The sequence below is a fragment of the Sorex araneus genome, chromosome 2, assembly GCF_027595985.1.
Source record: "Sorex araneus isolate mSorAra2 chromosome 2, mSorAra2.pri, whole genome shotgun sequence".
Lineage (NCBI taxonomy): Eukaryota > Metazoa > Chordata > Mammalia > Eulipotyphla > Soricidae > Sorex > Sorex araneus.
Window position 1 is genome coordinate 7,802,373 of NC_073303.1, and position 62,419 is coordinate 7,864,791.

Genomic DNA, 62,419 nt, shown 5'->3' on the forward strand with positions numbered 1-62,419 from the left:
ACCCCTGTGCATCGCTGGGTGTGACCCAAAAACCAAAAAAAAAAAAAAAATCAAAGGAAAAATTAATTTAATTGGAGTAAAGAAGCATGAACTTGAATGTTTATTATTTGATTAATTCATAAGGAAAGTCTGTCAAGAAACTTTTTATAAATATAGATAATTATCACCAAGTTTCTATGCCTTTTTCTGTGCTTCTGTAAAATTTATGGTGTGAAGAGCATATCCTGAGTCTGGAAAGTCAGTAGCAGGTGACATTAAATATCCAAAGAAGTTGGGGGTTGCCCAAGGATGTAGGAAAATTTACTTTGATCAATTCACATTTTTGTTTTAATTAAAACTGCCAAACTTTGTAAATTTTGCCTATTAATTTCTGTGGAGTAGAACAGATGGAATTGTGATGTCGGTGGGCCCCATGGGTGGGTGACTTATGTGAAGTGGGGAGGAGAAAGACGGTCACTTTCCCCCCAGCCGCCTCTACCACCCGGGACCCAGAGTTACTGGGTTCTTGTCTCGCTCTCGGAAAAGAATTTCAGGAGTAGACAAGCAGTGAAGTAAACAGATTTTATTTAGAGGTTTTTGAGGGAAGGAGGAAGGGATAAGCGGAAAAGAAAAATAGTAGGAATAACGTGTTCAAGAGAGAACTCGGGCTTCTCCGAGAATGGAGAGAGTTCTAGGCACATCCTAACACTAGACACGAAAGCATAAAAGTAGCCATCTCGAGAGGGGAGATGTAGACAACACCTGTGCTCGGGCACCGCATGTGTGGGCGCAAGCAGCACATGGGCTTAGGCAGCATGTGCCTGTCCTTGGTTTGTTCAAGGTGGTCTTTTATAGGGTTTCTTCAACCTGCCCCCACTTGTGGTTTCTTCCCAGGTAAAAGTCCGTTGCTAAGGAGGTTACCAGGGAGGTTGGGAGTGGTGATGGTCTTCTTTAGGCTGAATCACATTTTAATCAGATTAAGGGAGAGATGGAGGGTGTCGGAGTCCAGCTCCGGCATGAAGACCACCGACTTAGAGATGATGCATTGACCAGCAGCTATCGAGGCTGAAGGCCCCGTTTATTCTCAAGCAAGCAGTTTTATATTATTTACATACCTTGGCCCAGGCACGTAGCCAAGTCCAAAGATGCTCTCATGAGTTAGACATATTTTGTGTTTGTCTCAAGATGTTCTCATTAAAAATACCAAGTCAGATCATTCCCAAGGTTACTTAGAGCACGAGGAGTATGTACGTGCAGGATGTGCCCTGCTTATCTTGCTGGTAGGTTTTACCTTCAAGGCCCCTCTTTCAAGAGGCCCTCTGCACAGGACTCTCCCAAGCCCCCAGTGCAGGTCATACAAAGTTCATTGTCCCACGCTGGTCTCTAGTCTCCAGTCTATGTGCTCCAAGCAATCCCACTACAGGAGGGAATTCGAGGAACTTCATGGGGAGGGGTCTAACCTCCTCAGGGTCAGTTGAAGGTCTTATCAGGTCTGTTTTCTGTATCCACAGGGTGGATCAGTCTCAGGATTCTGCTAAATTTCATTGCCAAGGGCCTTTCCCTATCTACCTGCCTACATCAATCGCATACATTTAGTGTATCTATACATTCATTTTTAATTTTTCAACTTGTTAGGACCTACTTAGCGGGAGAACTGCCATGACAGGCTTTGTGGCCTTCTGAGTGACCAAGGCTTCTTCCAGAAACAAGAAAAGCAGAAAAAGCAGCTTCTGTCAGAGATTACACCCCCCGGAATGAGATTAAGTCTCTCGAATGTAACTGTCAGGGAGGTGGGCTGGATTTTGCCGGCCTAAACAACAACAAAAATGTATGTGTACACCGTAGGTAATAGAAATGTGCAGAGTAATGCTGAGCTGCCAAAATGAAAGTATAAGAACTTGCTGAACCTAGTGCTCAGGGTCCTTGTTGAAGCCCACTGTGTTGGGCCTATACTTGAACCCCAGCTAGCTGGAACAATAAACCTCCCTATGTAATTTGCATTATTGGCTCTGTCCTCTGTCCTTGAGGGGTGGTCGACTCTGCACTCTAACAAACTTAATTTTGCATTCCTATAATTTCTTTGTAAATTATTTATAAATAATTTTATCTCTTTTAAAAATTTTATCTCTTAACATTAATCTTTTAAAATTAAAATTTATAAAAAAGAAATTAACTAATTCTATTAATTTCTAATTAATAGAACTTTCTATTGCATCATCCATTGTTGGACTAGATACACTTATTTTATAGTTTCAGAATCTCAGTTTATGATAAAGGGAAAATAATCCAGAGACATCAAGTGCGTTTGGCTTGACCAGTCAAGTGCCATCTCTCCTTGACCCAGAAGAGATGCTTCTCTCATCATCTAGAAAGGAAGATTTTTTTCTCTGAGAAATTTTCTGCCAAGAAAGACCAAAACATTGAGATAGGAGAGGACAAGGGTTCCCTAGATTTTTATAAAAGTATTCTAATGGAATATACTTTTATTTGGCTACTTTTAATATCAAAGGCATGTTGATTTAGATATTACCTTGTACCATACTGATTTCAATGATTTTTCTTCAGTAGAGGTGAAAATGATCTCTATCCAACACAAATAGAGCCTAAAGACTACCATTATGCTAAAATCTTTTGGATGTCAATTTGTTCTTTGGCATATTTCAGTCATTATTTTCAAAGATGGGCAAAATTTTCCTTGTTCCATCTTGGTTCACAACTGGTCCCTGTTAAAAAAAAATCTTATATTATCAAGAGAAAAATAGACATTTAATATATTATGTATATTTTCACATATATGGGTGAGACCAAGGAAAATGTGATTCAAAGGAGTGATTAAAACAGCTGTTGTGATTTAAACAGCTAATCCAGCAGTTTAAACAATAACAATAGGTTGACAGGTAGATGAAAGGACAAAGGAAAGCCATTTTGGTATAGGGTGGCAGAGAAAGGAAAAATGAGTAACAAGTAAATAAGGTTTGCATATCTATGCCTCTGGCTCCATCTATAGGCCAAGTCTAGAGTTTTCCAGTCCAGCATTTATTTCTGGCCATCAGGGAAGGAAATGACATTTTCTTGACATAACTGTCTCTTATTTGCCCTCAGCTTCTAATAACTTTCATGTCAAAGGGCTATTTTGTAGTGGCTATTCTGCTTTCTCCTGTCTGGTGAGTTGTACTCTCTTCTTAGAAACATTAGGTCTTTCAAAAATAATACTCTTTAATAACTCGTAAAAGCACAAATATCAGCTACACGTGAAGTTTATTAGTTCTATACTTAATAGCTTGCAGGACCCTCCTCAGTGACTTGGACGTCGGACTTCATTTTCATACTCTTGAACGCTATCAATTATAAACGATTATACCTGACACTCCAGAAGGATACAAAACTGCACATCATGGGACCCAGATCACTTAGTCATTCTTTGACTGTCTCTAAAAGGCATATACACACCCCTACCCTCCATTAAAGTACAGATTACGATACCCTGTACAGTGGTTTCTAAAACTAAAGCTATAGACTATTGTAAAATTAGACCAAACTGCTTAAACCGAGCATATACTTCAAATACAAGGACTGTTTTTGTTTTCTTTTAAAACGAGCCATTGGGTAGCCTGAGTATTGAAAAGATCTTAATTTGATTAGCGGTAGTTTGGGAATGAATAAAGTGATTTAACAATGTCCCTTTGGGAATTCATTGGGATTGAATAAAGTGATTTAACAATGTCCCTTTGCGCAGTTACTCTGTTGTAAGACAATTCACCCATTCATCAGGGCTAATCAAAAAGCAAAGTGCAACAGCTTCCTTCTTGAAAGAGTGGGTGGCTCTGAAAAGAGCCTTTTTCTAGTAACAAGGTACGTTTGTTTAGGCCCGCTCCCCGCGGATGCGGCGCGCCAGCTGGATGTCCTTGGGCATGATGGTGACGCGCTTGGCGTGGATGGCGCAGAGGTTGGTGTCCTCGAAGAGCCCCACCAGGTAGGCCTCGCACGCCTCCTGCAGCGCCATGACGGCCGAGCTCTGGAAGCGCAGGTCGGTCTTGAAGTCCTGCGCGATCTCGCGCACCAGCCGCTGGAACGGCAGCTTGCGGATCAGCAGCTCGGTGGACTTCTGGTAGCGGCGGATCTCGCGCAGCGCCACGGTGCCGGGCCGGTAGCGGTGCGGCTTCTTCACGCCGCCCGTGGCCGGCGCGCTCTTGCGGGCCGCCTTGGTGGCCAGCTGCTTGCGGGGCGCCTTCCCGCCCGTCGACTTGCGCGCCGTCTGCTTGGTGCGGGCCATGACTGTAGTTCAGCTGAGACAGGATCCAGACTGGAACCGGCAACTTCCGATCGAATTTATAGAAGCGGGTCAGGTCCCGCGCTGTGAGCTGATTGGGTCTCTAGCTGCCGGCCGGAAATAGGTGATTGGGTCCCATTTGGATGGACCGTTATTAGGAACATTTTGAGTTTAGGTTGAGTACACAGTCAATGTCTTTTTCCCCCTCTTCCTCTTTTGTGGAGAAAAGCTAATCTATTTGTATACTTGAATCATGACTTTGAAAATTTAAAAAGCCCGCCCTGGACTGTGATTGGTCAGTTCTGCTTCCTTTGTTCCTTTCATAAATTGAAATGCCAAACGATCTGAAAACCAGACCGTGTGCATATGTAAATGTCTACACTAAAAACATCTGGACAGAATTAAAATATCAGAGCTTTTGAAGATAGAAGAGTCTGTTTTTGCACTACTCTATACTCAGCAGGCTTTTCCCCCACTTTGCTTATGGTTGTCGCAGTTAGGGGATAAAATGAGGTCTTAATTGTGGACAGACAATTCACTAAAAATATTAATGAGAAAAATAAATATGCAAGTAGCTGTTCATTTCACGGTATCCCCAAACGATATTGTATCTCAGCACTTTCACAGACAATGTGGGTGGCTCTAAAAAGAGCCTTTGATTCTCTGCATCTGCTTCAATACGCGGCTGGAAAATTTATTTGCCCTTGGCCTTGTGGTGGCTCTCAGTCTTCTTGGGCAGCAGCACGGCCTGGATGTTGGGCAGGACGCCGCCCTGCGCGATGGTCACGCGCCCCAGCAGCTTGTTGAGCTCCTCGTCGTTGCGGATGGCCAGCTGCAGGTGGCGCGGGATGATGCGCGTCTTCTTGTTGTCGCGAGCCGCGTTGCCCGCCAGCTCCAGGATCTCGGCCGTCAGGTACTCGAGCACGGCCGCCAGGTACACCGGGGCGCCGGCGCCCACCCGCTCCGAGTAGTTGCCCTTGCGGAGCAGCCGGTGCACGCGGCCCACGGGGAACTGCAGGCCGGCCCGAGACGAGCGGGTCTTGGCTTTGGCGCGCGCCTTGCCGCCCTGTTTGCCGCGTCCAGACATAATGGATACTGCAGTAGACTACAGTTCGCTGAGAAGCTCAAAAGCTAAATGCCTAAGAAAAGGCAGTAGGTTGCTAGTTATAGAGCTAGAAGGAAGTGAAAACCTCGCTGTTTGATTGGTCAAAATGCCTTTCGCTTAGGAAACCAATAAGAAATCAGTGGTGACGCAGGTCACTTAGCATAATTTCGTCACTACAAAATGGTCAAATCAGGTCTGATCACTCTTCAATACCTCATTTGCATACAGTGTCTATAAAAGGCGAGAGGTAACAGTTGGAAAGACACTTGCTAATTGCTCGTCTGTAGACTGAGTCTCATCTTTCGGCGACATGCCTGAGCCCGCCAAGTCCGCTCCCGCCCCGAAGAAGGGCTCCAAGAAGGCCGTGACCAAGGCGCAGAAGAAGGACGGCAAGAAGCGCAAGCGCAGCCGCAAGGAGAGCTACTCGGTGTACGTGTACAAGGTGCTCAAGCAGGTGCACCCCGACACGGGCATCTCGTCCAAGGCCATGGGCATCATGAACTCGTTCGTCAACGACATCTTCGAGCGCATCGCCGGCGAGGCGTCCCGCCTGGCGCACTACAACAAGCGCTCGACCATCACGTCGCGGGAGATCCAGACGGCCGTGCGCCTGCTGCTGCCCGGGGAGCTGGCCAAGCACGCCGTGTCCGAGGGCACCAAGGCCGTCACCAAGTATACCAGCTCCAAGTGAGCGGGCTCCTATTTGGCTGCGATAACCCAAAGGCTCTTTTCAGAGCCACCACTTTTTCCACTAAAGAGCTGTGTATGCGTTTGCTCTCCAACATTATAATGTTTAGTCCGGTACCAAGTTACCCTCTTCCTTGCTGTCTACTCTTCACTGAAACACATTCTGACACTCAGATGGGTTTTGCAGATGGAACAGTTGGGTGTTTTCTGAAGTCTCTGGTTTTATGAGGATGTGGACTGCTTTTGCAATTGTATTATACTTTACAGAAATAGTCATTCTCAATTTTATTGAAGGAATGAGCTTAATCCTGTTCTATTCTCCTATATTCTCTAGCATCTGATGCTTTGTTAATTGGTATTTGGTAAATGATAATTTCCTTGCTCTCAAGTATTCCAACCAGAAATAAAACCAGCATCGGTTTTCCCAGGATAATTTTGAATCCAGTAAAACCGTTTTCCCTGAGGGCAGCTGACAGGCCTCTAGGATATTGGCCTTTTTCTTTTCTGATAGTGCTTTGTCCTCATGCTTTACTTTGTGGATAATTCTAGAAATGTTTGGAAAGGTGAATAATTAAAGGAAATTAACCTGGGTAGCTCCTACCTAAACTTTGTTATTCTTTTTTTTTTTTTTGAGGGGGTGGTCACTTGGGTTATTTCTGATTCTACACTGAGAAATCACTCCTGAGGTTGTTCAGGGCATGATATGGGATGCCAGAGATCAAAATTGTGTAAGATCTCTGTAAAGCAAGTGCCTCAACTGCTGTACTATCTCTCTGAGCCCACAACCTAAATTTTGAAAAAAGTATTTTAAAATTATTTTCATTATTTTAGCTTAGTTAATAGGGTTTACTTTAGTTCTTCCCTAATTTGACCCACTTCCTGTCACACACACATACATATATACATATATATACACAGACACACACTATTTGTTGGCTGTTAGTTATGGATTTGGAGCATAATTGTAGAGATATTGTGTCTCCCACAGTAGGTCATAGTATTCTGAGAATTGGAGTGGGAAGTTGGTATACTTTGTGGTCTATGAACACGAAAAATATATAGTATAACTTGTAATTCAGGGAGTTTACATACATGTTGAAAGATGGACCTATCTAGATATTTACTTCTGCAACTACAACAAATATGAAATACTCATAAATGTTATAAACCTTCACTCACATACACTACTTGGTACTTCTAGGTTTCCTTTCCCTTTTTTAAAAAATATTTTTTCACACACTGCTTTTGTTCTTTATGCATTTTGTTTGAATGTTTGCTGGCACTTAGGGAGTAGAATTTTTTTTTTCTTTTTGGGTCACAAACAGCATTGCTCCAGAGTTACTCCTGGCTCTGTGCTCAGGAATTACTCCTGGTGATGCTTTGGGGACCATAAGGGATGCAGGGGATCTAACCCAGGTCAGATGGAACCCAGGTCAGCCACATACAAGACAAATGCCCTACCCGCTGTACTACCACTTTGTCCCTGGGAGTACGAATTTCTTTAGGAAAGGTTCCATCAGAATATGAACTAAGTAATCAGGGACGTGGTTCATGGGCAGCGCACCCTCTTCCTTGCATGTTTGAGGCCCTAGCTTTGATCCCTCATTCTGAAAAAAGAATTGCTAGCTTTCCTACCAATTTTGGTATTTAAGTTTTTTTGATTAGTAATAGTAATAATAAAACATTTCTGGAGATATGGAGTGTTGGGATTGGAGGTGGAATATTGTCTGAAAATCCATTGTAAATAGCTATGTAAATCAAGGCTTGTAAATAAAATTAAAAATAGCATTATTTCACCTGGTTTTTTTCCATGGCTCTTATAATGTATGTAAGCTTTTAGTGACAAGAAAATAAGTATAATATTTTAAATGTATCTTTATATAAGAATGCACAGACATAGACTGATATAATTGGAATAATATGCAAATTTGTTGTCCTTAAACAAATTGTCAACTGGGACAAAAATGAGATTTTAAAAGATTCCCTCTAGATGTATGTAGAGAGAGTCTAGCAGGCAAGGTGATTTATGTAATTGACCCATGTTCATCCCTGTCACCATATATGGTTATATGGTTCCCTAAACACTGTCAAGATGAATAGAGTTCCATCCAGAGTGTGTCCTGAGCAAGTCAGGTGTGGCCCCAAACCCCAGGTGTTTTTTGTTGTCCCCCAAATTAAGCTCTTCCTGGAGGAAAATAATCTTAGCCAACAGCGCCAACATATTTTAAGGGTAATTTTTCTGAACTGTCAGATTTGTGAGAGATTATGGTATTTTACCAACAGTCCAATCCTTGATTATTTGGAAAAATTTCATTATTAAATGGCTCCATGGTGAACACAGCAATTTACATTTCAATTGTGACTTTGTCTTGCTCCCATTAGTATCCTGATTTAATTTTCAAGCAAACCCAGTAGCTGTTTATAATAGTCATAACTAAGGGTGAACTAAAATATTCTAGTTGTAACTCATTATAGAACACACTTATAGGGGCTATTAATTATATCAGCTGAAAGTTGCATACTACAAGTATGGCCCATTTTGTAGCACAAGTGAATAAGTGGAAATAAGAGATTGGCATTTACCTTACCACTAAAAAACTAAAGTACCTATCACTATCTACAAGTTTACTGCCTTCCATCTAATCAGTTAAAAAAAGTCTATGGGAAGCCACATAATCCATTATAAAGTTACAACTCTTTAATGTGAAAAAGTGGGATGGCCCTTAAAAGGACCGTTGGGTTAGACATTTAGTCTGTTAGTTTGCAAGCATTACTTGGAGCTGGTGTACTTGGTGACGGCCTTGGTGCCCTCGGACACGGCGTGCTTGGCCAGCTCCCCGGGCAGCAGCAGGCGCACGGCCGTCTGGATCTCCCGCGACGTGATGGTCGAGCGCTTGTTGTAGTGCGCCAGGCGGGACGCCTCGCCGGCGATGCGCTCGAAGATGTCGTTCACGAACGAGTTCATGATGCCCATGGCCTTGGACGAGATGCCCGTGTCGGGGTGCACCTGCTTCAGCACCTTGTACACGTACACCGAGTAGCTCTCCTTGCGGCTGCGCTTGCGCTTCTTGCCGTCCTTCTTCTGCGCCTTGGTCACGGCCTTCTTGGAGCCCTTCTTCGGGGCAGGGGCGGACTTGGCGGGCTCAGGCATGGCGATGAAGAGACTCAACACCTTTCAAAGGAAAGACAAGCTTCCTTACGGGCACTATAATATTTGTAGTGCTTCTATGCAAATGTGGCTTTGAAAACTTTCAGTTTTGATTGGGTAACTCTCCGGAATGACGGTGGCGCCGTTCTCCAATTTGATTGGGTGCTAGGAGTTAGATGGATGGAGCCAATCAAAGAGTGGAATTTACAATGCAGCTTGAGAGTATAAGTACTTGCCAATTGCTAAGTGAATTCATTTCTCCATTTTGCTCCTTTCTTGTAGCCTATTTTCTGTCTGATCTGTCACCATGTCTGGACGCGGCAAGCAGGGCGGCAAGGCGCGCGCCAAGGCCAAGACCCGCTCGTCCCGGGCCGGCCTGCAGTTCCCCGTGGGCCGAGTGCACCGGCTGCTCCGCAAGGGCAACTACTCGGAGCGGGTGGGCGCCGGCGCCCCGGTGTACCTGGCGGCCGTGCTCGAGTACCTGACGGCCGAGATCCTGGAGCTGGCGGGCAACGCGGCCCGCGACAACAAGAAGACGCGCATCATCCCGCGCCACCTGCAGCTGGCCATCCGCAACGACGAGGAGCTCAACAAGCTGCTGGGCAAAGTGACCATCGCGCAGGGCGGCGTCCTGCCCAACATCCAGGCCGTGCTGCTGCCCAAGAAGACCGAGAGCCACCACAAGGCCAAGGGCAAATAAAGCAGCACACTGGAGCTTTAACTCTTAGCGGAGTTATTTGAAACCCAAAGGCTCTTTTCAGAGCCACCTATTCATTCTCGGAAAGGGCCGCACTTACATAAGAATGGTGATGTTATTCCCATTCCTAATCCCCTTCAGCAGTTAGAGCTCTGGGAAAGTGAAGCTGAATGTTTATGGAGGTAATTAAAATGCATATGAATGCCTAATACTGGTTAGGGCTCTTGGGAGCAAGTGTTAGTGATTTTAGCTTTATTTTATCTGAACCTCTTGTCATTGCCTGATGAGTACTGAGGCGGGGGGAAGCCAGCTGCGTGTCATTGATCCTATGGCACTGCAGCTGCCATAGGATTATTAACCAGAAAAAGGTGGGAAGAATCAAAAAGGGTAATTCGTTGGCCACTGTTGGCGTTAAGGAATTGAAGCCGTTGTGGATGCAGCTGAGCCTTTGAAGAGAAAATAAGCATTAAATAATCACAAGTTTGAAAGTTCTTTGCTTATTGTACAATCACGACCCATTACATAAAAATTTGGTTTCACCAGAGAAGTCATTTTCTCTGCTGAACTTGGCTTTCATCAGTTTTAAATAGGAACACTTTTGTGACCTTGTTGAATATGTCTTATAAGCAGAACTTGTTAAACTTCAGCCAGACAGTCTTATAGTATAGTAAGTGTAGAGAATAATTTTTGTTTAGTTTTTGATCACACTCTGGTGCTTGGGGTTACTGGAGGCTTGATGGTATGGGAAATATGGGGGTCCACGTGTAAACAGAGCCTGTGACTCCCGCATTTATGGCACACTCTCCAGGCTTTCGAACCATCTGTGTTAAAATTTTTTTTCAAACTTAATTCAAAGTTACACATAGTTAAAAGCTTTTATATGAGAATGTTAGTGTCCACCATGATGTATGTGTGATTTTGTTTTTTCAGTAAGCGTGTTAGAACATTTAGAAAAGCAAGTATTAAAATTTGCGAGCTTAGAGACGCTTGCAATTGAGAGGAACGTTCCTAAAACAAAAGAAAGGAAGACACAATCCCTTAGCCAATCACAGTGAGCGCGCGCATTTTCAAAACGCTGAAGATCAAAAGCGGCTTTAGGCGCCAACATTTAAAAATCTTTAGCAGGTAGCATCATAACAGTTTGTGCATGCTCTGCGGAGCAACATTCGGAAAACTGTAAAGGAACTGCGTTCAAGACGCTGGCAGAAAGTGTCCAAAACAGGCTTTAAAGAGAGCTGGAATTAAGGACATTAATTGCTGAAAAAAAAAAAAAGAAAGAAAGAAAAACAGCAGCATCTCATGTGATCTCGATGACAACGCGGACGCCAACGCCTTCTTTGTGAGCCAACCAACGCCTCGTCCAATCAGGGTAAGACTCGCTTTATATATACGGGCAGCGGCGGGCGGCCGAGCTGTTTGTTTCCACGAGCTACCTCGCTTCGTCTCGAGACCGTTGCCATGGCCCGCACCAAGCAGACGGCGCGCAAGTCCACGGGCGGGAAGGCGCCCCGCAAGCAGCTGGCCACCAAGGCGGCCCGCAAGAGCGCGCCGGCCACGGGCGGCGTGAAGAAGCCGCACCGCTACCGGCCCGGCACCGTGGCGCTGCGCGAGATCCGCCGCTACCAGAAGTCCACCGAGCTGCTGATCCGCAAGCTGCCGTTCCAGCGGCTGGTGCGCGAGATCGCGCAGGACTTCAAGACCGACCTGCGCTTCCAGAGCTCGGCCGTCATGGCGCTGCAGGAGGCGTGCGAGGCCTACCTGGTGGGGCTCTTCGAGGACACCAACCTGTGCGCCATCCACGCCAAGCGCGTCACCATCATGCCCAAGGACATCCAGCTGGCGCGCCGCATCCGCGGGGAGCGGGCGTAAACCCTCCTCCGTCTCTACCTGGTACCCAAAGGCTCTTTTCAGAGCCAACTACCTACCACAGAAGTTGCTGTAACTACTAAGCCATAGTACCCTGGCGTTGTGGGATTTGACGTTTACCTGCCTTAGCTGGGGCCTTTCAACAACGGCTTTTGACCCTTAGTTCTGAGCCTGGGTTTGCTCGGACGTGGATGCTCACGGCGTACCCGGTCCTAGCTTCTCTGCTCCGTGGACTCGCGACCGCCTTCCATGTGCCTGGACACGAAGTTTATCATTTGTGCTTGGAAGCTTCAGGTTTCTTTTCATTGTCGGTGTCCCCACTCCCACAGGAGAAGGGGGGAGGTGTTGCGAGTCTTGTTCCATGTCTTTGCTAATCGCCCCGCGGACAGCTTTGCTGCTCGCTCTTTGCCTCCCACCTACTCTTCCCAGGTGACCAGCTCAGTCCCAGAGTTGTGTTTGTTACAATCCAGGAAAGCCACACACAAATTAAGATCCTGTGAAGGAAGGCACTCTAAAATTTTGTTTTCCGTTGTTTCCTCACGTGGTCTCAGCCTTTAACAATATCCTCCTGACAACCGAGTTTTACAGGTCAGAGATGCACTTTCTTGATTTTTAAAAAACAATTTGTGTGTACTTTTTATGCTCTCAGCATCTGGTTCACTAAATTTGGAATGGAATTCAGGAAACAAGAAAATAATATAAAAACACAAGAACAGCACCACTTAATAAAATTAACTTTTAAAAAAATCATGCTTTATATTCACTACATATTTTCATATTTATATTAGGCACCAAGGTTTACAACATTCTTAAGGACAGTTAACAGGTTTCACTAGTTTTCTTGTTTAAGCAACAATATAGATTTGTCAGAAACACAGTTTATGTTTAATGTTGAGTTGGAAGAGATTGATGGTAGGAAGTGACATTATTTTTTTCATCGTTCCTTTTTCTCTATATATACATTTGCTTGTAGCATGTTAAGCTTATTTTGGAATAAACTAATTTTTTCAGTCTGTTTTACCAGGAGTATGTAAGAAAAATGGGAAAAGACAGCAAAATCCAAAGTGAAAGGAGTTCCTCCATCCCACTAGAATCAACACAGGGCTACTTCAAGCAGCACAAAGAACATCAAAACCATTAATAAAAATTTAATATGTGATCCAAATGGGGGTGAACGAAGAAATTAGCCCAATATGACTTATTTTACTTCTTGTACCCTCTTTGTACAGGCGTCAGTATTTTAAACTTTAAGATGACTTGATTTATGATGGTTGGTTTTCTGTAGCATTTTTAAAGGAAACATTATTTGTTCGTGTAAAAATGTAAATATTCCCTAAGGCTATGTCATGTGTTGAGGAATTGCATTTTTTGGTGGGTAATTATGTACTTTTAATCCTTTACTGTTTTCTTGAGAAAAGGCTGAACTTAAATTTTCCAGATGCTTGCTGGATATCTACTCCTACAATGTCTCATACTAGACTCTCAAAGTGACAGATCCCATTCTAAGTAGTTTCAATCAAAAGATAAACTTTCATTGACATCCATATGTGTTCCAGTAGCAACACCACAGTTTTATTAACTAGCACATATACATTTAGTTCTTTTCCTTCTTTTGTCACTACATTCAGTGTATCACCAATTTTGGGGTGAAAAAAAATCAGGGTCAGTTTTATGCTAGTGGAGTGCCTAACCCCCTTACTTTTTCTCTGGTTCTCATATATAAAAGCAAATATATATATTTGCTTTTGGGTCACACCCAGCAGTGCACAGGGGTTACTCCTGGCTCTGCACTCAAGAATTACTCCTTGCGGTGCTGGGGGACCATATGGGATGCTGGGAATTGAACCCGGGTTGGCCGTGTGCAAGGCAAACATCCTACCTGCTGTGCTATCGCTCCAGCCCCTCTCTTATCTATTTTTATACCTTGGACATCTTTGCAACGTTGTCCAGGTTATCCCTTTTAAATTTAAATGCTCTATATTTTATACTTTTTTGGGGGGGTGTCACAGGAGCTATTCGTGGCCCCTTGCTTTATGTTCATTCCTGGCAGAGTTTAGGGGTCCATATGCAGGGCTGGGTGTCCAACTGTTTTACTATATTTATTCTAGCTTATTGAGCTACATCTCTGGTAACTGTAATGTAAACTTTCTTATACATTAAATAATAAAACAGTTGGGCTGAGAGTACAGGGTTTAAGGTGCTTGGCCTTGCATGTCTGGCTCGTTTTGATCCTGGGTTCCAGCATTATGGGCTCCTGAGCACTTCCAGGAGTAAGCCCTGAGCACCATGGGGTATGGCCTGAGCCACCCAACCTCACAGGAGAAACAGTTGATGATAGAATGCCCAAGAAAACAGAATATGTGATGTAGGTTGCCTCCAGATATAATGGATCCTTTAATGCCAACTTTTAATCTCTTCCTGTTGGAGGAAAGGGTTTGAAGGTACGGTGACAAGATATAGAGCTAAATAGTCTGTCCACATAGCACACATCAATTCATAAATTTGAGACAACACAAGCCATATACCTTTGGGGTATACCTACCAAGAAATCTTCAGTGAAACCAAGTGACTTTTAACTTATTTTACCCCTAAACATGTGATCTCCTATACTTTGAGTTTCCATGGTAAGGTTATTAGCCTGCTTATCAAAAATCCATGATTAAATAACTAATGATATTCATCAGTAAAAGGAAGATAGTTAAGCAATGAAGATACACTTTGTTAATAAATAAAGTGTTTAGTGTCATAATGTGCAGTTGTGCATTATTAGCCTTTTTCATATTTGGAAATCAAACACAAGTTGTCAGGCTTTGTGAAGATTGACCTGATTGTCCCTATTTAGTGGCGGCACGTATTGTGTCCTTATGGAGACGCTTCTCCACATAGAGCAGCATTAACCAGCCGGGAGTCAGCCGGCTTCGAGGCTCTGGCGCCCCCTTCTGTTCTCTGCAGCGCTGAACAAGAGCGAACGAGGAAGGGCGGGAACAGACCGTGGGGCCCGCCCCTGCTGTCCTGCTTTCAAACAGGTCCGACATTCTCCTATAAAAGAGCTGCGAGCGCCTAGCAGCTTGCAGTGTTACAGGCTCATTGTCTCTGGCACAATGTCTGGACGCGGCAAAGGCGGGAAGGGTCTCGGGAAAGGCGGCGCCAAGCGCCACCGCAAGGTGCTCCGCGACAACATCCAGGGCATCACCAAGCCCGCCATCCGCCGCCTGGCCCGGCGCGGCGGCGTCAAGCGCATCTCGGGGCTCATCTACGAGGAGACCCGCGGGGTGCTCAAGGTCTTCCTGGAGAACGTCATCCGCGACGCCGTCACCTACACCGAGCACGCCAAGCGCAAGACCGTCACGGCCATGGACGTGGTCTACGCGCTCAAGCGCCAGGGCCGCACCCTCTACGGCTTCGGCGGCTAAACTTCGGTTTGGCTCCCAGTCCCCAAACCCAAAGGCCCTTTTCAGGGCCACCTATCCGTTCAGTTAAAAGAGCTTGTCACATATCTTGGTGCTTACTCCTGGAACCGGGTAGGGATAATTTCTCAAGATGTGGTAAGCTAAAGGGTGCTGTGTTCAAGTCCACAGGGCATTGGTGGCTGGTTAGCTACGGGCGACAGCGTTGGAGTAATTGTTACGCACAGAAAGTGTAACGCTCCAGACTAGCGCCAGCGGCAGGAGAGCAGGAAGGGCGTTTTCCTCACGTTTGGGGTTCCCTGACTGGGGTGATCCGTGGCCCTGCGGGGTGTACTTCCGCAATTCCCCAAGTGTTTGAGACAAGCACCTACTCGAGGCGTTTCAGATAAGCACACCTTGAGTCTCCGGAATGACTAAGGAAGGCTAAATCCCATCATAAAGGGGGTCGAAGGGAGTACCCACTGACATTACGTTTGTATAAGGCATACTCAATTCCTGAGCAGCCTTCATTTGTCGTTTGTCAGAATACAAAACTAATACAACTGATGCAACTCATGTTTAATAAAATCGGTTTTCAGTACTTTATGAGTTTGACTACAAGCCTTTTTAAGTCATGGATTAAGAACTGTTTGATTAAGAATGTTATCAAGGGGTTGGAGCGATAGCACAGCGGGTAGGGCATTTGCCTTGCACGCGTGGCCGACCCAGGTTCCATCCCCAGCATCCCATATTGTCCCTTGAGCACCTCCAGGAGTAATTCCTGAGTGCAAAGCCAGGAGTAACCGCTATGCAGCGCCAGGTGAGACCCAAAAAGAAAAAAGAAAAAAAAGAATTTATCAAAACATTCTGACCAAAACTGGGCCTTTCAAATCAAGTTCTTAAGGCTCAAATTTTGCCTTTTTTTAACCCGTGGAATAAGGCCAGAGGACCGCAGTTCTCAATGGGTTATTCATTTTTTATTCTTCTAATAAGTAATAAACTTCTACAACCTACAGTGCCATTTTATTTGTCCTCACAATGGATTCCCTTGAATTATTATGGTGAGAATGCTTCCTCTCCAGCATGAGGTTGATTTGATCTTAAGCACGGAGCAGGGCAGATGGTTTCCTAGCAATCAGAGGCTACATTTCCAGGGGATTCTGGAAGCAGAGGTATGTGGCTAAGCGCTCTCCAACCAGGGAGTAGGATGCACTCTCTAGTCTGGGCTCTGCCCCATCAGTTATATTATTAACCTTGTTTGACTCAGCAGGGAAGACTATAAGAGCTAGGGGAAGGCAGAACACGGTCTTCTAAGGAACAAGAGAATGGTCAGGACCAGCAGAAGTCTCCTCAGACTTTTTCATACAACAGCTGCTTATACGCTGATTTGTGGGCCCAGCGTGGGTGGGGACTTTTAGTTATTTAACTTTGCCATATACCAAGGGCTGGATTGTTTTCTCTATTTAGCATGTGACCTTCCTTTTCACTGGCCTGATAATCCTTATGAAAAGCTAGTGCCAAATGAACCTCTTCCCTTCACTAGCTTCTCTACTGTTCTATTCTAGAGAGCTTTACAGGGTAGGTACTTGTTTCGTGTTGGAGTCAGTTGGTACGCCAATTGGTCTGCTGTATGTATGTCAGGCCATCGGTCTGGCTGTTTCTCAGTACTGACTTTCCTTTGGACAGTGTTGTTTTTTGTTTTTTATATTCTTTTTTTTTTTTTTTTGAGGATAGAAGAGTGGGCACACCCAGTGGTGCTCAGAGGCCACAGCTGTCTCAGTGCTCAGGTACAATATGAGGTTTTATTTTATTTTTTTTTGGTTTTTGGGTCACACCCAGCGATGCACAGGGGTTACTCCTGGCTCTTCCTCAGGAATTACCCCTGGTGGTGCTCAGGGGACCATATGGGATGCTGGGATTAGAACTTGGGTCGGCCGCGTGCAAGGCAAACGCCCTACCTGCTGTGCTATCGCTCTAGCCCCCAATATGAGGTTTTAGGATGTGAAACATTGCACATGGTGTCAGAATTCAAACCATTGTCACGTTTGCAGCTCCATGCAAGGCTAGTGCCACAGCCTCTGTACTGTTTCTCTGGCCCTGGGAAAGTGTTTAACTTTTGTACCTCAAATGCTTCAAGAATCTGTTTAAGGATACACATATAGGACAGACATTTCATAGTGCTCATTTTGCCTTTAAGGATTAATCAAGAAATTCCCAAGATTCTATAAACTCCTGCCAACAAACTGGAGACTTTTATGGATTTCAGTTTGAGGTATAAAGGGCCAAAATTCATGGAGAGGAAATTAAAAAGGGATTATTTAAAAATTAGAGTTATACATAAAGAATATAAAATATAAATGGAAGATAGAGCTATTCTTCAGAAGTTTGATTAGATCTTACCATTAAAAAACTCAGAATACAAAACAGCCCATTCTGAGAAGTGTTGATTCTGTGACCCAAAGTCCCAAACACGAGATTTAGGTATAAGTAATAATAAGGAACATTCTTTTTCAGCCTGGTTAACGAAGAAGTTCGTTTTTCTCCGTAAGGCACTTTGAAACTTCTGTTCCTGACCTTAGTAAATATATTTAACAAGGCCTAGATATTTATTAGTCCATGTCATTAAGCAAAGATTTTCTGAAAGCTGGGGCTGGAGCAATAGCACAGCGGGTAGGGCGTTTGCCTTGCACGCGGCCGACCCGGGTTCGGTTCCCAGCATCCCATATGGTCCCCTGAGCACCACCAGGAGTAATTCCTGAGTGCATGAGCCAGGAGTAACCCCTGTGCATCGCCGGGTGTGACCCAAAAAGAAAAAAAAAAAAGATTTTCTGAAAGCTGAAAACCAGTGCAGATATTGCATTTGCGTGTGAAGCCCCCAATTCAACTCTGGACAGTTTGTGGGTGGGTGGTGGAGGAAAACAGAGAAGAAAACTCCAAGATGACAGGGAAGGGTAAGGCAAAACAGACCAAAAACACCAGTCAAAGACACACAAAACAATAAAAAACAAAAACCCCAAAAGAGACTCCTAGATTAGCTGAGGCCTTAGCAGGTTGCTGATAGTGCAATAAGGGATCATTGCAGGCCTCCAGCAGGGATAATACAGGAGCAGGAATTTACAGACAAGGCTTTTTGGATGAAAACTCAATTCACTGTGGCTCAGGCAGTTTCAGTGTTATCTCAAGGTCATTAGAAAAAGTCAAAATGCAGCTTGGTAACCTGAAAAGAACTACTTGTTCTTTGTGCTTATTTTATCTTTTTGAAAGAGAACAAGGAGTGTCGTGGCTGGCTGGGAAGGCTGGCTAGGAGAGAACAGTAAGGCCATTTCTTGCATGAATTTGGGGTGGAGCTGCCAATTCAACCTCACCCAGATTCTGGAGGAAGCTTTCAAAACTAGCTCAGTCCTGCAGTTTCCACAGAAAGTAGGGAGATAGAAATTGCTTTTCCCCTGTGCATTTAGGCCCTTTGGCAGTTCCTCACCAACCGTAGACTTCCAGACCTTTCAGTGTTATCCAAAGAACATTCCAAGAAGTAGCTCCTTCAGGGTTAAAAATAGGTAAGGGATATTCTGGATAACCTTTCAGTATCAATATTGCAAACCATAAAGCAGGGGGGAGAGAGAGGGGGGGGGGAGGGAGGGAGAGAGAGAGGGTGGAGGGAGGGAGGGAGGGAGGGAGGGAGGGAGAGAGAGAGGGAGGGAGAGAGGGAGAGAGAGGGAGAGACAGAGAGGCAGAGAGAGAGAGAGAGAGAGAGAGAGAGGGAGGGAGGGAGGGAGAGAGAGGGAGAGAGAGAGGGAGAGAGGGAGAGAGAGAGACAGAGGGAGAGAGACAGAGGGAGAGAGAGCACAAGCAGGGGTGGGGGGAAGGGAGTGATTGGAGGGAACCCTGGGACATTGATGCTGGGAAATGTATCCTGGAGAATTGATGCGTGTTGGAATACTGCATTACTGAAATTCAATCCTGAGCAGCTTTGTAAATAAACAAAGAAATGTCTCCTTCCAACGTTTTCTCTTGTCTACCCTCTGATCTCCCCCACGATTGCTCCAGTTGTTAAACTGACATTGGGGGAGCTGAGAAGGGACCGACTGGGTTTGGAAGGAAACTTGCGCGCGCGAGAGAAGACAGATTAAAGGTGGCAGATGTGTTCATACCGTGCCCAGACAGTGGGGCACAGGGAGCTCTTCATGCAGGTAGAATGAGTCAGGGAGGGAAGTGTGCACGGTTATATTCTGGAACGGATCTTAAACAAACACCCTTTTTCCAGTTAAGTTTAGGGAAAAAAAAAAAAAAACACCAAACCGAAAGTAAAAGGAGTCTTGGCCGCTAGAAGGAGCGCTGCAGCGGGTAAACAACCTGCAATGGAAAATGCCCGCGGGGACGATGTAGAAAAACAAAGGAATCAATTTATTAAAACCCCTCAATGCATATGCAAAACATAAGGGTTTAAGACCTAGGATTTAGGCCGAAAGGGGACGAGAAATCCGAACAAACCTAAGAATGTGGCGGGGGTGGGGGGGAGGGGAAGCAGACCATCGGTGTCAGTTAAGACCCGTTTACAGAAAGGAGATTTTCAAAACACAGTGGCTCCGACCAATTGCGGGAGACGGGGGTGGTGGGGAAGGGAGAGGGGCCCAAGCAAGAAGAAACATTAACGATTCTTAAACCCGCCAGTACGGCATTTAACACCGGGAGATCACTGCTTAGAAACCCAGGCTTAGCGGGTGCCGAGCTCTTAGTGTGAACGCATGAGTGGCTCTGAAAAGAGCCTTTGGGTTCACTACCAGCCGTGGGAGGCAGGATTTACTTGGAGCTGGTGTACTTGGTGACGGCCTTGGTGCCCTCGGACACGGCGTGCTTGGCCAGCTCCCCGGGCAGCAGCAGGCGCACGGCCGTCTGGATCTCCCGCGACGTGATGGTCGAGCGCTTGTTGTAGTGCGCCAGGCGGGACGCCTCGCCGGCGATGCGCTCGAAGATGTCGTTCACGAACGAGTTCATGATGCCCATGGCCTTGGACGAGATGCCCGTGTCGGGGTGCACCTGCTTCAGCACCTTGTACACGTACACCGAGTAGCTCTCCTTGCGGCTGCGCTTGCGCTTCTTGCCGTCCTTCTTCTGCACCTTCGTCACGGCCTTCTTGGAGCCCTTCTTCGGGGCCGGGGCGGACTTCGCAGGCTCAGGCATCTTGGCTTCCTTCTCTGCAAAGAAGACGAGATGGGCCGCTGGGCTGCGGGGACTGCCTATTTGTAGGCTAGGATAGGCAAATGAGGACTTAGAATGGCGATCTCGGATTGGCTTCCTGTTCTCTTAGCTGATTGGTTAGCGTGCAAAATACAGCATCCGAGATCCTCTCTACCATTGGTCAAATGCCGAAAGCAGTTTGCAACAATCAGGCTGGTTTCTCTCCTGTTAGCCCGTTTTATAACGGGCTTGGTGTGTTTTGTAATAAATCAGGTTCATTTGGTGATTAATAATAATAAAAAAAATGCTTAGAGTGGCTCCTGTGTCTCGAAATGGGGACAACCCATTTCATAGCTAGTTCAGGTGATTTTACAATAAATATGATTAGATTGTTGGTTCCAAATCATTAGAAGCCATGTTCTCTTGTAATTTGAATTGCCAGAGACAAAGCTCTTGGACTGATTTGTCTTCGATTTCCGAGAACTATGTAAAGAGCCTTTCATATTTACATTTGAACATAAAATTAGATTCTGATTAAGTAGATTCTTTATCAGTGTGAGGGAAAAAAAAACAAGAACTGAGAAGAACGAGGTCTTTCAGACAATTTAGAGAATTGGTTCCCACCGAAGAGAATGAAAAATGCAGCATGAAAATAAGGGAGGATTAAAACCTCAAAGAGGAAGCAAAGCAACCCCGCTAAAAGAGAGGTAAGAAAGGAAAAACTTTATTAGGTAATATTGCTACAGTTCTTTATATTGGAAAGGGTGAAACCATCATCCTCAGGGAAGATCAGAAATAATTCTTAAGTAACTGCTGCAGATACAAAGAAATGCATAGAGCATAACAGTGTTTTAAAAAACGTCATCATCATTGTGAAACCTGCCTTCCATCTTTCAATTCTGAAGAGTGTGGTCCTCCTTAAATTTGACTTTTTCTTTTCCCATCACTCCCTGCTCCCACACCCCCTACTCCCACCCCCGTGCTGTATATCTATGGCAGCACTACTGCTGCCATAGATATACAAAATTTATTATGCTTTTGCTTCACCAAATAGTTTACTCTCTTTATCTTCAAGATAGTGTTAGAAATGTGAAGACTTTTAAAAATAATTGTTTCTTACTCCCAATTTAACCAGAAAGGCAATGTTTGGAATCATAGCTGACACGCTCTCTGTCTCTATCTATTAATATATATTTTAAAATTTAACCACATATATACTTATTTAGTTATGTAAATCAGGTAGGGATCTGATTAAGCATTACTATTTTTTTTTTCTTACTTTAAAGAAAAGTATAGAGCTCTAGAGGCGTAGTGTCTTCCCCCAAATCCCACTTCTCAAGGCATGTTGCTTGGGTTTTTTTGCTGGCTTTTGGTGGGAATTTCTGCAACAGACTTACCTAATTGATTGTAATAGAACTTGTGTTGTGTCTTCTTGGTATTTTTAAGATCAGCACTGTGGAGGTAGAGGATGTGGCTTAAGTGGTACAGCACATTCCTTATGTGTGTGAGGCCCTGAGTTCAAGGATCTGATGCCATACTGCTGGCTATGGAACCACAATACAAAATGAAAAGTGCTCTTGTAAATTTTCTTTTTCTTGCACATTCCTGGTATAACTGAGCACATCTTATCTCTAGGACAAAAGTAACAGGCACTTCCTGAAAAATTTCCAGAGCAGTTGATTCCTAGTTCTTGTGAAATAATACAGTTTTCTCTGTTTTATTATTTCATACTTTTTTTTTTTTTTCAGAACAGAACTGGAACCCTCTTAATATGGGCCTGGTCAAATCCCCAACATTTAGTAGCTACTTGAGGATGAATGAATAATTGAACAAAGGTATCTAATTAGTAATATATGAAGAAAAACTGGGGTATACTTGGTCTAACTGAGCTGGTGGTGCTGATGGAAATTCACATAACACATGTAGTTAAATCTGTTATTTTCTCCGTTAATCATCGGAGGTTAAATTACTTTACCAGCTAAGATTAACCCAAAGGAGTAAGAGTAAATTTTCTCTGGTGCCTTATATTATACACATATTAAATTTGATATCAAAATTAATCACCTTTCTTTTACATTAAAAATGTGGCTGTTAACTCAGTACCTCTATTGCAGGCTACAACACCCAAAAGGAGAGAGAACAAAAGGGAATGCTCTGCCACAGAGGCAGGGTGGGGTGGTGGGGGATGGGGAGGGGGTGGTGGAGGGATACTGGAAATACTGGTGGAGGAGAATGGGCACTGGTGGAGGGATGGGTGATCACTGTATGAGTGAAATGCAAACACAAAAGTTCATAAGTTTGTAACTGTACATCACAGTGATTTTCTAATAAAAAATTTAAAGAAATGTGGCTATTAGAAAATTAAGAATTGCATATATGGTTGGTTCATTTTTTTTTAATTAATAGTTTATTTTTAATTAGTGAGTCAACGTGAGGGTACAGTTACAGATTTATACATTTTTGTGCTCATGTTTCTCCCATGCCATCTTTGAAATAGCACTAACCTGGAATGCACTTAAAAATTTACTAGCTGTGGGTGATAGAAGGGCTTTCTTGAGGCAGGTGAGGGCAAGGTGAAACTTCCATAATCCTCTTTTGGTGTCAGGCATTTGGATTCCAGACAGTGTAGGAAGACATACACTTCAAATTGTCCGTGGGAAGACACATCAACAGATCCAGAGCACTCAAGGTTGAGTTCTCCTGTAGAAATATGATGGTCCTTTCCTTCTCTATACTCTCAAGTTTTGAATCATTATCACTATCATAAATGCAACTGGAGAGATGTATGATGGAGAGAATTATTTCCATTCTATTTCTCAATAAGTGAGATTTCTCTAGCTGTTCAGCTAATTCCTCATTAGAGAAATATCCAAGCTTTGCAGTGGGTATACTGGGATAATGAACTACTTCCTCGTTAGTAGATCCCGTGTTTTACACTCGAAGGCACTTGAAGAGTATGTTTATTTTTAATTTGCTTTTTAATAGTCCTTCCCAAGCTGCTTATTTTTCAGAAGGCAAACCAGACTCTAGGAGATTTCAACACCTTGGTGTCCATCTCTTAAAATTTCAAAGTCAAGAGAAAAGGATCCTGGGCTGGAGAGATAATATAGCAGATAGACTTGCCTTGAATGCAGCTGACTGGGGTTAGATCCCCAGCATCCCATAACATTTCTGAGCGCAGATCTGAGAGAGAGAGAGAGAGAGAGAGAGAGAGAGAGAGAGAGAGAGAGAGAGAGAGAGAGAGAGAGAGAGAGAGAGAGAGAGAGAGAGAGAGAGAGGAGAGAGAGAGAGAGAAGAGAGTGAGAGAGAGAGGAGAGAGAGAAAGAGAGAGAAAGAGAGAGAGGACAGAGAGGAGAGAGGAGAGAGGAAAGAGGAGAGAGAGAAAGAGAGAGAGGAGAGAGAGATGAGAGAGAGGAGAGAGGAGAGAGGGGAGAGAAAGACGGGAGAGAGAGAGAGAGAGAGAGAGAGAGAGAGAGAGAGAGAGAGAGAGAGAGAGAGAGAGAGAGAGAAATCCTTGGTGTCTTCCTGTAAATCTTCAATGTTATTATGTTCTGTGTTTTGGTCCCTGACATTGCCTCGAGTGATTCCAAGGTTTGTTTGTTTTTTTGGTTGGTTTGTTTGTTTGCTTGTTGGTTTGTTATTGGGCCACACCCTGTGATTCCCAGGGCTCTATCCTGGCTCTGCATTCAGGCATCACTCTTGTTGGAACCATATGGGGTGCTGGGGAACAGAACCTATAGGCAAAGCAAGCACTCTCCCTATTGTACTATTGTTTTGTCCATCCACATCATTCATGTAAGACAACTCCTATTCTGAGATATCTGGTCATTTTCTTCATTTCAGTCTCATACAGACTCACCTTTGCTGGCCTTCAGCCTGGAGGTCTGGTCTTGTTTCCCATTGATGCTTGATAACCCTTGATGACCAATTTAATCAGCTCCCTTTCTTCTAGGGACTGGGCACTCAAACGGTGGTCCTTGAATCAGCATCAGTGAGTCACGAAGGACATGTGAGAAATGAAGAATCTTGGACGCTACCCTGGATCTACAAATGAGACTCTGCCTCTTAAATAAGATTCTCAGGTGAAACTAATCCGAGAATCACACTGTGCTACAGAAGTTTTGGTTTCTTTGCTGTCCATCAGCAGGGAGAAGTGAATGGCTGGATGTGAAGGTACATACTTCCTTCAAATTCCTCCTCTTCTTTCCCATCTTTTTGTTGTTATTTTGGGGCCAAACCCAGCTATGCTCAGAGCTTACTCCTGGCTCTGTGCACAGTGACCTATGGGATTCCGGGGATCAGCAGAATACAAGGTAAGTGCCCTACCCTCTGTTTTATCACCCAGCCTCATCTTCTTTCCCTTCTTAAGTACACATTTAAATAAGTAGATTTATCTGGAATTTTTCTCATATGCATTCTCTTTGGGTTTAAAAACTGTGATTTGGTGGGGGTTGAAGGAGGTGACTATGTAAAATAAAACTGGGTTCCCTGTTATCAAGATACTGAACTTTGGGGGCCGGAGCGATAGCACAGCGGGTAGGGCGTTTGCCTTGCACGCGGCCGACCCGGGTTCATCCCCGGCATCCCATATGGTCCCCCAAGCACCGCCAGGAGTAATTCCTGAGTGCAAAGCCAGGAGTAACCCCTGAGCATCGCTGGGTGTGACCCAAAAAGAAAAAAAAAAAAGATACTGAACTTTGTCAGTTAATGTTGGCCTTTTGGTAAAGTGAATTCTAGACGCTTAAAGATAATCCAGGGTCAGAGTGATAGTACAGGGGGTAGAGCGTTTGCCTTGCATGCAGCTGACCAGGGTTTAATTCCCAGGATCTCATAGGGTTCCCCCAAGCACCACCAGGAGTAACCCTCAAGCATCGCTGGGTGTGACCTGAAAAGAAAAAACAAAGCAATTGGGGCTAGAGACAGTACACTGAGTAGGGCACTTACCTTGCATATTATATGTAATATTGCACCTTACAATAATCACTGTATCTATCACTGTCATCCCATTGTTCATTTATTTGCTCGAGCAGGCACACAGTAACATATCCATTCGTCCCAGCCCTGAGATTTTAGCAGCCTCTCCTTACTGTCTTTCCCAACAATTGGAAGCTCATTCAGGGTCAAGGGAATGAGACCTGTTATTGTTACTGTATTTGGCATATCAAATATGCCACAGGGAGCGTATATATTGCATATATTAATATATATGAATATAGCATATATATTATAATAATATATAGCACTGTAGCACTGGCCTCCCTTTGTTCATCGATTTGCTCGAGCGGGCACCAGTAACATCTCCACTGTGAGACTTATTATTATTGTTTTAGGCATATTGAATACGCCACAGGTAGCTTGACAGGCTCTACCGTGCGGGCAGGATACTCTCAGTAGATTGCTGGGCTTTCTGAAAGTGATTGGAGGAATCGAACCCGTTTGCAAGGCAAATGCCCTACCCACTGTCCTATTGCTCCAGCCCACACACAATGATATTGTCCCTTTTTAAAAAGGATCACGCTCAACAGTGCTCAGGGCTACTCATTGTCAGAGACTGCTGCTGAAGGTGCTCAGGGGACCTTGTAGTGCTGGGGATCAAGCCCCGGCATCCCACATATAAAGCATGTGCTTCAGCCCTTTGAGTCACTCCCTGATGTTGTCCATCTGAAGAGCTGAAGAAACTGAGGCTCTAGTTAAAAATTTCCAGCCAATTGGGGCCGGAGAGACAGAACAACATATTATATTGTATATGTGATATATTATGTACACATTAAAACATATATTATGTGGTTCCCTGAACACTAAGTGAAAGTAAGCCCTGAGTGTCTCCAAGTATGGCTCCCCACCAAAACCCAACAAAACAAAACAAAAAATCTGGCCAGAGTTCTTTAAATAGTTGTATGATGGTAAAAAAGAGCTAACAAAAGAAAATCTATTTTTCTCACAGCAGTCTGGAAGAGGTAAGGTAATTTGCCACAAGGACTTAACCATTGACTCACTAGAAAGCTTCCTGAAATTACAGTGATACAAGTTCACGATGCCACCTAATATCTTAACAGAAACATAAATCTCTTGAGAAGTGAGACATCTTGAGCCCAAGTTCGCTAGAGAGATACAGAAATTGAAGATGGATTAGATCAGGTGAAATTATGTATTCAAAAAAAGTAGCTAGAATAAGAACAAGAAAATAAATGAATTTGACTCAGAATTATAGTATGTTGTACTGTTGTGAATGGTGTCTGTTTTTCCTATTTCAGTTTCGGATAGGTCAATGTATTAAAGGCTAGAAATTTATATAGTGTATCCAGATAGCCACCAATCCACTTAAGCTCTTATTAGATCTAATTATTTATACATCTCATTGATATTTCTAGTAAAACTTAAATAAAAATCTTTAAAAAAAAGGTATGGTAGAGTGTAAAAAACTAAAGCTCGCCGAGGGGCGAGTGCACTCGCGGGCTCTCCGGGCGGCTCTGTCTCACCACCCGCGTTCGGTGCTCTGGAACCGCAGTGTGTGGACTGGATCGGGACAGCCGGTGGTCAAGGACAGGCGAAGGAAGAACGAGGACCAAGCTAGTTGTTGATTAGTTACCGTTTATTCAATCTTCAAACTTTCTCATCTCCCGCACTCCCAGCTCAGGCCTCTCTCTGGATCTACTGCTCAACTGCTGCCTCTCTCTGGCTTCTCTCTCTCCTCCTCCTTGTCTCTCCCACCTTGCCCTCTAGGCTACAACCAGCCAGGTAGCCAAATCAACATAAGAAAGCCCTTCCTGAGGGCAGGGCACTCCAAAGCCCTTCCTCACTCTTAAGGTTTTTTTCTTTTCTTTAGTCCAGGAACTTATTAACATCTCAATACTAGTTATTTTTATATGGACATAGCAAGGGATACATTGAGGCTTGCAAGGCAGCTCTCCTGGCAACATCTTGCCACAGGCTCAGACCACAGCACTCAGGCCAGATTAATCATTCCTCACCCTAGCAGGGTCCAAATCTAGTATCACTGTTTGGATCATGACAGCATTTGTCCATGATCAAGCTCTTATAGTTAAGCATTAGGCACTTTGGCCAGGCCCATCTCGATGCCAGGGTAGCACACAACTCACCGCTTGCCCTGGGTCCTTCTTGTCCCACGTCGGGACCATGCTTTGGGGGTGCTAGGAAGTAAGGGCAGCTGAGGCTTAGGTCAAGAGAACAGATGCCCTGGAGGAAAATATCATGTAGAGTCAAATGACTCCCAGGTTACAAAAGCATAAATTTGTTAAGTCTTCCTGTGTCCATACAAAAAGGACTTGCTCTGAATAAACTATGCAAAGGACTCAAGGAGAAGAGAAAAACATTATTTACAAGTCAACAGAACACTAAGAAAGAAGCTACAAATAAACAAAGAGGAATAGGAGCACTGTAACGGGAGTAACCCAATAAAACTAAACTACTGAGGCTATGTTATCCTACAGTAGAGCTCAACATAATGTTCATATGAAGATCTATAAAGTTAACAGCAAGTAAAATGCTGTGGTATATATTCTTCCGCCCCTCTCGGAGAGCCTGGCAAGCTACCCATGCGTATTGGATATGCCAAAAACAGTAACAATAAGTCTCTCAATGAGAGACGTTACTGGTGCCCGCTCGAACAAATCGATGAGCAACGGGATGACAGTGAAGTAGTCATACTGAAGTAGTCATATGTTCAGGTATAATTTTTCAGTGTGTTTGAGTCTTGGCTTCTGCATTTGGGGGGATTAGGGTGAGGTTAAATATGTTAAAATGTTTCTGTGATTTTGATTTCAATTCACACTGTGGGCCTCAATTTACAATTTTGTTTGTATGTGTGTTGGGGGAGGGGCGGAGGGTGGACATGCCTGGTGGTGTTCAGGGTTTACTCCTGGTTCTGTGCTCAGGAATCACTCTTGGCAGGGGCTCAGGAAACCATATATGGCTCTGGGGATCCAAGCCAGATTGGCTGTGTGCAAGGCAAGCACCCTACCTGCTTTACTATCGCTCTGGCCCTCGATTCCCATCTTTGACAAAGCGCACAAAGCCTGTGAGTTAGCTTTAGAGTAGAGCAGTCCACACAGTATTCCTCCCCCGCTCCCTGTGGGTGGGAAGATGGGGTGTAAGGGGCAGAAGTGGGGGTACTTGTGTGATACAGAAGAGCTGGTTTGGGGAGAAAAACAGAAATCTTGTGGACCTTTTACGAGCAACAAAAATTCTTTGGACCGAAATCCAGCCAAGATCTTCCCAACCTTCTGTACCACTAGTCCTTAACTTTGGCCTAGAAAGACCAGAACAAACACTAACCTAGTTTAGAACAGTGCAGGGCTGTATCCCTTGGATGACCTTATCCGGTCTTCAAATGCTTGCCTTGCCTGCCTGCTTTGAAGGCTGCCAGAAACTGGAGGCTGCCAAAAGAACTTACTATTTCAGCCAACACTTAACCCATATCCTATAGTCTGGAGGGACGGATGGTGTGGTTGAGACTCTCAATACATTTTGCATCTTTGCCCCATGTCTTTCCCCCTGAAAACTTAGAACTGTGGGGCTAGTAAAAGCTAAAACAGATTACCTGAGGCTTGCAGTTTGGAGAGAGGAAAGACTCTTCTCTGAGAGAAGCCGTTCACTGCCTTTTATTGATTCTGGGCCAAAACAGAACTTCAAGAACACTTTTGCACTAGGCTGGAATGATACTAGGCTAGTACAGCAGTAGGGCAGTTGCCATGCACACAGCCAGGTGGGGTTACATTTCTAGTAGCTCAGATGGTTCCCCAAGCATGGTCAGGATTGATCCTTTAGCACTGCCAGGTGTGGCCCCCAAACAGTCAAACAAAAGAACACTTGTGCACTGATAGGGTCCCCAGGCCCCGGGACGGCCTGTACTAGCCAGTGGAGACTATAGTGGAGCCCTCTTGGCCTCTGGTCCCCTTCCTCTTCATTGCCAATCCCAAAAATACATCCTAATGTTTCTAGCTATGCATAAAACCAGACCCCCTCTGACCTTCTCTTTGAAACTGTCCTCCAGTGCATGCCACCATCCTTCAGCCCTAAGTTTTTCCATGTTAATAAAGTCCCTCTCTTCTATTCAATTGTTCCTATTTTTTTTCCTTCTTGACAATAAACTCACATACGTAACAATTAATAAAACCATGTGAATTCCACAAAGGCCCCTCCTTCCCACTCTAAGTTTTCTCTTTCTAATTCCACAGAGCCTGCACTGTTCATGCCTCCTCCCTCTTCACCTCTCCCACTAGGGCCGAGGTCACCTCTGAACAAATCCAAGGTGGAGTCTGGTTTGTGCTGGACTTTCCCCCTATTATAAAAGTTTATGTGTCTGGCTTTATCTTTTACAAAAGGCAAGGTTTTAAAGGGAAACAACAACAATGACAAAATCAACTCCAGTAATTTGGATTGCACAATGTTATTAAGGCAAAAAGAAAAAAAAAACAAACAAACTGTTTTAGTGTGATGGCTTAGAGCAGAGATCCAGAAGCTAAACTGTAGGAGTCAGAACTTGCTCTGACAGTGTTTACTGTCTGACATAGAGGCCTTAAGGATGTGGTGACTTGATAAGCCCGTGGTCAAATTGAGGTAAAGTATGCACACCTATGTTGCAGAAGTGATGAACTGATCATTGGAAAGCACTTGGATGTGTATCTGCTGTTTGCTAAATTAAAAGAAAGAATTAATTAAAAATGTAAAAAGTACGGACTGGCTAGATAGTCAGTTAAAGGGTATTTCTCTGAATAAGGTACAAAAATAAGCTTTGAAAAGAAATCTTATAATTTCTAGATTCATGGTTGATCTAAATAATCTAAACTATAGGGGCCGGAGCGATAGCACAGCGGGTAGGGTGTTTGCCTTGCATGCGGCCGACCCGGGTTCGATCCCCGGCATCCCATATGGTCCCCCAAGCACCGCCAGGAGTAATTCCCGAGTGCAAAGCCAGGAGTAACCCCTGAGCATCGCTGGGTGTGACCCAAAAAGAAAAAATAATCTAAACTATATGACAGAACCATAAAAAAAAAGAACCCAAAATGTTTGTTGAACTCTAGTTACACTCAATGACGCATATCCAACTTTAGACTTAAAAATCAAGTTGATCTTATAATGTGTAAAGTGTAGAATTAACCTTACCCTAGGAGACCGGTGGCCTTCGCCCTTTCTGGGAGGCACTCTCAAGTATGTCCTTGGGATGCCTTGTATGATTAGATTTTTCCCAGGAGCCCTTGGGCGGCCTCAGATAGTCTAGGTTGTGGACTTCATGCCACAAGTGTCAGTACTAATCTCTGAGAGCTGGAGACTCAGATCTGCTATGCAGGCGTTCATGTCTTTTTGATAAAGTCCAATTCAGGTCTGGACTCCAAAAATTGGGTGAGTTTCCTAGCTGACAATAAGTTGTGTTGCCACACAACTCTGTAGGGAGGTGTTGACACTCCCCTTGGTATTATTGGTAAAGGACTACTAAAAGGTCCACGTTGGAATCACTCAAGACTTAACTCCATGAGTCTTTTCCATTGGTGATTTCTTGACGTTTATTTTCCACTGAGTTTAATCTGTACCCTTTTGCTATTATATATGCACGCGTGATAAGATCACTTCTAGTGAATCTTCTAGTGTTTCTTTTAGGAGGCTCCTGTTGAACTATGTTATTGCTGTCAATAAATATATGATGTCAAAGGTGATTTAGGAATTTTTTCTTAATTATGTAGTATTGATAATAATACATCATTTCGGGCTGGAGCAATAACACAGCAGGTAGGGCATTTGCCTTGCACGAGGTCGATCCGGGTTCGATTCCCAGCATTCCATAGGGTCCCCTGAACACCACCAGGAGTAATTTCTGAGTGCAGAGCCAGGAGTAACCCCTGTGCATCGCCAGGTGTGACCCAAAAGCAAAAAAAAAAAAAAAAACAACCAAAAAAAACACACACACACACACAAAACAACAAAAAACCAATAATTTCTTTCATTACTTAAAGTGAGATGAATATTTTTGCCTCACTTTAAAGCATGCTCCTTTATTTATTTATTTAGTTTTTTGGGTCACACCCGGTTATGCACAGGGGTTATTCCTGGCTCTGCACTCAGGAATTACCCCTGGAGGTGCTTAGGGGACCATATGGGACGCTGGGAATCGAACCCGGATCAGCCGAGTGCAAGGCAAAAGCCCTACCCGCTGTGCTATCGCTCCAGCCCCTTTTGCCTCACTTTAATAAACTTGATTGTCCTCACAGGAATCCAAGTCTATCTGCCTATACATTTCAAAAGGATGGTAATCTTTTTTTTAAGATCTTAGTGAAAATATTCATTTACAGTCTGTCACACTGTAGATTTCAGAAAGACAATCAATCTCTGTAGCTCCAGTGCCCATACTAATACCTAGTCCAAGGGTAGTCAATAGCTAGCTCTTAAATAATTTGATGATTTATAAAACTTTGAACTGCAGGAATGGTACAATTTATTAGATAGAGGCTTTAACCACATTGCAAGAGTCTCTTTAGGAACTGGGGAGAGAGCGCAGAGGGCTAGAGTGTAGGCTCTGTGTATAGAGGCCTGGGTTTAACAGATCCCAGTCAAGAATACTCACCTATCTTACCCCAGGACCACCTGGTATAGCTCAAAAGACAAACAAGAACAAAAGAGTAGCTTTATAAGACTTTAATACTAAATTATTCTGTTTACATTTTTCTTTTAATTCTCTCAATTAACTCTTACTCTGTACATGAGCCTTATGCATTAAATATGTATCATTATTTCTTCATCAAACTTAAATGCTATATTTTAAATTATTAGATTAACTTTAATGCTTGCCTAATTTTGTTTATTTGTTTTGTTTTTGGGGCCACAATCGTCAGTGCTCAAGGGTTACTCCTGGCTCTGAACTCAGAAATTACTCCTGGTGATGCTCAGGGGACCATATGGGATGCCAGGGATTGAACCTGGGCACTATTGTTCTTCTCTGCTTGCCTGATTTTTAATCTCAGTATTAAGTTTTATCCTTGGTTCTTAAAACTTTCATGTGCGGGCTGGAGCGATAGCACAGCGAGTAGAGTGTTTGCCTTGCACGTGGCCGACCCGGGTTCTATTCCCAGCATCCCATATGGTCCTCCGAACACCGCCAGAAGTTATTCCTGAGTGCATGAGCCAGGAGTGTGCATCGCCGGGTGTGACCCCCCCAAAAAAAACCAAAAAACAAAAACTTTCATGTGCCACAGTATTTTCTGGGATTTACAGCTTTTGTTGTATTTAATTTCTCTTTTACTTAATTTTATTTGAAAAAGCAAAACCTAGCAGTTGGACAGGCCAACATGATAGTGATTTGCTTTTCAGATAATAATTCAGGTTTTCTCAACTTAATTAATATTATTGAATAGCTTTCAAAGTATTGCTGGGGAAAGGTATTTTTAATTGCAGAGACACTGTATTATTCTTTACAATCTCAAGATTGATCTCTGGGTTAATTGTCATTGTGGAGACTGGTTAGTTATAGCCCAAGTGTCAGGAGTTCTTAAAGACCTATTAGTTATAAAGGTATTAAGTCGAGGTGACTGGCTTCTAATTTTCATTTAATCTTATTTTTGAGGGGGTGGGAGGATGGGGGTAGCTTGCCAAGGATCAAACCAAGGCTTCACACTTGCAAGGCAAGTGCTCTCCTTTAAAGCCGACTCTGAAGATCCTGATTTTATCTGATGTTTATCTACGCATTAAATACATTGTAAACCCAAAATATTAAAAGCATTAGAAAGACATTTCTTTAAAATGTCCAAAGATTTTTTTTCTTCTTCTTCTTCTTTTTTAATCAAAGGTGAAGTCTGCTTTCCCTCCTGAATATAAAGTAGTGCTAAATGAATTGCTTCAAATGAATAAAGTAGCAGATGTGATGACATATGGTTCATAAAGGTTCAAATTTGGTCACAAAAGACATGATGGCTAATTTCTCCCACGCTTTCTTTTTATAGTTTCTCTTTCTTGCTGACTGACAATAGTCATGTTTGGAAATACAGTTAGTCTGCTGGAGAGATCTACATGGTTAGGAATTGAGTTAGGTTCTGCAAACTACCAACAGGAACTTGTCTGAGGTTCGGATGAACTCAAGTCTTCACAGAACTGCAGCATGTGCTGTGCACGGTTTTGCTAGGTTGGCCTCTCCAAAAAAAATGTTCAGATAGGCTTTTTCTGATGACGCCCCTAAGATTCCAAAGGCCTTTTCCAGTATGTGGCATACCTTGACATGCGAAGTTAAAGTCAAACCAGGTGCTGTGGATCTGAGAGCAACTTAAAGAATGAAAGTAACTTAGATAAAGTATCAGACAGACCCTCTTTATTGGACAAACACAATTTTTTTTTTTTTTGAGGAGGTGTGAGGGAGCTTTCTGGTAGCAACTGGAAAACCTGCTAGACAAATTCTAAGGGAGCTGTAATACTGGACAAACACAATTGAAGGCAACACAAACATCTAAAGGGAAGGTCCTGCTGCATAAAGCCATCTTTTTTTTTTTTCCTCTTTGCAGATAAGTTTCATTTTAAAAAGGGATTTTACATTTTTTAGTGGCACATGAACATACAGGAAGACACATGGGACAAATTTTCAAGTTCAGAGACAGTTCTAGTTTCTGTGGAAGTTTAGCACTAAATAATTAAATATACATAATGGACTTTTTAATTCATGAAAACTCCACCCTTAAATGAGTTGTGAAAGGATGGATGTCTCTTTTGGGGAAATGGAGTCACACCCAATGGTTTTTGGGGGTACTCTCTGCAAGGTGTTTGGAGAATATCTTTTTTTGAGATATTTAGTGGGTGCTCAGTACAGTTTCTTTTGTTTTTCGCTTAGAGTTAGTATACAGGCAAGAGCAGAAAAAGCTACTTACCTTGTGGTAAAAGCCAATATAGTCTCACTACATGTAACACCATATTTATATATTTTTAAAAAGTTGGGGGCTGGAGAGATAGCACAGCGGGTAGGGCGTCTGCCTTGCACGCGGCCGACCGACCCGGGTTCAAATCCCAGCATCCCATATGGTCCCCTGAGCACGGCCAGGGGTGATTCCTGAGTGCAGAGCCAGGAGTAGCCCCTGTGCATTGCCAGGTGTGACCCAAAAAGCAAAAAAAAAAAAAAAAAAAAAAAAAAGTTATTAATTCACCATGTATTTCAAAGTTACAACATTATTCATGATTAAGTTTCAGGTGTACAATGTTCTCAAACCAGTCCCTTTACCAGTGTTCACTTCCCTCCACCAATGTCCCCAGTTTCCCTCCCATCTCCAAACCTGTATGGCAGGCGATTCTATTTTTCTTCTATGCACTGTGGTCTACAAAGCTGTTATTCACAATATGTGCACATCACTTTTTTGGCATCCCTTCCTTCTCCATAGTGACCTGTCTCCCTATCACTGTTATAATATCCCCTTACCCAACCTATTCCCCCAACAATCTCTCAACCCTAGCTTTCTACTGAAGACCAGTGCTATTACCTTTGGGCATGTGTTATTCCTCACTGTGTTTCTTTATATCCCCAAAATGAGAGAGATGATTTTGTGTCTGTTCCTCTCCCTATGACTTCACTGAGCATGATACTCTCCAGCTCCATCCATGTAGCAGAAAAAAACAAAAGATTAAGTAAATCCATCTTTTCTTTATCGTCTAATACCTCTTCCTCTCTTTTTGATGACCCTGGTTTTTATACCATTCTTATTTTGTACCATTTCCTCTAGAATTTACAGTCAGGCAAAGTCTCCATATGTATGTCATTTATTTTTACTTTTCTTCTACTGTTCTTTCAGTTGTCAATTTATTTGCTTGATTAGACCTTGAAGAATCTAGAGGAGTTCGGCAGTTTTCCTCTGTGTCCCCTACAAGTTTAACTGGATGAGAGAACTGGAGTCGTTACTAATCAATTAAATCACTAGTACATTCCTGACACACAAAAGTGAAATGGCATAATAAATGGTCATTGATTTAAACGCTTCAACTTTGGCATACTTAATTTCACAACAATAGATAATTGAGAATGAATCTCACAAATGAAATTTGAAGTTCCCATAATCTTACAAAATCTGATAAAGTTGTTTGAAAAAGAAATGCCAGGTTGGGGGCCGGAGTGATAATACAATGAGCGGGTCATTTGCTTTGTGTGCGGGGGACCTGGGTTTGATCTGTGGCACTACATATGGGCCCCCGAGCACTGCCAAGAGTGATTCCTGAGCACAGAGCTAGGAGTAAGCCCTGGGCACCACCTGGTGTAACGCCAAAATCAAAAAAGAAAAAAAAAGACACCACAGAGTAAAAATGAAGTCATTCATGTCAAGTCCCACCACGGCTTAACACTAACTGCTGTTTTAGTCTTTCTCATACTACACTTGATCTTAGCCAAAAGGCTGAGAAGCGATGTTTTAGTCTTAGAAATGAAATTTTAAATGAATCAACCTGGAATTTTCTGGCCAGCTGTAGTGAAATAAATTGCTATAACAACAATAAAATCCCCCAAATATCTGCAAAGTCAAAGGATATTTTGCTTTTTGGGCCACACCTGGCAGTGCTCAGGAATCAGTTTCTGATTGTGGTTGGGACACTGAAAGGTGCTAGGGATGGACTCTGGGCCTCCTGAATCTATGCCAGTCCTTTGAGTCATCTCCCCTGTCCCAAAGGATGCTTTTACATGTGAATGAAGATGAAAAAAGTTCTGTGTAATAGTAATATGTATCCAGCTATCATTTAATGTAAAAATACAACACGATAAAATAAGATCTGATCTAGGAATTGCAGAACGCATCAACGTATTTCATTCCAACAAGTTAAAGAAAAAAAAGCACATAATTTTATCTGATGCCCCCAACCCAAAACTTAGAGAATAAAGTTACAAGAAGCTACAGCAACAATGCAAACCATATACACTGACATGTAACCCCTGCTCATTCACACATGCTCGACAAGTTTAAACTATGTAGTACCAAACCATTTGTATGAAAGTAGAAAAATAAAAAGCAATGTCTGCTACATTTATATGACTTGAGTTGTGATTTAAGCAACATAATAAAAATGATAAAAGCAATGACCAGAATTGTTGCAAAGAATGTTGATTTTATTTGCCAACTCCTATTATAAACAATGAAACACTCTCTGTAAACTGATATTTGAATATACTCGACATTTGACCAGGGCTTCCTTCTTATGACTTAGACTTTAAAGCAGAATTCTGCCAAGTCTAAGTTAAGTAGTATTTGAGCGGGAGCCAATATACAGGGGCAAGGGGGTGTTGAAGGCTGAAATTGCTTCTAGTCCCTCTGCTTTCCTCCTCACTTGCTGCTCAGAGCACCAGGCAGGAATTAGATCAACTTGCAAAGCAAGCCAACTAGAGGAAACTTTGATAATACTTCCGCAGAACCTTTTGGGCATCAATACATTTTTTCTTGTTAAAAAAGAGGAAAAAACAAAACAAAATTCCAAGGGGGAAACATTGTTTTAACGTGAATGGTCGCTAGCAAATTGGAATGAATTACCTTGGGTGCCTGTGAAACCAGAGCTAGACTGCAAACCTGGAAATCAAGCCATTGTTGGATCTTTAGAAATGCACCCGCCCAGTGGACGCGCAACTTGTTACTGCACAGGTGATTTTAAAAGTATTTCCTGCGCAGAGCGAATGGTACAAAGAGTGACTCTGAAATTCAGGGAGAAGTCCGAGAGCAGTCTGTGAATGGAAGGATTATAGCTCCTTTGATGAAGGCATGCGTGGCTCTGAAAAGAGCCTTTGGTTTGAGATGTGAAGACGCTTACTTGAGATTTACTTGGAGCTGGTGTACTTGGTGACGGCCTTGGTGCCCTCGGACACGGCGTGCTTGGCCAGCTCCCCGGGCAGCAGCAGGCGCACGGCCGTCTGGATCTCCCGCGACGTGATGGTCGAGCGCTTGTTGTAGTGCGCCAGGCGGGACGCCTCGCCGGCGATGCGCTCGAAGATGTCGTTGACGAACGAGTTCATGATGCCCATGGCCTTGGACGAGATGCCCGTGTCGGGGTGCACCTGCTTGAGCACCTTGTACACGTACACCGAGTAGCTCTCCTTGCGGCTGCGCTTGCGCTTCTTGCCGTCCTTCTTCTGCGCCTTGGTCACGGCCTTCTTGGAGCCCTTCTTCGGGGCGGGAGCCGATTTTGTGGGTTCGGGCATTATGTCACTGGAAGAAAGGATCGCTAGGGACCGGGAAGGTAAGCAACGCGCGCCAGGCCACGTTTATTTATAGACGCAGTATTCAAATGCGGAGACTAATATTTCACTCACGATTGGATTAACTTTTCTGTGTCGTCACAAGTGGGAATGGTAAATAACACTTGCAGGTCCACCTTTTCATTGGCTAATTTGTTACGTTGCTGGACCCAATCAGAAGGCGCAGAGTAAACTCCCCAACGCTACTATAAATTGTGCAGGGCACGCAGACTCGCCGCTCCGCAGAGCAGCGGATGCCAAGAGCGCGCCGGCTCGGAGCCGACCGAGCCGCTTCCCTGCTCGCCGCCTGCTTTCCGTGCTTTGCCTGTAGGCCACGCACCGAGGACACCTAGTGGTTGTGAGGACGATGAACAAGTTTTATTTTACGCCCACAAATATAGTAACTAGCAGCAGGAAGTTTTGGTAAGCTTCGTGCGCATAAATCAACTTTTCCCTTAATCCTATAAGCGAACCCAAAACCCACCTAAGATGGTCCCATCCCGCCTTTATTAAATATGAACATATAAATGCCTTGAGGTACTAATTAAGCCTAAACGCCCTTCAAGAGTAAGTTTAGAGTATGCACTTTCATTTTTACGCACAGTATCGCCCGTGTAACCAAAGCGCCCCTCGGCAACCCGCTCCCCGCCCTGTCCCGGACCCGCCTCCCCAGCCCTGGGAGGCCGCCCCCCTTGCTTGCGTCTCCCTCCCAACCACGCCCCCCAAGTGCAACAGCTCTTTTCATGAGATCGGTGGGTGGCTCTGAAAAGAGCCTTTGGGTTGTGTTGGGCTTCTAAGCAGTTGGCCAAAGCAACTTCCTATTTCTTCTTGGCCGCCGCCTTCTTTGGCTTGGCTGCCTTGGGCTTGGCGGTCTTGGGCTTAGCCGCCTTGGGTTTCACCGCTTTGGCCTTGGCTGGGCTCTTGGGGGCCTTCTTGGGCCGGGCTGCTTTGGCCTTTTTCGGGCTCTTGGCCTTTTTGGCTCCCGCAGCCGCGGCCGGCTTCTTGGCCTTCTTTGGGGTCCTCTTCGCACTCTTCTTGGGGGTGGCGGAGCCCGAGGCCTTCTTGGGCTTCTTGGCCGCGCCGGCGGGCTTCTTCGCCTTGGCGGCGCCCCCCTTCTTGGCCTTGGGCTTGGCGTCGCCGGAGGCCGCCTTCTTGTTGAGCTTGAAGGAGCCCGAGGCGCCGGTGCCCTTGGTCTGCACCAGGGTGCCCTTGCTCACCAGGCTCTTGAGCCCCAGCTTGATGCGGCTGTTGTTCTTCTCCACGTCGTAGCCGGCGGCCGCCAGCGCCTTCTTGAGCGCGGCCAGGGACACGCCGCTGCGCTCCTTGGACGCGGCCACCGCCTTGGTGATGAGCTCGGACACCGGGGGCCCGGACGCCTTGCGCTTGGCGGCGCCGGCAGACTTGCGGGCCTTCTTCTTCACGGGCGTCTTCTCGGCGGGGGCCGGGGCGGCGGGCGCGGCGGGCGCAGTCTCGGACATGTCGAAGGCGGGCGGCGGGCGCGGGCAGAGCAAGTCGAGCCGGAAGCAGAGGCACTGGCCGGGACTCGGGCCGCGCCGCTGCGCCCGCCCGTTTATATAGGGCGGAGCTGCGCCGTGATTGGTGCGCTGTCCAGCCCGCCTCGCTGGCAGCCGCAGAGTGTCCTCTCGGATCCCGAGTTGTGTTTGTTACACCTCAAAAAATGCCAAAAATATCAAAATCCGCTACGCCGAACGGCCCGGTTTTGCGCACAAAAGGATCCCCGAAGCCTCGGGCTTCACGCAGATCTCAAATGATGGGCAAAGCGGCGATGCTTCTGCGAAAAACCGGCGATATTTCCCGCCGTGCTCGTCAAATTTCAACTCGGAGAAACAAAACTTTCTATTTTCTTCGTAAATTATAAACTGATCTGTAACCGTGGAGTTTTCTGACCTCGCGAGTATGATTCTCCAAGTGGTTAGCTTCTTATATGTCCAAGACCCACGCCACTGGCATTGAGGTTTTTATTATAAATCTTCACTTAAGTGAGGGAAGTAACACAGGCTCCTCAGAGAGTCCTGCCTATTGAGCCGAGGGCATTTGAGTTCATCAAACTGATTTAGTTTAATGCCAAACAAATTATTGCCAGTTTGGGGGTGAATTTTGGACCCCTGGGACATCACCCTATGCAGCTATGGTTTTATTTCTGTTTGCTGCGTCTGGACTTTTAAGCAATTCTATATTATATTTCCTTTCCTTTTTGCTCCCAAGGGTTGGGGGCGGGGCTGTTGCTTCTCTTCCTCTGGACAACTACTCCATGAGTTTAGGTACTTTGGATTCAGGATATTTGGGAAGGAAGGAAACTCCAAAATATAGGCAGGGTACAAAGATGGAAAAGAATTCGCTTTTTAAAAACACGTGAGTGATGGCAATAAAGCCCCTGGAAGTGGAGGTGCACTTTGAAGAAATTGATACCGTGCTTAGTCCTTTGCGATATAGGAGTCGGGATTACTGGCTTCAGGAGCAAATTGCAATAAACTAGTTAGAGTTGAAATTCAGTTATCGAACATAAGGGCAAATAAATGCTAAGTGTGGATTTGTAACTTATTCTACTTCTATTACCAGAGAGACCTAGATCCTTTTATCACTGAATCACTGCTGAATGACTAGCCCACAACCAAATGCAGTTTCAATCTCACAGATCATGGGTTCCCGGGGCTCCATTAAGATGAAAGCAAATGACAGTTTATAATTCCATCTCTGAAGGGGAATTTCTAGGGACCGTCACTGCTTATCGCCCTCTGAAGACTTGTTTGCACCATCTCTGAGTAGAATGGGTACTTGTCAGGTAACTGCCTGATCAGGAACAGTACTTATTGGCAATGAAAAAAATAACTATAGGAATTATTTCTGGAAAGTGATCTGAATGGAATTGACTTCATCAAAAGTTATTAAAAATTGCAATCCAGGGCTGAAAAGGTCGTGCAGCAGGTACAGGGCTTACCTCGCTGGCATCCAACCTGGCTTCAACCTCTGGCACAACATCAAGTCCCCACATCCCTACTTGGAGTGCTCTCTGAACTCAGAGCCAGAAGTAAGCCCTGAGCACCCCGACGTAGGGCACCCCAAGGAAAACAAAACAAAATTGCAAGCCATGAACTTTAGAAAAAAACAAAATTTTGGCTAGAGCTTTAAAGTGATGCTAGTGGCGATACTAATACAGCATGAAACATCACATCCGCTTTGAGTGTCATTGCTCTGAAGCTTCCCACTATGAAAGTATAGAGACACCTAAGTGATACTCTGCAGCTGAAATAAAATATAGAACTTTAATATAACATTATTGAAATGTTTCAAAATGAGTGTTGAATTTTAAAGATGATGTTATTGATATATCAATAGTTCTTGTGCTTTCAAGTGTGAATATTTTCCAATGTAATTAAGTTTGGTTAGTGAAAAATAAAAATGTTATTTATTGTGCAATAAAATAAGAAGGGAGGAGAGAGGTTCCAAACTAGACTAATTGATGGCTAGTAGAGAAAGTGGTTTTACAGGCTTCAGATGGTGAGATGGTTATATTTCTTTTCAATGTTCAACAAACGTGCTCCCCTAAATGGTTGCAATTTGTACAACACCTTGAGGTTTTCTCTCCAATATTTCAGTTTATTCTGGGTATTTCTTAGTAATTCTGAGTGGAAAGGAGTCTCATATCTGTGATCTTTCAAGTCACACATGCTTTCCTCATGCCATACTGAATGTTTTCATATAAATTAAATTCTTGTGTTGACTTAAAGAAGACAAAGGATAGGGCCACTATTAAATCAAACATATATTTGACACTCCTTCATAATGAAAAATTCCACTTTCCTACTGATCTATTCACCTTCGCAGGGTTTCTCAGAACTACCTAGTGTGTTTATATGCGTATGGGTGTGTGCTTGGGTTTTAAATGTGCAATCTTTCCTCTTGTTCCAGATGATTTGGAACCAGGAACTCCAATGGAAATCTGAATATTCAATACATTCTTTGGCTTCCTCTGAAGCTTAACCAAGTCTGAAAGCCCCTTCCGCTGTCCCTGGAGGTCAGAAGGGACAGAACCAATTCTGACTTCCGTGGTTTCATAGCAGGCTGGATCCTAGGGTCGGCTCAAGAAGGAGGGAGGAGAGCAACAATAAGGATCCTCTGCTTATTATTTTTCAACCATGTAGGGTAAATTGGAACTTGGCTGCTTGTGGACTTCTGAAATTCCCCTACTATGTCTATGCTTCTTATCCCATTTTATCATTATTGATTAAAATTGCCCTTTGCATTAACTGCCTATTCTCCTATGTGCCACCCACATTCTTAGTTAATATAGACATCCTTGCTAGCAATTGAATCCCTATTTTACACAGGAAGAAGGAGGAAACGTGCTTACCTCAGTTAAGGAATTCTCCTAGGATTATTGGTAAAAGTACATCCAGGATTCCAATTCACAGTTCTCTGACTTCAAAACTTGAGCGCATAATAGACCTGTTTTTTTCAGTCTACAGGTCTGGACAACCACAAAATGTTGTGAAGTAAGTCGCTCATTTTCTAAGATAGAACGTAAAATATCAGAGGGAAATGTCTATAACTTCAAAGACCTATAGAGCTTTTTGTGTGTTGGGTGGCTTCATATAAATCTACTTCTCATGGTGCAACTTGATACAACTAGATTCTGCCATGTGCATTTTCTTCCATTTTTGTAGCCATGCAATATTGAAGTGTACTAAGCTCCAAAGAAAAATATTTCCTATTTGTAGCATTTTCAAAGTCTCTAAGGATATCTGAGTCTAGAATAAGGGAAGCACTCTGTGAATTTGATAACAACAGTGCTAAAACTAACTAGGTGAACCCTAGGAAAATGGGAAGGGAAGGGTAACTTGAATGATTTTATCCAGAGTTCTGCATTCCAAAGGCTTGATTCTAGCCTTACTGTAATGTGATGTTTTTTTTTTTTTCCTTTTGCTTTTTGGGTCACACCTGGCGATGCACAGGGGTTACTCCTGGCTCTGCACTCAGGAATTTCCCCTGGCTGTGCTCAGGGGACCATATGGGATGCTGGTATTCGAACCCGGGTCGGCCGTGTGCAAGGCAAACGCCCTACCCACTGTGCTATATCACTCCAGCCCCATGTAATGTAATGTTATATTCGCTTTGCTGAAGGTGAAGTTTGGCAAAGAGGAGTTATTTCCCTCGAAAAATGAGCCCCTCCTACACCCAGCTCCAAAGATTTCATGGGTTCTATGAGCAGATTTGGAGAACCCTGAAGACTACCTGTCTGACACTCCTCAGATTTGTTTCCTTGTCAGACTATTTTAACAGGCACTCTATAGTGGTTTTTTAGTTCAGAGAATTTCTGGACAGCTTCTCTGAAAAGGATCACTCTAATCTTGGCGGCCCCTGACCACTATTTGGTGTATCCCTGCACCACTATGTGTGGCCTTTATTTTATCTTATATTTTTCCTGAATTTGGGGGTTACACCTGGCTGTGCTCAGGGCTTACCCCTGATTCTGTGTTCAGGGATCACTCCTGGCAGGCTCAGGGGACCAGATGGGGTGCTAGGAAACAAAACCAGGTCTGCTGCATGCAAAAATAAGTGCCCTGATCATAGTATTATCTGTCTGGTCTCATGACCTTTAATTTTAAAAATGGGATTATGCTCTATGTTATTTTATGAACTCAAGCGATAGCACAGTGGGCAGGGCGTTTGCCTTGCACGCAGACGACCCAGGTTTGATTCCTCTCTCCCTCTCAGAGAGCCCAGCAAGCTACCGAGAGTAGTGGAGTATTCGATATGCCAAAAACAGTAACAACAAGTCTCACAATGGAGACATTACTGGTGCCTTATGAAGGAAATTGATGAACAATGGGGCGACAGTGCAGAGTGCAGAGAGTGCATTCTTTTTATTTAATGCAAAATTTAAACCTGTGGTTGGTGGGCTGGAGAGATGATATAGTGGGTAGGGTGCTTGCCTTGCACATGACAACCTGGGTCTCAATCCCTGGCAATCCATAGCTCCCCTGAATCTATCAAGAGTGATCCCTGAGCAGTGATACTGGAGTAAGCCCTGAGAACATCTGGGTGTGGTTTCAAAACAAAACAAATCAAAGCAAAACAAAACAAAGCAAAACAAAACAAAAATTTCTGGTTGGAATATCCTGGGTTTTCCTTGCAGTATCATTGGTATATATGTGCCAGAGTATTGATTCAGTCTATTGCTTGTAGGCATTCTTTTGCTTGTATGATGTAGCAAGTTTAGTTTTCTTTCTTTTCGTTTTAATTTTTTTTTTCTTTTTGGGTCACACCCAGCTATGCACAGGGGTTACTCCTGGCTCTTCACTCAGGAATTACTACTGGCGGTGCTCGGGGGACCATATGGGATGCTGGGAATCAAACTTGGGTCGGCTGCGTGCAAGGCAAACGTCCTACCCGCTGTGCTATCACTCCAGCCCTCCCTTTTTTTTTTTTTTGCTTCTTTTAATTTTAGTGAAGCATATATATATTTTTTTTCCTGGAGAAAGGAGGCAAGAGTGAGAGAGATACATGCTCATAAGAGATCACAGTTTTCTCCTATGAGAAAAACGCTGAAAGTACATGTCTCAGGCTGAGATGTGAACAACCCCCAAGATGGAAAATGTGCAAATTTAATTTTCTGACGATGATTATGATTTCCTCTTAACCCACATTCAATTTTCCAGTCGAATTACCACCCTACCACTTGGCCTTTTTTCCACTTCTATGAAGATGAGCTGAGATAGTTTTTCCCAATTCATGTGAAAGGAGGATGGTCCTTCAACGTCCAACTCCAGGTTTTAAAATGGTGCCCTGTCTACCTTACTTTCCAGAACCTTATTTTCTCAGACTTGAATATTTGAGCAATCTCATAGAAATGTGGATGATTCTGAGTCCCCCTTCTATGAGGAAGCCAAACTGCTTGTGGAGAGAATATGTTCGTCACTCTGGTTAACCCTCTCATATTCCAAACCAACCCAGTCCAAAAAACCAGAAATGGCAGAGGAGTTTTTAGTAGAACAGAGATCAGTTGAAGGTCCAAACATTATTGATAAAGACAAGTCATTTCTACTCTGCTCCATAGGATTTTATTTTCATCCACAGAGTCTAGGCATAATAAAACAGTAGTTTTAAACAGCTGAGCTTTGGGTTAGTTTGTTTCCTACACATTAATGCTTTCAAGCTGGATAAGCTAGACCTATGTGAAGATTTTATTTTCAAAAATTTTTAAAAATTAGGGGACACCCGTAGCAATGCTTGGTCAGTAATCTGGGGTCAATATGGCTACATCCAAAGGTGCTTTAGTAGGGAGGTCATGGCAATTTATCTCAGGGATTGAATTTAGGACTTGACTTTGTGTTCCACACCTATGAGCCTCATACACCTTGTGAATTTTTTTTTAATTGAGGAAATCCTTCGTAATCTAGCTAGGAAACACATTTCACATCATAGTCATATTCACAAGCACTCGTATGTGCATGCCCTAACTGATTGAACAAATGTTTGAGGCATCACAATTTTCTCTGCTGTCTTTTTTTCTCCTCTCTTATCTAATTTCAGTAAGGCTAACCACATACAACTAAAGTGACTTCATCAAAAACGGGCCTCAGACAAAGAAACTGGGCAGCTTAAGAGATGATTTTTAGGGGCTGGAGTGATAGCATAGCGGGTAGGGTGTTTGCCTTGCACGTGGCCGACCCGGGTTCAAATCCCAGCATCCCATATGGTCCCCTGAGCACCGCCAGGAGTAATTCCTGAGTGAAGAGCCAGGAGTAACCCCTGTGCATCGCCAGGTGTGACCCAAAAGCAAACAAAAAAAAAGATGATTTTTATCCTTAATTTTTGTATCTTAACTGAACTTTATACATTCCTATGTCTTGCATGTTTCCCTTAGTATCTGAAAGTATAATATTATTATGTGATATGATTTGGTAAGTTATTTTCATATCTGAAGCTTATATAGTTAATTTACATACAATAAAATTTGAGCATTTGCAGATCCCCAAAATGACCTACTAAATCCTACCAAACAGGAAAATTCTACTTTCAGAGAGTGGGGAAAATATATTCATTTATGTATATTCAAAGTCATATATATATATTTTTTGCTTTTGGGGTCACACCTGGCGATGCACAGGGGTTACTCCTGGCTTTTGCACTCAGAAATTACTCCTGGCGGTGCTCAGGGAGCCATATGGGATGCTGGGAATTGAACCCGGGTCGGCCGCGTGCAAGGCAAACACCCTACCTGCTGTGCTATCACTCCAGCCCCTCAAAGTCATATTTTAATCTTTGAATTCAGAGTAAAATTTTCAGGAGCTGGAGTGATAATATAGCAGATAGGAGCTTCTCTTGCATGTGGCCAACCTGGGCACCGCATATGGTCCCCTGAGCCTGGCAGAATGATCCATGAGCACAGAGCCAGGAGTAAGCTCTGAGCTCTGTGGTCCAAAACAAAACAATGCCTCCAAAACAAAACAGATAATGCCTCCTGCTCTGGCAGCATCAGATGGGTTAGCAACTTAATATGAATTAATGACATGTAAGCATGGGTAGTACAATGATTACAAAGGTGTCCCTTTTAGTTGGGGAGAAAGAAATTTAAATCCAAAACCAAGAGATGAGTTAAGGGGCACCAAGTAGTGTGCTAAGAAGGGGATGATTATATCTTTACAAACAAAGACGTGTTTTGTAAATAGAGAAGACATTTTCACTGATTCACTTGGATACATCAGGTACACTTGGATGATGTTCCCAAACTATATTCTTCTAGGTTATTAGGGTGGGCAGTGATCAACATTTTGTGTGTGTGTGGGGGGGGTGGGATGGGGGAGTGACATCCAGCGATGCTCAGGGGTTACTCCTGGCTCTGGACTCAGGAATTACTCCTGGTGGTGCTTGGGGAACTATATGAGATGCTGTGGTTTGAACCTGGGTGAGCTGTGTTCAAGACAAATGCCCCGCCTGCTGTACTATCACTCTGGTCCAGGGATCCCATCTCTGATTAGTGAGAGGGACATGGTATTTGGAGAAAGGCAAGAGTGTCTCTTTAGCCTCCAGGGCTGTCATTGTTTTCCATTCAAAATAATTTGCATGCCAGAGGGAAGTCTTTAGCAAACCAAGAATCTTAGTGAGAATCTTAGTGTGGTCTGATTTAAGCATCTTCATTATCTGACTTCCTATGATTTCCTCAGAGTCTCTTTACTTTTTCCTTTCCATAACCACCCAATTATATGGATGTGCTGGTTTGTCAATGTAACATCTATCCATTTACACAGGAATGTTAATTTATACTTGGTGACATAATGGTTAGATAGATAGACACATCTAGTTATCTATTACTGCATAACAAATTATCTCAAAATTAATGACAAACAGATCACATTATCTCTTATGACCTAATTTCCAAATCACAGTACTCTATTAATGACATAGGTCTAGCTTATCCAGTTTGGAAGGGAGTCACACAAGTGAATATATACCGGAAGGTTAAAATTTTCAGTGCCAACCTTGAATCCTTGAGTCTGTCTGTCACATAACTGGAAGTAGATGATGTTTCAGATCTGAATCCTATCACTTATTAGGTTTGTAATTTTAAGAAATGTATTAAACTCCTTTTCTCTGGATAAGAACAGATTACTATACCACTTTTTTCTTACTGCCCTTCATGGTGGGGTTATACATCCCAGTTCACTGATAAGCACTTACTTGCATTTTTTTAGTAGTTATGTTATAGGATATAAGGAGTATAGTTCTCCATCACATTGATATGGTCATCGCCATGGGAGTTGTATTGATCAATAAAAAATGAGAAGTAGAGGATGGTTAGCCAAAAATTGATGCAGAATTGTTAAGAACACTAAAATACCTTTTTATGTCCTATTCCTTCATACTCAGTCCTTCCATGAAAAATTATGGAGCAGAGTCAAGTCTGATCAACAGTTTATTTTTGCTTTATTACTGAGATTTGAGAATTGTTGGTTATGTAATTTAGCAAAATCTAATTGCTATTCAGAGAATTATTCCTAGGATTAGATAATGTTTTTGAAGGGCTAATAACAATTAATTGTATAGTATATTATCAAATGTGGCACCTATTAGTACTGTTACGCAATTTTAATCCATAGGAGCTGAGTTCATAAGCATGCCATTAATTTATAATGAGATACAATGGGTATTGAACATAAATATCAGAGGTGTGCTTTGTTTTGGGGTGGGGGGGCAAGAAAACCATGATACAAAGTAGAAGACTTTCAGACTTTTTTGAGCACAGAGTTATAAAAGATATTTTTATTTTGCACTCCTCCACCCGGGAACTCTGTGGACTCTGAACAGACACTGACCGCATTGCTCTTTTTCTTTTTGTTTGAATTCTCCTTTCTTAAGCATAGGGCCATGTACTCAGTATATTCCAAAAGATCCAGTGGTGAAAACCACATAAGTGGGGCACCTGACATGAGTCTAGGGGCTCCTGGTAAGAACAGGGAGACCACAGAAAGGAAACAAAGTTAAAAGGGGGACACAGATGGGAGAAGATTGAGAAACGTTTCTTGAGCCAACCATCAGCCTTTTAAAAATTGCTGCTCTTACATGAATGCTTCACTTTTTTTTTTTTTGCTTTTTGGGTCACACCCGGCAATGCACAAGGGTTACTTATGGCTCTGCACTCAGGAATTACCCCTGGCGGTTCTCAGGGGAACATATGGGATGCTGGGAATCGAACCCGGGTCGACCACGTGCAAGGCAAACACCTACCCGCTGTGCTATCGCTCCAGCCCCATGAATGTTTCACTTTTAATGGGACTATAGTAGTCCAAACAACAGTTTCAACATAAATTTAGGCAGCTTCAGAATCTTTCAGCATATTTATAAGTTTACTATAGAACTGTCTAACACTGTTGTTCCGTTGTTCATCAATTTTGCTTGAGTGGGCACCAGTAACGTCTCCATTGTGAGACTTGTTACTGTTTTTGGTATATTGAATACCCCACGGGTAGCTTGCCAGGCTCTGCTGTGCGGGTAGGATTCTCTCAGTAGCTTGTCGAGCTCTCCGAGAGGGACAGAGGAATTGAATCTCGGTCGGCCGTGTGCAAGGCAAACACCCTACCCACTGTGCTATCACTCCAGCCCAAGTTTACTATAGAGTAGATAAAATGTTATAGGTGCTGTTCTGGGCACTTCACAAATACTTATTCTCTTGATCCCTGTAGTAACCTTATGGATGATCTTCAACACCATCTTCCAGGTCAGAAAGTTGCATACAAAGATATTGAGTAACTCATCCAGGGACTAAATCTAAAGTACTTACCTGCACTCTCTTTCCTCCTGGTGAAATTATTCCAATGACTAATTCTAGCATCCTTTATAAATCACAGGAAATTATTATTTTAATTTTTAAAAACTTCTACCTGTGACGTATTGGATGTGCCAAAAGCAGTAACAAATAAGTCTCACAATTGAGAGACGTTACTGGTGCCCGCTCGAACAACTTGATGAGCAACGGGATGACAGGTTAAAAACTTTATTCCTAAGCACTCTTCTTTGATCTAGAAAGCAGGGAATTGAGAAAGAAATAGGGAGTAATTTGTAAGACAATCTAGTATATGAAGGCAAAGAGTGAACCCCAGGGTTGTAAAATCTCTATCACAGTCTCTACCAACACCAAACCAATTCCGGGATGTGTACAACTCTGGGATTTGTGATTGTTTTATTTTCTTTCCTTCTCAACATTTTTTCGGACAATGTATTCTTACTTACCTCCTATCCAGAATGGGCTCCTAAACTTTCCTTTGGAGAAATTCTGGAATCTGAAGTTTGGTTTTCAGGAACTTTAGAAACCACAGTTGTCTAACTGTGACACCAAATGTTGACACCAAGTGTCTTGTTTTAGAAAACAGTAAATTAGAGTCCAGAGTGAGGAGGCTACATCCTAAAGAAACTTCTGCATGTCCAGCAAAGTTGTGTTCAGTTCCACTGTTTGTCAGCATGGTGGTACAGCCCAGTTATGAGAGAGATGCCATTCTAGCAGGTCCATAGAGGAGGTATTTATTAGAGATGATTCAGGAAACAGGTATGGAAGGACCTGAGAACTTAGAAGAGGGATGAAGACATTCAACAGGGCCTTAAGCAGCAGGGAGTTGTCACCACTCTTAGGCAAGAGGATCAAAGGGGAGAGGTGTTTATTGGTGTCTGGGTGGGAGTGAAGTCAAGGAGGCTGGAAAATCCCCAGGAAGTAAAGAGAGAAGAGATAAGCAATCTGCTGACACCAACAGGAAGTACTCCCAGGCCCCCCCCCCCGCCCGCCCTCCCCCGCCTACTGGAAATAAAAGAGCATGAGGAATTCAGTTTCAACAGAGCAGTGTCAGAGCTTGGGCAGGAAAATAATAGAGTCATTAAAAAACTCAACCCAGTATTTTGGCAATTTCTTATACCTGGGCCTATCACCCTGGGCTGGACTCAATCAGGCTCTGCAGAAAACACAGTTTTCAGTTTGCCCTTCCAGTGTAAAAGATGCTAGAGCAGAGAGGTTGCACCCTCAGTCTTTTTTTTTTTAATGGTTTTTAAATTTTACAAAGTAGTTCACAACATACATTTAATATTCAAACACCAATCCCGCCACCATTACACCTTCCCAGCACATATTTAGGATGTTTCCATCCTGAACCTCAATCCCTGTCCCAAAGCAGAACTAAAATAATATATTTTGTATTGTTCGTTATGAAAATCTGCAGAGAATGCTAGAAAAAAGTATCCTTAGAGGAAAGAGTGTGAAGATTGTTGTATTTCACCCAGGGACAATTAAACCCTTCTAGAAGAGATCACTAACATGTTAGTTAAAGGTTGAGCCTTGTCTGTTTTTATATACACACATATATGTAAAAATAAAAGTATGTATCCCTCTAAGATTGGTTGCCTCCTACTTTGAACCCTGTCAGGTGTGGTGCAGTAATTCCAGAGTATGGGTAGAGTATGTGGTTTGAAGCCTTTGAGGCTGTGTGGTCCAGGAATAGATGCACTTGTGGGTGATGCTTTGCCCGAGCGTGGTGGCAGCTAAGTTGTGAAAGTTTTTGGCTGCTGGGGCTGGGTCCCTTGGGGTGGGAAGGGGTCTCACCTGCCCCTCTCTAGGGCGCCCTGAGTGAAACAGTCTGGCGCATACATTCTGTTTTAAGCAGATTGTCATCAGCCCAATATAGCAGGCATGTTCTCAGACCTCCCCTGCGGTCCCTGTCCTGGGGGTTTATACCCTCAGGTTAGCACCTTACTTTGAGTGTACAGTGCCTTGTTACTTGCTTCTAGAAAGAAGAGAGCAGTTTACTGAAGGTCGTAGTTTTGATCTTGAGCCCCCAGTGTACCATTTCACTTGGAAGCCGGCAGATATGCAGTGTGCTGAGCTGCCCTGTGAGAAGGACCTCACAACAAGAAATAACCAAAGAACATTCAGGCTTGCATAGCCTTGAAGACTCTGTAAGTACTCCTGAAAATGGGTCAAGTCCACTTGGAGTTTTGAGATGACTGAAGTCTCTGGCCACACCTGGACTGTCCCCAGGTGAGAGATTCAGAGGGCCCTGCTAAAACTTGGAAAATATGATTGGGGATAATTTGTGGCATAGTGATAGACAATAAATTTCTCTGGAAATGGACCAAGCACATATAGAAGAGAAAATAGACGGGAAGAGAGGGCATGGTCTTTAGTGTTTATTTGATGCCAAGTACATTCACTGTCATCCCGTTGCTCATCAATTTGTTCGAGCGGGCACCAGTAACGTCTCTCATTGAGAGACTTATTGTTACTGTTTTTGGCATATCCAATACGCACAGGTAGCTTGCCAGGCTCTGCTGTGCGGGCTCCACACTCTCGGTAGCTTGCCGGGCTCTCCGAGAGGGGCGGAGGAATTGAACACGGGTCGGCCACGTGAAAGGCGAACACCCAACTGCTGTGCTGTCACTCCAGCCCCCAAGTACATTATCCCTGTGTAATCTTAGAATCTATCTTCTGAAATGGTTAATCTGACATTTTCCAGACAAAGAAATAGGATGAAAAGGAGGAAAGAGCTACTTCCCTAGGGTCACATAGTAGGATTGATGGATGACCAAGTTGGTGTATCCACTTCCAATATTTCATTGTGCCTCCCAAAATGACCAGACTTCAATTGGCTGTCATCTTGTTTGGGTTGATACAAACAAAAATCGTGCACTGTTAAAAGTAAAATGTTATTCTACTTTCTTAAAATCTAATTCCAATTTCTTTCTCTTCAAGAATAGTGTGACACTTAAAAATTTAAGAGGAGTAGGACCTTGTCTGCAGTGTTTCTTCTTTATATATTTTTGGCCACACAGAGCTGTGCTCAGGACTCACTTCTAGCTCTGGGCTTGGTGATCATTCCTAGTGGAGTTTGGGGAACCCCATTTAATGTCAAAGATTGAAAAGGGTCAGTCTGTTGGAAGGCTAGCACTTCACTCACTGTACTACCTCTTTAGTCTCTCTTAAAGACTTCTGTATGTAAGACAATATGAAACAAATAATAACCAAACAAGATCTCCAAAGAGAGAAAGTTCCTAGATTCTAGGGCATTACACTATGTATATCATAATACCATAAAATAAAAGTTCTTGTAATATTCAATAACTAGAGTTGAGGATTTCCTTAGTGTTTTTTTAATTTAATTTTATTTTTATAAAGTTTTTCACAATAATTCATTACATTTAATATTCAAACACTTGGGGGCTGGAGCGATTGTACAGCGGGTAGGGAGTTTGCCTAGCACACAGCCTATCTGGGTTCGATTCCCAGCATCCCATATGGTCCCCTGAGCACCGCCAGGAGTAATTCCTGAGTGCATGAGCCAGGAGTAACCCCTGTGCATCTCTGGGTGTGACCCAAAAAGAAAAAAAAAGAAAATAATATTCAAACACCAATCCCACCACCACTGCACCATATTTTGAATGTGTCCACCCCAAATCCCAAACTGTTCCCCCAAAAGCAATTTTTTTTGGGAAACAACTAATTTTGTATTGCTTGTTATGAATAATCTGCTAAAAGTGGTCCAATAATATTTCCTTAGAGGAAGGTGAGTGAAGATTTTTGTATTTCATCCTGGAGCCATTCAGCCCTTGTATGAGATTACTAACATGTTTGTTAAACCCCATCAAATGTTGCGTGCTACTCATGGTACATCAGTTATATAGAATATGAGAGGTCACATAGCCACGCACTCCAGGAATTCTAAAAATTAGAATACATTTATATAGCAGATTCACTTATGGGTGAGGCCATTGGTGAGATTATATGGCACCAGGGGCAGTTTGTGGGTGTGACTGCCAAGCTACTGGTAAATTAGGGAGATGGGAGGAGGAAGCTCATTATGGCTCCCAGCAAGCTTGGAGATTTCAGTCAAAGGTCCTGCATGCCTGGGTTATTTTGCAGATTCACTCACGGGTGAGGCCTGTGGGTGGAGAGTGGCTGTGAGCATGGCGGGGATTGACTTCTGGAGGTTTTCAGCTGCCAGGGCTCTGTTGGGGTGGGGAAGGAAACTCAACCCGCCCCCCTCTGAGTTGCTTTGGTTAAGACAACCTGGCACGGGGTCTGGAGGCGTCTCTGTAACATGTCATTCTATATTGCTCTCTTCCAGGAGCTTTTTTTCCTGAGTCTCTGGATCTTGGTCGTTGATGACATTATATCTTCCTTAGAGTTTGGTGCTATTCTGAGGTCTTTATATACACTATCTCATTTACCTTCACAATAATAATATGAGCCTGCTTTCCTGTTTTGATCTCATCTAATCTCATCTCTACATTTCCTGTCCCCTTTCCAGGCGACAAGACACTTGAGCAGGGAAAATTCATCATTTTGTTTGCATCTTGGCCTCCTGTTTACAAAAAAGAGATTTAAAGTGACATCTTTTGTCCCTGTAATCGTGGTCTAAAGACTAAACACTAAGTGAGTTTTATAATCTAACTCATGAAATCAGGTGGGAACTGGCTTCTTCACATTCCGAGTCTAGTTTGCATAGCGGTAGGTTTGGGCAGCCTCGACCCCGTCTGGTCTGGAGGAGCAGATTTCCAACCCCAGCTAGATCTGAGCCGTGTGGCTCCTGAGGATGGAGCCAGAGGATCGCTCTGCAGTGGCTGTTCCCTAGCACAGCTGCGCACGGGAGTTCAACACTTGGGTGCGGTGACAGCCTCCCACTGGGACAGGCTTTAGCACTGCTGTGCGAGGACCTCCGTGTACTATGATACCGATTTCCAAGTGTAGAGACAAGAGTTTGAATAATGATTTTTTTAAAAAAATGCTCCTTAAAAATAGTTGATGGCTTGTCATACAGGGCTCTTCTCTATGACAATAATAGCTGGGAATGATCACACTGGACAAGGACTGAGTGTTAAAAGCAGGTAGAGGAATATACATATTTTTTAAGTGAACAGATTTTATTTAGAGGGTTTTGAGGGAAGGAGGAAGGTATAAGTGGGAGAGAGAATAGTAAGAATAATACACTCAAGAGAGAATGTGGGCTTCTCCAAGGGTGGAGAGAGCCCCTACACACATCCGAGCTTTAGACACAAAAGTATGAAAGTACAAATCTCAAGAGGGGAGATGTGGGTGACACATGTGCTAGGGCACCACATGTGCTCGGCCATGTGGGCGCAAGCAGCACATGGGCTCAGGCAGCATATGCACCTAGCATATGCATATTCTTGACAGCCTTTCAATATCAATTTTGCAAGCCACAATGCCCAAAAGGAGAGAGAGAGAGAGAGAGAGAGAGAGGAGAGGGAGAGAGAGGAGAGAAAGAGAGAGAGAGGAGAGGAGGGAGAGGAGAGGGGAGAGGGAGAGAGAGAGAGAGAGACAGAGAGAGAGAGAGAGAGAGAGGAAAAACACCTGCCATAGAGGTGGGCAGGGAGTGGGGGGTGATGGGAGGGAACCTGGGAGACTGGTGCTGGGAAATGTACACTGGGGAGGGATGGGTGTTGGAACACTGTAGGACTGAAATCCAGTCATGAACAGCTTTGTAAGGGTCTACCTCACAGTCATTCAATAAAAAAGTTTAAAAAAATAGTTGATGTCTTTTCTTTCCTATCTCTCTCTTTCCTTCTAGGCACGTGGCTTGCAATACTGTTACTGGTAGAAAAGTGTCTGCCACAGAGGCAGACTGGAGGGTGCGAGGGAAACCGGGGACATTGGTGGAGGAAAGTGGACACTGGTGAAGGGATGGGTGCTGGAACATTGCATGACTGAAACTCACTCATGAGCAACTCTGTGTCTTATTGGTGATTCAGTAAGTTAAAAACAATTAAAAAAAACACACAAACCAAAATAGTTAATGCTGGAGCAAGGAGCGAGCTCCACAGACGGCAGCGTGTTCTCTGCATGCAGGAGGTCTGGGGTTGGTTCTCAGCATGCAGCACCCTAGGGAGTGACCTCTGAGCACTAGGCTGGGAGTATTCCCCAAACACTATTGGGTCTGACTCCAAACAGACCCAAAGAGACAAAACAAAAGATTCTAAACAGTGCAGAAGGGAAGAGAGAAAAGCAGAAGGATAGAGGATAGCAGAGGGGACACGGAGAAGGCGATAAATGGAAAGTTACAGGAAGGGCTGTTCGTTTGGAGCAGTCATGAAGAACATCGGAGATGAGACACAATGGCAACTCATGGCTAAAATCTTTGGTCCTGGCCTCTTTTACTGAAAAAAAAAAAGTTTCATGTATTTTAATGTACTGTTGGTTAATTTTTTAAATTTTAAAACTGTAGGCACTCTAATGTACCATACTGTGATGACAAGCTTTCCTACATACAAACTTCCAGCATCGTGCCTTCCACCAGGGTCTGCTTCCCCCCCTGCCCCCAGTCTCTTAATGAAACCTTAGATCCATTCCTTTCCACTAACTTCCATCTCCCCAGGTCGTTTCATTCCTGTCAGCATGTTCATTCTCCCTGGAGCTCCTGTGTCCGGTCTTGTGGGGACTCAGGGGCAGCTGTCGGAAGATGGGGGGCCCTGGAGCCCAGAGAGGGAGCGGCCTGAGGCACCGCAGGCGGCACTCCAGACGCAATTTCCTACCCGTGCTCGTCCCTTTTGGAGAAAAGCAGGAGGGCGGCCTGGAGTGAGGAGAAGCCACATTTTCCACATGGCCGTCAGCCGGGAATACCAGACCTGCAGCACCTGGGAGCACTGGGGACCTTCCCGGGGGAGAGAAGCAGTCTCTGTTCCCTCTTCATCACCAGGCAACACAGAGTGAGTCCCCAGGGTCACCGGAGAAGCAGTCCTGGTGGCCCCGCTCTGTCTTTGCTCCAGGCATCCATCAGCACACTCTGAGGGTGGCCTGAATGCTCCCAGCATCGCTTCCCACACAGCCCTGCAGCCTCACTCCATCACTCGGAGAAGGGCCATGGGGGGCTTCACCATGTGAGCCGCAGGGAGCCGAAGGGAAGAAGGAAGGGGTGAGGCAGATGGATACTTCAAGTGTGTTCTAGTTTTTCCCAGAACACAAAATGGACATGAAAACCCAGCAGGTGGGGGAGAGCACAGACATACACATGGTGCGTGCAGACCTCGGGAGTGGGGGACAGACATCAGGTGCACGCACGTCTGTGGGGAAGTGAGGCAGAACCCTCCCGGGGAGGAAAGAGGCACGTTGCTGAGAGTCCACATGTACATGCAGGAGGATTACGATTGAGATTACCCATACTGGGTAGAAGCAACGAGCGTTTAAGGCGCTGGCATTCTGGCAAATGTCTAACAGCTACCTCTCAGGAAATGCCCAAACACCTGATTTGTGATGTGACCCACTGCCCTAAGCGATAGCACAGCGGGTAGGGCGTTTGCCTTGCACGCAGCCGACCAGGGTATGCTTCCTCCGTCCCTCTCAGAAAGCCCGGCAAGCAACCGAGAGTATCCCACCTGCCTGGCAGAGCCTGGCAAGCTACCCGTGGCTGCCGTTTTAGAGCACGTCATTCAGAGCCCCAACCTTCTCATCTAGCCCCAACCTCTTCATACTCAGGGGTCATCTCCACTTGGGCATAGTGGGTGCTTGCTGTCTGCCAGGTGGGTCAGCTGAGTTTGAAATGCCCGTCCATGCAGCTTTGGTATTTGGAGGAAGTTATATGGGTATATCATGATATATGCCTTTATACCTGGAGAGGCTTGTCTTGTATATATGTATTTGCGGGTACATATTCTGTCATTTCAACACGGAAAGTGATCATGCCCACTCTTCCACTCTTCACTCTTCCTGACATGAAAGTCATTTGCACTGAGATCTCCAAGCTTGCTTGGATCAGGACTGGGCCTCCTCCCCACAGCTCCCCAGTTTTCTAGTAGCTTGGCAGTCACACCCACAAACTGCCTGCCAGCACCATATAATCCAGAGACTATGAAATAAAGCTCCTGGAAGAGAGCAACACAGAATGTCTTGGAGTGCACATGGCCACATTCGCAGCTTCGAAACCTCTTATAGTCTAGCCTGATGTTGTACCAAAAGTAGCACACATTTGTTTGGTTTTAACACACGTATTTGTAATATCTCATATAAGGGCTTAAATGGCTCCAGGATGAAATACAACAATCTTCACACATTTTCCTCTTAAGTGGTGGGAAGGTGTACAGTGGTGGAATTGGTGTTTGAACATTATTTGTAAAAAACTATTGTGAACAACTTTATATATATGTATATATACGTGTATATACATATATACATGCACACACACACACACACACACACACACACACACACACACACATAAAAGCAAGTCATTTGCTGCCAGAAGCATTGTGTTTGAGATTAGCGCAACTCCCAATGGGGATTTGGAGGTTGATATGATAGATCACTTCTCTCTCTATCCCTCTACAGAGTCCTTATATAATCTTCACTTATTCTTAAGGAGCAATATGTTTTCTTACATGTCATCTTATTGCATGTTTTTCAAATTGCGAGGTGATCTGCAGGGATGGAGAGTAACTCACCCCATTCGGACCAAAAGTTTCACCTCCAGATTCTTGTGTTGCAGACCGTGTCATTGTTTGTTGTGTGTGCATTTGTATGTGTCTAACATACACAAATCGCTTTGTGCGGACTTCCTGTAAGAGGCGTACCTTAGGACTATGTTGGGTTCCTCCTTAGAACCCAGTTGGATGAGTCAGAAATTCCCTTGGTGTCTAGTATATGCCAGGTAGAGGCACACACAGGCTCCAAAGTGGTAATAAAGCAGGACACCAAACTCAGAGGCTGGAGTAGACAGATTTTATGGAGTAGGAAAGATTTAAACCTTAAATGCAGGGGAAGAGCATAGGGACAGTCCTGGGAAGACTGGAAAGGTGTGTTTGTTTTCTAATTCCTGTGTGAGGCAGCAGGAAATGACCACTTGAGTTGGGAGATATAATTAGTTAATTAATTACACCGAAGCAGGTAATTCATGAGACTGTCCTCTTCCTTTTTTTTTTTTTCTTTAGACCACTCCCAGTGATGCTTAGGGCTTGCTCTGTGTTGTAATGCTTTTCAAAATCCATAAATTGCAGCCAACAGGAGGAATTGAAAGATGACCTCTTCCTTTTTTTTGCTTCATCTTTCACTTCCTCCTGCTGGCTGCAATTTATGGACTTGAAAAGCATTACAATATATTATGGGTAAGTCTCATGAATGAAATGGTGTGGGAAAGTCAGCCATTTGTGCTGTTCTTTAGAGCTGCAAAGATTTCATGCGCCTGACCTTTGTTCATTCTCCTGATTAGTAGACTAGCAGTGGGTGACTTAGCAAGGTCACCTACTTTTACAAGAGCAATGTCTCCTGTTTGATTGAAAAGTGACTTGAATTTCTACTCACTTTCCATCTTCCAAACATAAAATGAGAAACAATTCCAATTTTGCTGTTTATCAATTTGTCATTTCAAACTTGTTTTATGAGCATAATAATACACAACAGTTACATATACTCTGAACAAAGCAGCCATGTAGTACCATGTAGTCTGGAAAGTTCTTGAAGCTATATTACTGTGAAAGAGCAAATGCGAAGTTTTAACTGCTAAGACATAAGAATGATGGGGTTTGCATATGGCTGACCTAGCTTTATCCCGAGCCCCACATACTGTACCCAGGAGTGATTCTTGAGTACAAAGTCAGGAGTAAGCCCTGAGCACAGTTGGGTGTGACCTCAAAACCAATAATGATAATTATAATATTAATACTACTGGTATGAGGAAAATCTATGCTCATTGGACTCACATCTGTATGACTTGACAATGGGCAGATATATAAAAAAAAGTGGTAATTGGGAAGCAGTAGAAGGGTATAGTCAGAGGGGTGAGTTCCTAATATCATTGTTACTTTGATTTATTGAACCCTCTGTATAAAAAAAACCCAGAAAATTGGGTGTGTTTTAATTTTAATTATTTATTTATTTTTTTCCACACCCAAAGTGAGAGCTTCATCCCAATATTCCTCTCTTTACTCTCTATTTCCAAGGAGCATCTATACCGACCAAATATAAACACAGAGAATGTTTTTAGTAAGGAGGAAACTTTTAGATGCAGAGTCAATCAGTGACATAAGAACATTGATGTAATTCATCCATTTATTTCTGAGAATTGATGAGTTTGAGGGATCAGATGCAAGCATTGCTTTGTAGGGGGAAATTTTTGAAACTTAAGGGAAGAAACCAAAGTGATTTGAATATCTTTCTCAACCTTCTTCTTTACGTGAAGACACATGTACAGACATATCCCAATAATGAGTTTGTTTTTCTCTGGTATCAGTCCTGAATCCCATACAAAAATGATTTCTGTAATGAGAGGCCCAGCCTCTCAGGGAAAAGAACCTAATTTTGCTCTTCAGACTTAGCAAATAAAAATACAAGAAGCCCTCTAAAATCTAGATTTTAGAAAAAGAACAAATTATGTTTCCGTTCTCTTACAATCCTTGGGAACATAATTACATGAAAACAATTACTTGTTGCTTGTCTAGAATTCAAATTTCACTGAGCATCCTATATTTTGTCTGGCAACGGTAACCTCAGATGCCCTGGGGAAGAATTGCTTAAAGGCAATTGAACACTTTAGCCTAAAGGAACAAGAAGTACTTAGCCCAGTACAAATAAGAGAACTTTCTGAAACAACAGACTTGTTCTATACCGTTGTTGTCTAGTATGGCAGCCAACAGCAACTTGAATGTGTTATGTGCAACTGAGGATCTATCAAAATTTTTAATTCAGTTTTTAATTTTAATTAAAAGCACCAGATATGACCAGAGGCTCCTTTATTGGGTAAAACAGCTCTAGAACCAGTTCTCTATCTCCTTCTAAATTTAGCAATAGGAAATTAAGATAAAGTGGTGAGTACACATGGTTTATCACTGTCATCCTGTTGCTCATCGATTTGTTTGAGCGGGCACCAGTAACGTCTCCATTGTGAGATTTGTTGTTACTGTGTTTGGCATCGGACATGCCACGGGTAACTTGCCAGGCTCTGCCGTGTGGGCAAGATACTCTCGGTAGCTTGCCAGGCTCTCCCAGAGTGGCGAAGGAATCGAACCCGGGTCAGCTGCATGCAAGGCAAGCGCCCTACCGCTGTGCTATCGCTCCAGCCCCAGGAATAAACTCACAGGTCCCTGCAGCTCTAAGGTTATTTCATTTCTGTGCAGATACATGATGTGAAAATACTCATTCTGGTATTCATTCCAAATATTTACTGAAGATTTTAATATGGGCAGTATGTGATGTGTCAGGATATAGAGAGGAGACTGACAGAATTCAACAAACTCACCCAGAAGAACGTTAACTGGGTAATGCCAGCATCAGAATGCATCGCCAGCCAGGCCTTTATCTGTAAAGGGCAGACATGGTAAGTGAATGAAATACAAAGCAGTTGAGTGACCCTTTTCTTTCTAGAAGTCTAAGCAAACAGTAACCACAGGCCCAGTAGCGTACTAAAGAGAATTCAGATAACAGAGAAGAAGGAATTAAGGCGTCCCATGGCAACTGAGGACTATCATGAAGTTTGTAAAGCTTAATGGAGAAACCTGAAAAGTGAAGTGTGGGGAGGAGAAGGGGCTCATTGCCAAACTGACGTTGATAGTGGTCTTGGGTGGTGGGCAACGCGTTAGCAATGGCTTGTGGGCAGACATCTGGATGCAGATCTTCTGAACACCAAGCGGTGGGCTCTGAGAGGGCTTTCTGAGCTCGGCATTCCTGATACAGAGTCAAGTGCTCGTGCTAAATGCTGGGATTTCACAGGGAGTAGATAAACTGGGTGCCTTTCATGAACTGACTGTACAGGGGAGGCGCAAATGACAAAGGATTCCAGAAATAAAACCTCAGGTTATATTTTAAGTAATTTCAGAGGATGGCTGATAGAAAATAACTTGGAGAAGTGGACATAGGGAGGTTACTTTCTCATTTGAGATTTTTATACTTTATGTATAAAAAGTGCTGGAAAAGGACCTCAGGTCCGCTGTGAGCAGCATCCCTCCCTCCTACTTTGATACTTTAGTTGTAGAAACAGAACCTAATATATCAATATGATGCTGCAATTTGTGTTAACTAAACTACATCCAAGAGTGAACCATTGCTAGCACACACCAGTGTCAACGTGTTAAAGTATAGTACTGTACTGTAGCACTCTGGTCCCGTTGTTCATCGATTTGCTTGAGCGGGCACCAGTAATGTCACATTGTGAGACTTCTTGTTGCTGTTTTTAGAATATGACAAAAACAGTAGGGTAGCTTGCCAGGCTCTGCCGTGCGGGTGGTATACTCTCGGTAGCTTGCTGGGATCTCTGAGAGGGACAGAGAAATCGAACCCGGGTCGGCCACGTGCAAGTATAAAATTTAAAATTATAAAAAGTAGATATAAATATACACATACAAACCCTATGGAGATGAAGCATCCTCATTTTAATACTTTATACACAGATATTTATAAAAGTTCAAAATCTCTTCTTATATGTCCTTACCTTGGGGATTTGGATTTCTAAATGGTAGGTACCCTCTTTCACCAACCACTTACTTTACCAATATGTTTTAGAGATATTGCTAAGATGATTTCTGAAAAGATTAGAGGTGGTAGCAATTTTTCTTCACCCTTAGCAGATCTGAATATTATTATAAGTTTGCTGATTACCTATAACCTAAGTATAAATGTTATTTGTTGTGGCTGTATAATGTACTGTTTAATTTCTAGGAAGGTAAACATGCTCTTCTCCTCCTCCTTCTTCATATTGAGCATTTGAATTTAATAAAAATTATGATATCCTGTTTTGGTACTTTTTTTTTTATTATGACAGGCCTTTCCCCTATCATTTTGCAGGTGTTACTTGTAAATTAAAAATATTTACCTTTTAGAATTACCTTTATTTGGCCTGGAGAGATAGCATAGCCGAGAGGATGTTTGCCTTGCATGTGGCCAAATAGGATTCAATTTCTGGCATCCCATATAGTCTCCTGAGCCCAGCAGGAGTGATTCCTGAGTGAAAAAGCCAGGAGAATCCCCAGGAAATCAATGGGTGTGGCCCAAAACCAAAAAATAAAATTAAATAAAATAAACTTTATCCCAAATAATTTGCAGATTTTCAAGTTTTCAGCCTATGTGTTCTGTGCCCATTCGAATATGAGCAATGACTGTCTTTTAGCAGATTTCCTAAGAATGGGATCTGTGTTTGATACAGTATCAATTTATTATAATAAAATATAGAGGGATAGATACCAGGGCTACATATGAGTCCTTGTTTCAGATATTCAAAATTCATGGGAATCCTCAATTAAATCTCTAATATCTTCTAATAACACACATAAAGTATAATTAATAGGAATATTTATATTAACAATTGTAATTTGAATCAATGAATCATTAGCCCCTAAAAGGTAACCTTTAAATACAAAGGGACAGAGAGATAGTGCAATGCACTGGAATGCATGCAGGAAGCTTAAGTTCAATCCCTTGGACTC

At 43.5% G+C, this 62,419-nt stretch overlaps 10 protein-coding genes, 1 long non-coding RNA gene and 2 other non-coding genes across 13 annotated transcripts; 5 read left to right on the forward strand and 8 right to left on the reverse strand.

Annotated features, from left to right (window-relative positions):
* Positions 1-3,841: 3,841 nt before the first annotated feature.
* On the reverse strand, positions 3,842-4,252 carry LOC129402122 (histone H3.1). Its single transcript, XM_055127270.1, has one exon. It carries the CDS (start codon positions 4,250-4,252, stop codon positions 3,842-3,844), a length of 411 nt encoding a protein of 136 aa, XP_054983245.1.
* Positions 4,253-4,943: 691 nt separating this feature from the next.
* On the reverse strand, positions 4,944-5,336 carry LOC129402126 (histone H2A type 1-B). The gene has a single exon (XM_055127274.1). The coding sequence runs from the start codon at positions 5,334-5,336 to the stop codon at positions 4,944-4,946; it is 393 nt and encodes a 130-aa protein (XP_054983249.1).
* Positions 5,337-5,649: 313 nt separating this feature from the next.
* LOC129402128 (histone H2B type 1-C/E/F/G/I) lies at positions 5,650-6,562 on the forward strand. Its single transcript, XM_055127276.1, has one exon. It carries the CDS (start codon positions 5,665-5,667, stop codon positions 6,043-6,045), a length of 381 nt encoding a protein of 126 aa, XP_054983251.1. The 5' UTR covers positions 5,650-5,664; the 3' UTR covers positions 6,046-6,562.
* Positions 6,563-8,786: 2,224 nt separating this feature from the next.
* On the reverse strand, positions 8,787-9,192 carry LOC129402129 (histone H2B type 1-C/E/F/G/I). The gene has a single exon (XM_055127277.1). The coding sequence runs from the start codon at positions 9,190-9,192 to the stop codon at positions 8,812-8,814; it is 381 nt and encodes a 126-aa protein (XP_054983252.1). The 3' UTR covers positions 8,787-8,811.
* Positions 9,193-9,470: 278 nt separating this feature from the next.
* On the forward strand, positions 9,471-9,889 carry LOC129402124 (histone H2A type 1-D). The gene has a single exon (XM_055127272.1). The coding sequence runs from the start codon at positions 9,497-9,499 to the stop codon at positions 9,887-9,889; it is 393 nt and encodes a 130-aa protein (XP_054983247.1). The 5' UTR covers positions 9,471-9,496.
* A 1,447-nt stretch (positions 9,890-11,336) lies between these two features.
* Positions 11,337-13,442, forward strand: LOC129402123 (histone H3.1). The gene has a single exon (XM_055127271.1). It carries the CDS (start codon positions 11,345-11,347, stop codon positions 11,753-11,755), a length of 411 nt encoding a protein of 136 aa, XP_054983246.1. The 5' UTR covers positions 11,337-11,344; the 3' UTR covers positions 11,756-13,442.
* A 1,399-nt stretch (positions 13,443-14,841) lies between these two features.
* On the forward strand, positions 14,842-15,181 carry LOC129402132 (histone H4). Its single transcript, XM_055127282.1, has one exon. It carries the CDS (start codon positions 14,854-14,856, stop codon positions 15,163-15,165), a length of 312 nt encoding a protein of 103 aa, XP_054983257.1. The 5' UTR covers positions 14,842-14,853; the 3' UTR covers positions 15,166-15,181.
* A 4,467-nt stretch (positions 15,182-19,648) lies between these two features.
* Positions 19,649-20,316, reverse strand: LOC129402130 (histone H2B type 2-F). The gene has a single exon (XM_055127278.1). It carries the CDS (start codon positions 20,314-20,316, stop codon positions 19,936-19,938), a length of 381 nt encoding a protein of 126 aa, XP_054983253.1. The 3' UTR covers positions 19,649-19,935.
* A 247-nt stretch (positions 20,317-20,563) lies between these two features.
* Positions 20,564-24,938, forward strand: LOC129402134 (uncharacterized). Its single transcript, XR_008628560.1, has 3 exons — positions 20,564-21,020; positions 22,062-22,148; positions 24,266-24,938. It is a non-coding gene; the product is annotated as an uncharacterized LOC129402134 (long non-coding RNA).
* An 8,730-nt stretch (positions 24,939-33,668) lies between these two features.
* On the reverse strand, positions 33,669-33,730 carry LOC129402937 (U7 small nuclear RNA). The gene has a single exon (XR_008628951.1). It is a non-coding gene; the product is annotated as a U7 small nuclear RNA (small nuclear RNA).
* Positions 33,731-35,496: 1,766 nt separating this feature from the next.
* LOC129402702 (U2 spliceosomal RNA) lies at positions 35,497-35,693 on the reverse strand. Its single transcript, XR_008628777.1, has one exon. It is a non-coding gene; the product is annotated as a U2 spliceosomal RNA (small nuclear RNA).
* Positions 35,694-36,942: 1,249 nt separating this feature from the next.
* LOC101536996 (histone H2B type 1-M) lies at positions 36,943-37,612 on the reverse strand. The gene has a single exon (XM_004621891.2). The coding sequence runs from the start codon at positions 37,463-37,465 to the stop codon at positions 37,085-37,087; it is 381 nt and encodes a 126-aa protein (XP_004621948.1). The 5' UTR covers positions 37,466-37,612; the 3' UTR covers positions 36,943-37,084.
* A 573-nt stretch (positions 37,613-38,185) lies between these two features.
* On the reverse strand, positions 38,186-39,035 carry H1-4 (H1.4 linker histone, cluster member). The gene has a single exon (XM_004621890.3). It carries the CDS (start codon positions 38,977-38,979, stop codon positions 38,320-38,322), a length of 660 nt encoding a protein of 219 aa, XP_004621947.1. The 5' UTR covers positions 38,980-39,035; the 3' UTR covers positions 38,186-38,319.
* Between the last annotated feature and the right edge of the window lie 23,384 nt (positions 39,036-62,419).

Bases quoted from the DNA above. Each gene is read 5' to 3' on its own strand.
- LOC129402122 (XM_055127270.1), bottom strand. From the start codon at position 4,252: ATGGCCCGCACCAAGCAGACGGCGCGCAAGTCGACGGGCGGGAAGGCG.
- LOC129402126 (XM_055127274.1), bottom strand. From the start codon at position 5,336: ATGTCTGGACGCGGCAAACAGGGCGGCAAGGCGCGCGCCAAAGCCAAG.
- LOC129402128 (XM_055127276.1), top strand. From the start codon at position 5,665: ATGCCTGAGCCCGCCAAGTCCGCTCCCGCCCCGAAGAAGGGCTCCAAG.
- LOC129402129 (XM_055127277.1), bottom strand. From the start codon at position 9,192: ATGCCTGAGCCCGCCAAGTCCGCCCCTGCCCCGAAGAAGGGCTCCAAG.
- LOC129402124 (XM_055127272.1), top strand. From the start codon at position 9,497: ATGTCTGGACGCGGCAAGCAGGGCGGCAAGGCGCGCGCCAAGGCCAAG.
- LOC129402123 (XM_055127271.1), top strand. From the start codon at position 11,345: ATGGCCCGCACCAAGCAGACGGCGCGCAAGTCCACGGGCGGGAAGGCG.
- LOC129402132 (XM_055127282.1), top strand. From the start codon at position 14,854: ATGTCTGGACGCGGCAAAGGCGGGAAGGGTCTCGGGAAAGGCGGCGCC.
- LOC129402130 (XM_055127278.1), bottom strand. From the start codon at position 20,316: ATGCCTGAGCCTGCGAAGTCCGCCCCGGCCCCGAAGAAGGGCTCCAAG.
- LOC101536996 (XM_004621891.2), bottom strand. From the start codon at position 37,465: ATGCCCGAACCCACAAAATCGGCTCCCGCCCCGAAGAAGGGCTCCAAG.
- H1-4 (XM_004621890.3), bottom strand. From the start codon at position 38,979: ATGTCCGAGACTGCGCCCGCCGCGCCCGCCGCCCCGGCCCCCGCCGAG.